Raw genomic sequence first — 51,035 nt, forward strand, 5'->3', positions numbered from 1 at the left:
ATAAGCATCCGGGTTCGTTTGAGCCATGGGGGTCAGAAAAGGGTCAGTGTCAGCTGCTCTCAGGGGGAAAGAGCAACTGACGAAAGTGCCGGGGCTGGGATCGAACCCATGACCATCTGCTTATGAAGCAAACGTGTGACCAATTGCGCCACGGGCCCGGAATGTTTTTGATGTTCGCAGAAAAAATATTTACATTAGGTTGACGTTAGTTTTTGATGTATACATCGACATTGAAATGTGTTACTAATGTGGCTTTATTTCATTTCATTTCATTTATTGAATCAAAAACTGTAGAATAAGGGCTGCCCCTTTTAAATGACTACATAAGTTGAGACCACTAGAGTTTATCAAGTACTTATAAATCTAAAAATCTTAAATAACTAATCTAGTAATTCTAATTCCTCCTATTAAACCACGCAATACAGTCTCGTCGGAAAACATTAACAGAATCAATATTTTTTAATTCGTTTGGTAATTGGTTCCAATAAGCAATTCCTCTTACAAATAAAGTGTTCCAATAGTGAGACGTGTTATAATTCGGTATCACAAAATTTCGAGTTCTTGGACTTTGAAAGCGCTGTAATTTCTCAAATAAGTATGTTGGCGAAGATCTACTTACTATTTTATTCAAAAGCAGACAGGATCGAAGCTTAGCAAACTCGTAAAAAGGACATCCTAGTAGCAGTGGCTGAAGATGGGTCACCCTTGAATATCTGTTTATGTTAAACACATAGCGTGCACAACAATTGAGAGCCACTCTTAAACGATCCAAGGACCTTGCCGATGCATTTAACAGAATTTCAGCCCCATACATAAAATGAGGCAAAATGAGGCTTTTGAAAAGTTGCATTTTCGTTTGATAATTTAGCATGCTCGATGTTAATCTAAGCTGTCGAAGGCCCATGTAAATTTTGTTACATTGAGAATTTACATGTGAATCCCACTCAAGATTCTGTTGTATAACAAAACCGAGAAGTACAGCTTCCGTTACATATTCAATGGTATCTTGCCCTAGGTAGATCCTTGGCAAATCAAAATCAAATCTTGACCTAGATAAAAACATAACTTTGGTTTTGTCAGCATTTATAGGAAGAAAGTTCTGTTGAGACCAAGACAAAAGACTGTTCAGATCCTCATTGATAAGCTGAGCCAATGCATCAATAGAAAGTTCAGTAGAGCCCAAATAAAGTTGAACATCATCTGCAAACATAAGGATGCTACAATGTTTTAATATGGATGGAAGATCATTGATAAACATTGAAAATAAAAGAGGACCTAGAATAGACCTTTGAGGTACACCAGATAGAATAGATATTGGCCGCGAAACAGTATTATTGATATGGACAACTTGAGCTCGACCAGACAAATAAGATCGTATTAGGTTAGACGCATTCTGAGAGAAATAAAACTGAGTGGTTAACTTATTGATAAGTTTTGCATGCGAAACGCGATCGAAAGCTTTCGAAAAATCAATTAGTAATAGGAATGCCATTCCTTTTTTATCAATGGTTTTCAAGATGTCATCAGTAACTTTCAGAATCGCAGTGGTAGTACTGTGAGCTGGTCTAAAGCCAGATTGATTATCGCTAAGCAGATTAAACGACTCAACAAATTGATGAATTTGGCCTTTCAATATTTTTTCAAAAACTTTAGACAGCCCACAGAGAATACTTATAGGTCTAAGATTATTCAAACCGTTGATTCTAGGCTTTTTTTTGATAGGGATTATTTTTGCAGCTTTCCAAGATTGCGGATATTTCGAAGAAGTTATAATTAAGTTAAAAACATGACGAATCTCGGAAATTATGAATGGTAACAACAGTTTAATAAAACGTAATGGAATAAGATCCATTCCAACAGCGTTCGATTTGATAGTGTTCATGGCGAAGAAAATATCAGTTTCCCCGATGGTTGAAAAACTGAAATCGCTGTACTGAGAAGGAAAAACAGGTAAATGACGGTCACAAGCTGTGAAATTTGAACCAAAGAACTCATTTATGTCGTCCGCACTATTGGTTACTTCTGCCGCTGAAACAGAACTACTTTTTACGTTCAACTGCTTAAGCTTATGCCACAAATCTTTATTGGAATTTGAAGACGCTAATTGACTAGAAAGATAATTAGATTTGGCAACATTAATCAAATGAGTCACACGATTCCTCAATCGCTTGAAGTTGTCGAAGTCATCCCCATTCTTCGTACGTTTCCACAAACCATAAGAAACATCTCTATCTACCATTGCATTAAGGATTTCGTCATTAAACCATGGATTTTTTTTAGCTTTCAAAGTACGTATCGGAACAAAAGAGCTAAAAAGTGCAAATAAACGGTCATTCAAAAAGTTCAAAGCAAGATCGGGATCGTTTATACTATGAAGTAAATTCCAATTCATCGTTAGAGCTGCACTACTCAAAGCAGACATATCAATATTATAGTAATCCCTAAAAGTACGAATACTAGTATTTTTTTCATTTCGCGAAATATTTAATGATGAAAATATGATATCGTGCTTAGAAAAGGCAGGTGCCGAGACCTGGTTGAAATTAAGCACAAAATCGGAATCGTTAGTTATCATTAAGTCTAAAAGGGAACACGAGTTAGATAGAAAATGAGTAGGCTCTTCATTAACACGGAGAAAGCCGAGACTATCAAGAGCACCTTTTAAATTAACAGTTTTTTCGTTTAATTTCAACATGTTCGTATTAAAATCACCAACTACGATAGTCTTAGGGAAATTACCGGATAAATCAGACAACTTATTAAACAAAATTTCAGAACAATCATTTCGAGGGGGATTGTATACCACCCCGAGCAAAAACTTTTCATGCTTAAATCGAGTTTCCAAGAATAAATATTCAGTAAGGTTGGTGTGACCCATACCCACATAGAGTTCGGAATTAGAGAGTACCGTACACGAAATTCCATCCCTGTAATATACGCAGACACCACCCCCACGGCTATATTGCCGATCATTACGAATCAACTTGAACCCATCAATAGCTATTAAGTCATCATTAATACTGTCGCTAAGCCACGATTCTGTAATGCACACAATGTCTAGTTTGCTTTCAGTAATACATAATTTCAATTCGTTAAATTTGCTCATTTGCCGAGCGCAAATACTTTGAATGTTAATATGGCATATATTGAGCTTATCCGAATGCAAAGCACAGTTCATCACAACACGTGGAATACACGAAACACCTACATTAGAAGAGGAATTAACGATATCAACCGACATCGAAAGAAACAAATGTATACGACTCAAAACAAGACAGTAAATGCGTGGTAGTGAAGGAGGAATTAGAATAAAAAAGAAAATGTGAGTGAAACTCCATTACAATAATTTTATCCACAACTCGTAAATCTCAATCAAATTGCTAACAATAATCGCTACGTGGCCCAACTTGATAAGAACCAATGATACAGTATTCATTCAAAAACTCATATAACAAACACCAACACAGTCTCTGAGTACATGGCAGAGTAGTTACGGCAGCCTTGAGCTCGACTACCAGTTCAATGAGCAACATCTCAGCAGCAGCAACCGTCACCAAATGGCCACAGTCCTCAGGCAGCAGCAACAGCGAAACCATACAGCAGCAGCAACAGCGTAACCACATCAGCAACAGGTTCCAGAATCAGTGCAACAGCATTATTGTGTTTGAACTCCAACAATTTAACTTGCAGGAAGGAAGAAAACATGGAAGCTAGTGGATCGGAATCATAGGAAATAATAGTGAAGGAGAAAACAGAAACTAATATGGAAAGGTATGGCATTTGACTTTTAGGAGGGGAAGAAAACATGGAAATTATAGGATCGGAGTCATGGACCATAGAGGCAAGGAAAAGAGCGTGTAAGAGGAAAGGTATGATGCTTATTCCAGGCCGTCCATCGACAGCACCATTTGCGCTTGGTCCTCAGGCTTCCTTTTGATGAAGACAAACACATCCTTGGTGAAAACGTTGTGCAGCTTGCCAGCTTTCTTCAGCTTGATAGCATGCGCCTTGAGTTGACGAGCAAGAACAGTGAGATTTTCGTTCACGTAGATGCGCTTATTGATGCTGAATCCAAGATGGTTCAGTGACAATAAATGAAATGAAATGTGGCTTTATGTCACAAACATTAGAACGTCTCAGATTAGAACGAGACGTAATTCATTGTATTTACGTTTTGGTAACATTATGTATATTCCAATATTTTTCTGACGTCAATAATCCAGTACCGTACGTTGGGCTTAAATGTTTATCGGATGTTCCTAGATTACTCCTAATGTTTTAGACGTACAGCACTGTGCGATAATAACTTCTGATTGCTTCTCATCTACACATCCCTTATCATCTTACCTATCACTTTTTATTGCTTGTACCTCTCCCTACATTACTCTACTTCCGATATGATAGATGCATGTTATATTCTTAAATACTCGATTTCCTTCAGATAGGAAGTCTAGGAAGTCTATATGTAACATGCCCCATCAGTCAGCTAACTGACCTCAGCTTACCTAACATCATATGTGGCAACTCTTTAAGCTGCATATTGGAACTAGTGCCGAGTACGCGAAGAGTTATTTGTGGGCTTCGTGGCCGTGCGGTAAGCGACGACAGTCGTCTAGGCGTATCGTAAGCCTCGGAGTGTGGGTTCGATTCCCGCTCCAGTCGGTGGAAACTTTTCGTCGAACGAAAAATTCATCACTGGGCCACTGGGTGTTCTGTGTCTTGTCCGTTGTCTAGTGTAAGTAATGTGTTCTGTTCAGTCTGTGCAGCCTCTGGCTGAAGACAATTCAATTTTTTCAATTCAATAAATCTTTATTTCAGTTCATTTTCACTTGTTACAGTTTGTTTTCAGTAGTTTAATAGATACAGCTAATGCATTTCTTCTTTATCAAAGTTTTGATTAGGTTTTCTGTTACATTGTGTTACACTAGTGTGTATCAGTTTCAGATGTTTGGCTTTTGCCCATGTTTGATTTTATCAACTTACTAACTACTATTTACAATATGTACAACTTAAGACTAACATATATACATTCACACAACATACTAGTTTCGAATAAGCTCGTTATTCGAATTTTGCGCTTTTTCTTTGAATTTTAAATTATGTTTGGCAATTCTATCACAAATTTTATTTATTTTAGCTAGTTCATGTAGAATCATTTATTCTAGTGTATCTGGAAGCATCGAGAATTAATCTTAGGTATTTATTTTGTACTATTTGAAGTTTTTTCTTATGTGTCATTGCGCATAACTCCCATACGGGAATGGCATAATCAATAACTGGGGCAACTATTTGCTTATATACAGAGAGTTTGTTTTGCAGGGATAGCTTAGATCTACGGTTAATTAGTGAATACAAACATTTTAATAGAGTCATACATTTATTTATAGTTTTTTTCTGTATGTGATCTAAAAAGCAACTTTGTATCAAGAACAACTCCTAATAAGATGACTTCTGAAGACCAGTCAATGATATTATTCTCTAGTGAAATTTTGCAGTTTTCTGGTGGTTTGAGTCTGTCTGATTGTTTGTACAACATGATAGTTTGAGTTTTGGCTGTGTTTATTTTGATTTTCCAGTCGATTAGATACTGTATCAGGACGTCAAGGCACGGCAAGGCAAGGCAAGGCAAGTATGCTGCGCAATTCAGATCCCATTGTGATCCACTACCCAGACAACCAGTCATCGTATAAGATGTTGCATAAGATGTTAAAGTGGAGGCGATATGCATACATTTTACATGTGCCTAAATGGAGGCATGTGGGGGTTTGCTTCGGCAAACCTGAGCGTCTGTTCTCCAGGAGGAGCGGCTCACAACAGCGTCTGATCCCCATGTTAGGGGCGGCTGATCTACGTCCGAGTGCCAGGGAAGGACTCTAAGCTCAACTGTGCACTATGGTCCTCCGGAAAGTAGGGGGTTGGTGTCAGGACCTACGAGCCAGCCGTAAAAAAACCATTGTAACGGAAAATCAGCAACAGAATAATACGAACCGAGACCAACGGCAACGACCCCAGTGTGTTGGACAGGATCCATGGAGCGAACGTTTAGAGGTAATCATACCAACTACCAGAGCTGCGGCAACACACGCGAACTGGGAACAGCTTTCATCGTGATGGGTGATATGCAGAGGCGCGTGATCGGTTGGTGGCCGATCGACGAAAGAATGTGCAGTTTGAGGATCAAAGCCCGATTCTTCAACTTCAGCATAATAAACGTGCACAGCCCACACTCCGGAAGTACTGATGATGACAAGGACGCATTTTACGCGCAGCTCGAACGCGAGTACGATCGCTGCCCAAGCCACGACGTCAAGATCATCATAGGTGATTTGAACGCTCAGGTAGGCCAGGAGGAGGAATTCAGACCGACGATTGGTAAGTTCAGCGCCCACCAGCAGACGAACGTAAACGGCCTACGACTCATTGATTTCGCCGCCTCCAAAAATATGGCCATACGTAGCACCTTTTTCCAACACAGCCTCCCTTATCGTTACACCTGGAGATCACCAAAGCAGACGGAATCTCAAATCGACCACGTTCTGATTGACGAAAGGGACTTCTCCGACATTATCGACGTCAGGACCTATCGTGGCGCCAACATCGACTCCGACCACTATCTGGTGATGGTCAAACTGCGCCCAAAACTCTCCGTCATCAACAATGTACGATACCGGCGACCGCCACGGTACAACCTAGAGCGACTGAAGCAACCGGATGTCGCCTCAGCATACGCGCAGAATCTCGAGGCCGCGTTACCAGACGAGGGCGAGTTCGATGAGGCCGCTCTAGAGGACTGCTGGAGTACAATGAAAGCAGCCATCAACGACGCAGCCGAGAGCACCATCGGGTACGTGGAACGGAATCGACGGAACGAATGGTTCGACGAAGAGTGCAGAACGGTTTTGGAGGAGAAGAATGCAGCGAGGGCGGTAATGCTGCAGCAAGGGACTCGACAGAACGTGGAACGTTATAAATAGAAGCGGAAACAGCAGACCCGCCTCTTTCGGGAGAAAAAGCGCCGCCTGGAAGAAGCGTAGTGTGAAGAAATGGAACTGCAGTGCCGTTCCCAAGAAACACGGAAGTTCTATCAGAAGCTCAACGCATCCCGCAACGGCTTCGTACCGCGAGCCGAAATATGCAGGGATAAAGACGGAGGCCTCTTGACGGACGGACGTGAGGTGATCGAAAGGTGGAAGCAGCACTTCGATCAGCACCTGAACGGCGTGGAGAACGTAGGCACGGGAGCCCACGGCAACGGAGGAAACGACGACGCCAGTGCAGCGGAGGACGGAAATGAACCAATTCCCACGCTGAGGGAAGTTAAGGATGCCATTCACCAGCTCAAAACCAACAAAGCAGCTGGTAAGGATGGTATCGCAGCTGAACTCATCAAGATGGGCCCAGAAAAGTTGGCCACCTGTCTGCATCGGCTGATAGTCAGGATCTGGGAAACCGAACAGCTACAGGAGGAGTGGAAGGAAGGGGTAATCCATTCACAAAAAAGGCGACCATTTGGAATGTGAGAACTTCAGGGCGATCACTATTTCGAATGCTGCCTACAAAGTGCTATCCCAGATCATCTTCCGTCGTCTGTCACCTAAAACAAATGAGTTCGTGGGAAGTTATCAAGCCGGCTTCATCGACGGCCGGTCAACAACGGACCAGATCTTTACCGTACGGCAAATCCTCCAGAAATGCCGTGAATACCAGGTCCCAACGCATCATCTGTTCATCGACTTCAAAGCGGCATACGACAGTATCGACCGCGCAGAGCTATAGAGAATCATGGACGAAAACGGCTTTCCTGGGAAGCTGACTAGACTGATTAAAGCAACGATGGATGGTGTGCAAAACTGCGTAAGGGTTTCGGGTGGACTATCTAGTTCACTCGAATCTCGCCGGAGACTGCGACAAGGTGATGGACTCTCATGCCTACTCTTCAACATCGCTCTTGAAGGTGTGATGCGACGAGCCGGGCTCAACAGCCGGGGAACGATTTTCACAAAATCCGGACAATTTGTGTGCTTTGCGGACGACATGGACATTATTGCCAGAACATTTGGAACGGTGGCAGAGCTGTACACCCGTCTGAAACGCGAAGCAGCAAAGGTCGGACTGGTGGTGAATGCCTCAAAAACAAAGTACATGCTGGTAGGCGGAACCGAAAACGACCGGATCCGTCTGGGTAGTAATGTTACGATAGACGGGGATACTTACTTTCGACGTGGTGGAGGAATTCGTCTACCTCGGATCCTTACTGACGGCTGACAACAACGTGAGCCGTGAAATTCGGAGGCGCATCATCAGCGGAAGCCGGGCCTACTACGGGCTCCAGAAGAAACTGCGGTCGAAAAAGATTCACCCACGCACCAAATGCACCATGTACAAAACGCTAATAAGACCGGTGATCCTCTACGGGCACGAGACCTGGACCATGCTCGAGGAGGACCTACAAGCACTTGGAGTTTTCGAGCGACGGGTGCTAAGAACGATCTTCGGCGGTGTGCAGGAGAACGGTGTGTGGCGGAGAAGGATGAACCACGAGCTCGCTGCACTTTACGGCGAACCCAGCATCCAGAAGGTGGCCAAAGCCGGAAGGATACGATGGGCAGGGCATGTTACAAGAATGCCGGACAACAACCCTGCAAAGCTGGTGTTTGCAACTGATCCGGTTGGCACAAGAAGGCGTGGAGCGCAGAGAGCACGATGGGCAGACCAGGTGGAGCGTGGCCTGGCGAGCATTGAGCGCGACCGATGATGGAGAGCGGCAGCCACAATCCGAGTATTGTGGCGTACTATTGTTGATTATGTCTTGTCTTAAATGTGATGTTGAACAAATAAATGTATGTACAACGAAGTGCTGGAGGGTGATGAAGATGTCGTTCTGCATGGTTGCTCCCACCAGAAGAGCTTTATAGCAGCGTCAGATGGCGAAGACTGGGCTGATACATCGAACAGCACGCGAATCTTTGTACTGGAGCTCGATGGGCGAAGTACCGCATGTTGGGGCATGTAGTACCGGGGTTGACTTAGTGCATCGCAGTCCTCGATGATCAAGCGGCAGTGTCCTAGGGCTTCGTAGTCGTCGATGAACCTGCTGCACTGGAGCTTAAGAGCAGGATCCTTTTTCATTCGTCTTTCGAGAGAAAAGAAGCGACGCAGGGCTAACTCTCGGTTGTCTTTCAGCTGGGGAGGATATTCTCGGAAAGGCACGTCCATGTCTCGATAGTGGGCAGCCACAAACTTCTTTACGCATTCCTCCTAGTCCGTAGGTTCATCAGCATCGTTGACTTCTTCGACTTTCCAAAACCTTCAATTCGTCTCGGAGAGTGTGCTGGCTGTGAATATGCAGCACTGGTGGTATTCAGTTTCGTTCCTCGACAGCACCAGCAACCACCCATCCAAACTGCACCTTCTGAAGGTCAATTCGAGCAGTCGGTGGAAATGGGATCCGCCAAGCAACATGCCAATTTTGCAAGGCGTATTGAACTCGGAATCAGCCAGGAACTCTGAAGTCGGAATCGGTCACTTCGAAATGTCCAGCTGGGACGTGGCTCGTGGAAATAGCTTCGGTTACCTTGGCCACTGTTAACTTCTCATGAGACCAGGCTGCACGAACTTCCGTAGTTGGTTTAAGCGGACTCTGCCCTCTGCATCACAATTAGTCTGTGCACACACAGCATATGCTGTCAAAATTCTTTGTCTTTTGACTTTTACTGCGCGCCGTGATTTGGTGCTATCCTGCTCACTCTCACGGGAAATTTGAACACACGGCGCGCAATAAAAGTCAAAATCTCACAGCATGCACAGGCTAAGGGGTGTTCAGGACTAAAAGTAAGTAAATAAGAAATACTCTACGGATAATCGGTATTAAATGGATTAATTGTGATATTATAATTGAATTGAAAGAAAATTGCAAAACAACGTCATTATTATTGCCAGAACCAGACGCGCCAACTTGGTCAAATTATTGGCGGGGGGGGGGGGGGGGGGCAAAGCCTGGTTTTTCTGATTGTTTGTATGGGAAAATCGAAAAATCAGTAAAAATCGTCAAATATTAGGGGGGCAAAACCATGCTTGCCCCCCTTAAGTTGGCGCCTATGGCCAGAACAATTGTGTTCATTATTTTGTTAAAACTTTAAAAATAAGATATAGAATTTTGATGATATGGTCAACTTGTCCCTTGAAATCATAATATTGTTTCAGTCAGTGATGTGAAGTTTTCCGAATTCATGATTCCATTGATCATTGATCTTTTTTTTTTTATATAAAAAGAACTTGAAGTAAGTTGTTTTCAAAAATTTACTGCATTCGAGTCGCTAAATATAAATTTGCCAAAAGGTGAACGCACAAAAAGAGCACAGCGAAACTCAAGGTATTCGCATGAATGTTTCGCGCCTTATTCACGAACTCGTCTTTCCAGAGGACCTGCTCGATCCAATCGAGATAGTAGGCGACGCGATGCACAATCCCTATGTTGATCTTCGTATCCGGCTGTCCAGGAACGATGTCAGGATTGTGTACGGCAAGGCTTCCAACTCCCATCACTGTTAAACTACAGTCTCGATTGTCGATGGAATGGAAGAAACTTCCGCTGAATTTGTCTTTTCTGAACTGGTTGTTGATCACACAAATTTGACCAGGCTTCAAAATAGTGCCATTATAACTCGGTTGCAACACTTTGTTGCATTCTTCCTCTGTGGCGAAGTTTTCATACATGGATTCGTAGTGGGCTGGTCTCGCTGAAATTGAAATAAAACCAATAGTTATTTATGCAACAAGTAGCAAAATGATTTTTTACAGCACGCAGTCGTAAATAAATTCCTTACTAATAGAAAAGAATAAGAATATCAAGAAAATCCACTCCGATGATGCTGGGGACGCACTACCGCAGCGCTATCTGCGGATGAAAGCTCCACTTTCATACGGTTGTGTGCGTTACTGATTGTATGCGGATACCGAAACATACACACTAAGATTCAGATGTTCCAGCTCAGTATTTTTTTCACTGAGTTCAGTATTTTTTCCATCTTTTTACTGAGTTTTCAACAGCAGATTTATCTCGGTACACTCGGCTATCGTATTTACCGTTCACCAGTAACGATATTTACCGTGTATCAGTAACTTTTGACAGTTTGTTATCTGAGCTTGGTAACTCATTTACAGAATATCCGCAAAAGAAACAACCGAGCGTACCGAGTTAAATCTGCTGTTGAGAACTCAGTAAAAAGATGGGAAAAATACCGAGCTGATCTTAGTGTGTACTCACTAGTGTGGGACACCAAAATACATTTTACTCCTGTACACTTTTTGAGTTCCATTTTGGCCCCATATCAACTGTGCAAAATTTCAGCTCGATCGGAGAAACTATATTTTAGCGCCAGCCGTTTTAAATTTCCATACGATTTACTATGGGGAAAATCACTTTTCTAAAGAAAAATCACCACAGGTTGCCCCTTAACCCCTAAAAATATATCGATGAATGATTTCTGTTGGAAATTTTACGAGGAACAAACCCTCTGAAGACCGCAAAGCGATCGAAGGCATGTGGAAAAAGTTATTGACTAAAAACCGAATGACATGCCCACGCTGTTTAACACGTAAGGAATAACAATAAATAATAAAATCTCGTTATTTTATCGATCGGGTAAGGCTTAATAACTTTTTCCACGAATGTCGCATCGCTTTGCGGTATTCGGTGGTCTGATTCCTCGTGAAGTTATCTACATAAATCATTTAACGACTTATTTTTAGGGATCAATGGTTGACCTCAAGCGATTTTTCTTTGAAGAGGTAAATTTTCCCCATAGTAAATCGTATGAAAAACTAAGAATGGCGGGCGCTAAAATATAGTTTCTTCGATCGATCTGAAATTTTGCACAGTTGATATGGGACCAAAATGGAGCTCAAAAAGTATACAGGAGTTGGAGTTTTTCCATTTTTTATATTTTCCCATATAAACCGTGTACCAGGCTAATACTCACATCACCTTCTCTTATGACAAATCACGAACACTGTTACAGAGAGCTTCCACCTTGATACGCTTAGAGAGCGCCACTTGTCATTGTCGCTTGACGTTTACGTATGAATGGAATGTACATAATGAAATGTGTTCCAGCAAACACAAAAATCTTCACAAATATTGTCGGGCCGCCACCAAACCGAACGTCGCACAATCGAATCGCGACGCGACCCAACTCGCGACGTTTTTGAATCATGTCAAAAGTAGTGCGCATCCTTCCCGTCGCTGTCAGCAACACAGCGCACTAGATGCGAAACAGTTGCGACACTTGTGGACCAAGAAAACGGCAATTTTTGATGGAATGTCTGTCTTGATTCCAATCGGATAGACAATACGAGTTCTAAAAATAAATTTTGAATCAAAATACTTACCGTTGCTCTCTGCCAGGACGCCACTTGTACCACGGGGTTCAGAAGATCTTCGGTGTCGGCGTTCGCCAAACAGGCAATCTCGACAGCCTCCGGATCAACCGCAGTTGCTAGTTCAAGAACGGCCAGATCATGCCGGAGAGTAGTGGAGTTGTAATCCGGATGGCAAATCTTTTTCGAAATATCCACCAGGGTGCCATCCTGCAGTTGTACTTTTGACGGCCGGTTCGGGTATCTGATAGTAAACGATTAACACGTCATGATTTTAAGTCTAATTTTATCTAATTACGGAATATACAGACTAAAATTTTAAAATTCATCTCGGTAAAGTGATTAGCAATTCAATTGAAATTTGTAGGAGAAAATGTAGCTTCGGCAGTTTCTTAGCTGATACATATACCTATTTTCGTCTGAAGAGGGTATTTTTGTTGCCATATACAGCACTGTAATGCTGTAATTGTTAAGGTAGAGCACCGCAGTAGGCCGGCGATTGGAACTGAGGAAATATTGTCATTCTGTTCTTGCTCGTGACAAGTAAACAATAAACCAAATTTACTGTTGCAATAACTGTCATATTCAAATAATCCAAAAGGTCATGGGACCTGTGAAAGGTAGACTAACTCATTGTTCTTTAAGGACGAACGGGACGGTCGAGGAAACATCCGCCATTGCTCTGTTGCTACTAAGATGGTAATATCAGATTCTACTTCATATTTTGCAACAAAAACCTATCATTGTGTATGCTTACTTGCAGTGCATATGCTGATTGGTTTTCAGTATTTTCAGTGCGATATCCCGAGCAGAGGAGAATAGCAAATTGATAACAATAGAATCATATAGCCTGTTTTTATATCATAATTTGTTATTGTTAACTTATCAAAATATATCTTTTAATAACATGTTTTGTTGGGCAATCTTATTTTGTTATGTTCAAGTTTTTGGGATATATCCACAAGATAACATTCCAATAATATATTTTGTTGTAGAACAAGTTAAGTTATTATTCTGCTATAGAGAATTCACAAATATGTGATGAAGAATACCGCAACAGAATTAGTCTTCCAGGAACATTTTTTTTGTTATGATATTTGTTATTTTGCCGCTTATGACAGACAAGTTACGTATAGAAGGTTTTTGTAGAAGAAAAAGCTAATAGGAAGAACACGCCGCGATATAGGCATACCGCTATGAACGGAGTGCGGATTCCGAAAAAGCTACCGATCGATAGAACTTGTGATGAAAACAGAACAATACATAGGCAGTCGGGTGCCTGAAACTTTTGCCAGCCTTGGTAAGGTTGTATGAACTACCAATCAAGCCGATCTGTTTAAAAGCACAGGTCGTACGGCAGAAGTTTCACGCATTTGATGTATTCGTTCAATACATGGCCTACTTGCCTAATTTCACCTTCTATAAAAATGTATATGCTTACTGAGCCTAGGAATGAATGGGTAGGGGGGGTCTAATAAAAACCTAACAGCTAACGGAGCCTGTGGAGTACCAGGGCGCCCTCCACAGTATTTTGCCCTTACTGCGCTAACCGGAGCAATGGTGCAGTGGACCTTGTGTTTCTCCGAGACAATCAGCTGTCCTTCTTTAGTCTCAAACTTGAGGCTAAATAAGGGCTGGATCATGAAAATGTCGTTAATTAGTTTAAATTTTCACCTATATGGTATCGCATTAGGCTATTTACACAGTGTATTCTTTGCGAGGGAGTATAAACCAGGCACTTGCGTGCGCAGCCTTTTATTTTTTCTCGCTCGTTCATTTTGTTCAACTCAAGAAAGAGCGAGATAAAAGAGGGGACAAAGTGCCCCCTCTATTATCTGTTTCTTTCGCGTGTTTGTTTACGAGAGTGACTGAGAAAAAAGAAAACGCTGCGCACGCTAGAGAAACCAGGTTATTTTATTCTCGACTTTTAGAATGGATTCGTTCCGGAGGATCAAACCGTTCGAAATGGGGGCTGATCGGTCGCAATTGCCAACCGAGTGGCAGAAATGGAAAAGAGAGCTTGAGCGTTATTTCGATGCAACTCTGTTATCACTTGCCAGGAGTCGATGAAATCCCGCAAGTCTTGATAGATCCTCCGTATTATGATGTGGCAATCCAGAAGTTGGACGAATACTTTGAACCGATGCGCAGGAAAAATTATGAGAGGCATCTTTTCAGGCAAATACGGCAAAAGTCGAAAGAGAGTTTTGCTGATTTTGTTCTACGCTTACGTATTCAGGCTAAGCGTTGTGATTTCGACAAGTAAATACGATGCCAGAGAGGTTGAGGAAAGGATTATTGAACAGGTTGTGAAGGGATGTAGATCAACAGAGCTACGGCGCAATATTTTGGCCAAAGATTTGAGACTAGAAGACATCATAATACTTGGGACCTGAGACCTTGGGACTACATTGGCGGATGTGCAGGAACAGATGAAGCATCTGGATCGCAATGATGCGAAGCCGTCAAGCAGAGGAGGCAACCATTTTGGGGTGAATCCGGTGTTCAAAAAAGGGCCGACATCCAGGTGGAACACTACTGGAATCCAACGTGATAGAAATCCTCACAGTTGGGTCCCGGCAGCAAAATCGTTCAACTCAACGGACCGAAAATGCTTTGCTTGCGGATATAGATGTCATCTGAAGGGAGATTCTATTTGTCGGGCAAAAGGTGCGAAATGTCTGAAGTGCGGGCAGCTGGGACATTTTATAATCGGTGCTTGAAGCACATCAACCAGCCGGAATGACAATGGAGAAACCAAAACGAATCCTATTGGTTGCAGAGGAGAAAGAACCGAAGGAAGGGAACATCTTTTTCGCTATGGGGAATAACTTGTTCGAATTCATGATGAGTGTTGTGAAAATCCCTATGATAATAGATTCCGGGGCGGCTGCGAGTCTTATTGACAAAGCTACATGGGAACGAGTTTGGAAGACAGGAATGAAGATTAAAGAATATTGGGCGAAACCGGACAAGAATTTGCTTGCGTATGCTACGAAGGAACCGATGGAATTTGTGGGTATGTTCACGGCCGAAGTCCAAGCGGGTTCGATTAAGACGGATGCTAAATTCTACATCGTCGAACACGGACAGCACTGTCTGCTGGGAGATAGCACAGCAAAGCAGCTGAAAGTGCTAAAAGTCGGATTTGATATCGGATCAGTCGGAACGGCCAAAGACGCATTCCCAAAAATAAAAGGAGTTCTAGTTGAGATCCCGATCAACAGTAAGGTTCAACCAGTGCAGCAGGCGTATCGCCGAGCGCCAATTTCCTTGGAAGAACGGATTTTTGAGAAGCTGCAGTATCTTTTGGAAAAGGACATACTTGAGAAAGTAGAAGGCCCATCAGTGTGGGTGTCACCACTGGTTCCCATTCAGAAGGAGTCGGGAGATGTCAGGCTCTGTGTGGACATGCGGCAAGCGAATCAGGGTGTGCTTCGAGAACATCATCCGTTCCCGCTGATCGAAGAACTGCTCGGAAGGATAATCGGAGTGGTGAAATTTTCAAAGGTTGATGTTAAGGACGCTAATCATCAGCTAGAATTATCGGAAGATTCGCGGGTGATCACTACGTTTATAACGAAGTACGGCTTGTTTAGGTACAGTTGTTGATCATTTTTAGTTTGCTTGATTTATATTACGAATGTTGAAATAAATGCTTTTGGTTTCTTTATTATTTTGTATTCATTCTGAATTCCAGATATAAACGCCTAATGTTCGGAATACGCCTGAGATCTTCCAGAAAGTCATGGACACGATTGTGGCAGGTCTGGAAGGAGTCATTGTTTATTTGGACGACGCGATGGTTTTCGGTAGAACACCGCACGAACATGACCAAAGGCTTAAGGCGTTGCTTGCTCGTTTCGAAGAATACGGGGTCTTACTGAACAAGGAGAAGTGTTCATTCAATGTGGACAGCCTGGAGTTTCTTGGCCATCGATTAACCCCGGAAGGTATTAAACCAACGCCAACGGACAGTCGAGTTACATCAATAGCTAAGTTTCAAGAGCCTGAGAATGTAGGAGAGTTGAGAAGTTGTTTTGGGTTTGGTGACCTATGTTGGTCGATTTATACCACATCTGGCCACCAGAACCGATCCACTTCGAGCTTTATTGCGGATTGGAAATAAGTTTGTTTGGTCAGCGAAGGAACAGGCAGCGTTCGATGAGATCAAATCAGCGGTTTCCGACATCAACAATCTTGGGTTTTTTCGATCCTCAGGATCTCAGTATACTTGTCACTGATGCTAGTCCATACGGACTTGGAGCGGTCTTGCTTCAAGAAGATACAAAAGGGGAAAGGAGAATTATTGCATATGCGAGCAAGTCTGTATCCGAATTGGAACGAAAATACTTCCAGACCGAACAAGCTCTTGGTCTAGTTTGGGGCGTAGAACATTTTCGTCTCTACCTAGTTAAAACCAAGTTTAAACTGGTGACAGACTGCAAACTCTTGCAATTTTTGTTCAGTCGTCGTTCTAAGCCCTGTGCACGGAAAGAGCGTTGGGTAGTTCGGCTACAGTCTTTCGATTACGAGGTGGTTTACGAACCTGGAATTTGTAACCTAGCGGATGCTCTATCGAGACTTTCACCGTCGGAACCCAAAAGCTTTGATGACGAAGGAGTAGAATACATTCAGTTGATCATAAAATCGCCAGCTCCAATAGCAGTGGCTTCAAAGGAGATCGTCTCAGAATCGCAAGAAGATGAACAAATCAAGGAGGTTATTGAAGCGCTGAATAACGGTAGTTGGGCGGATTTTTCCAAAGAGTTCAAGCCGTATGCTGCAGAGTTATAGTCAGCAGGAGTATTGCTGCGAGGTGATCGGATTGTCATTCCAAAATCGTTACGCCAACGTGTTTTGGAGCTTGGCCATGAAGGCCATCCCGGTATAGTAGTTATGAAGCGACGGTTACGGCAGAAGGTGTGGTGGCCAGGACTGGATTCGGAAGTAGAACAACTGGTAAAACGCTGTAAGGAATGCCTGCTTGTATCATCAGCAGAACCTCCAGAACCACTAATGCGAACGAAGATGCCCGACAAGCCATGGGTGCACATTGCGATAGATTTTATAGGGCTGCTTCCTTCAGGCCACAACCTGCTGGTTATGGTGGACTACTTCAGTCGATTTGTAGAGGTTGCCATCATGAAGGAAATAAAAGCGAAACTAACGGTACAGGCACTGCATGAATGCTTCTGTCGTTATGGCATACCAGAGTCCATCAAATCGGACAACGGTCCACAGTTTACGAGTGATGTACTGCAGGAGTTTTGCAAAGAATATGGAATTGAACTACGGAAGACAACATCTTATTGACCGCAAGCGAACGGAGAAGTAGAGAGAGCCAATCGTGCTCTAAAGAAACGGTTACAGATAAGCCAGGAGACAGCAAGAGCCAATTGGAAATAGGATCTAAGAATGTACATTCTTATGTATAATTCTACACCCCACTCAACAACTGGAGTAGCACCATCCTTACTGATGTTTGGAAGAGTTTTGCGTGACAAATTACCGGCAGTTCCACTCACGGGTTTGATGTTAGTTGAAGACGTCCAAGATCGGGACCGCGAAAAAAAGGAAAAGGAAGCGGAATACGCGGATATACGACGACGAGCGAAACCGAACGCACTCAAACAGGGGGACGTAGTATTTGCAAAGAAAATAACGAAAGACATCAAACTCGCAACTAACGTAAGTCCGTCAGTCAGTTACACTACATTCTAACAAAACCGGAAGAACATTCCATCGAAACGTCTTGCAATTGAAACGAATGGAAGTTGGATCAACGGACAACCCGACAGGTTCAGAAATCCTTGAACACATCCCGTAGCTACATCCAGAAACTGCAGCAGAATTGCCAGATTCGTCAGCAGGTGTGACGTCGACGGGAAGACCTCGTCGTGAAAGCAAGCAATCGCAATACTTGAGTGACTATAGATTGGAGACAGTTACAGAATATTCAGAAAGGGGGGAGATGTAGAGTAGATGTGACGCTCAAGCGTAACAACAGCGTGCTCGAATACAGAGGGTAGTCAGACGTTTATGTACTTGGGAATATGTAGAGAGAAAGAGGTAAGGTACACCGGGGCAAGTTGAAACGGGTGGGGCAAGATTAAAACACGAAGTTTTGAAATAGATTTCAATACAATTTGGAAATTTTTCATTCGCTAAAAGATTGTTTGAATCAAAAACTATGTGTTATGGCGATCGAACTGTTTATCATCATTAGAAAAAATCATGTTAACCCGCTGTTTCAACTTGCCCCGGTGTACCTTAATAAAGAATCAGTTGATTGTTACACACCAAGCGACGTGGTCGTCCGAAGACACTACATATGACATCAGTGAAGTTCTACGGGCACGTACTGACTACACGAGGACTACAGCCAGACGAAAGCAAGGTGGAAACTATCAAAAACTATCCCCGACCCCAAGACAAGAAGGAACTTCAGCGATTCGTTGGGATGGTCAATTACCTCAGTCGTTTTATTCCGAATTTAAGCTCCAATTTGGCTGTTTTAGGACGATTGATCTCGGCCAAGGAACCTTGGGTTTGGAATAACAAAGAAGAAGAGGAGTTCACTCGTATCAAATCTTGGGTAGCAGATACTCGTTCCTTGCAATATTATGATGTCACTCAACCTCTGACAGGGTGGCCACTCAGAGCGGCAAATAAAATTCCCGAGTTTTTCCCGGTTTTCCCGATGGCTTTTTGAAATTTTTCCCGATTCAAAAATAGAATGATTTATAGTGAAAATTAAACGTTATTGACTGAGAAAAATTTAAGAGAATCAATATTGAATATTTTTAAATCCTTGGATTTAACATAGTATTCATATGAACTTAAAAATAAGTTATGTGTTTTTTGTCTCGTATCCAATGATGGGCATTGAAGTTACGACATCTTCATTAAAGATTCCTTGAATTCATAGTTGACCAACTAGTACAAATTATGCAGTTGTTTAAGCAAATAAAAAAGGATAATCATACGAGGTCGAAATTCTCAGAAAATGAACTATGATTATATGATTTACGAACTTATTATTTGTTTTTTTTTTTTGTTTTTAATAATGTGTATTTTAACTAAGCTAATTCACTTATTATTTGTGGATTTCTTAGTAATATTCCAAAAATCTCTTCTAAAAAATTATTGGTAAGTTCGTTATTTTAATAGAAAACCAGTTACGAACTTTATGGTAGCGTAAATGGCTACTGCAGAAAGTCAGGCTAAGTAACCTGCCTGGCTGAAATCGTAAATTCTAGAAGAAATTTGAGAGATCAAAGACATCTTAGATTTTGTTTGATAATCGTATTCAGTTATTTCATCAGCGATTGCAATATGCATGCTTCATGAAGTTCTCAGAGATTTATTTTTTTTCTGATCACATTTTCAGATATGTCAGAAATTTCTCCAGGAATTCCTGAAAGATTAGTTTTTGAGGAAGTATTTCCCCCAAAATGTAGAGACAAATTCATTATTTGGGAAATATTTATTTCCATAAATCATACAACTATATTGCTCCAGATGCTTTTGAATACTCACTGGAACTCTCACGAGAATTTCAATTGGTAGATTAACTAGAAACTACGAATACTCAAAATTGTCGAGAATTTGCTGAATCAGAGTTTTACCAGGAACTTATGCTGAAGCTTTACCAAAAAGGGGTTTTGCCGATAACTTACTCCGGTTTTCTCCGAACATTGTTATTCACAAGTTCAACAAATGAGTACATCCAAGACCTTCATGAAAAACAACAGAAATATTTCAAACAAAATATCAGGAATACTTTTATGAACTACAATAGGCTAAGGAATTCCATCAGATACTAAAAATCCCTTTAAATATTCTTTCAATTGATTTTCACTAACAATTTTTAAATTGTAAGATTGATTTCACCAGAATCACTCATTTCATAATTTTTATTTTTATTTATTCTTGGGGCAATTCATTCATTCATTCAAAATTTTATCTGCATCCTATCCAAATTTCTCAAAGACTTTTCGCTCAAAGGATAAATGCTATATCAAGTATTCTCCTAGAGATTGTCCAGGGATAATTTTTTAGAAAAAAAAGTAATAATTTTTGTTACATTTATAAAACTTTTATAGGACGCTTGATGTTTTGTGGAACATTTACATCTTGAAATGCATAAGTGACATATGAATCTATAAATATTTGAATGTGTCTCAACCAGTTTTTCCACCAAAATGTTCTTTAGAATATTTTTGAAATTGTTAAAATTGTGATGTTAGGTAACACCACTATGGTTAACTTTAATTGCCATGACTCGACGACAAGATATTAATTTCCAAGAATAGTTTTGACGCCAGTTCATCCACTGTGTTATATATGTAGTTCAACAGTTGTTGACTGCACTTCCCACAGATTCTCGTACTTATGCTTCTGGAGACTGTACAAATTTTGGAATTTTGGAAATTCCCGGTGGCTAGCAACAATTCCCGAGGTTTTCCCGACTTTTTCCCGGTGGTTTCGAATTCCCGAGCTTTTCCCGGTTTTCCCGAAATTCCCGACTGGGTGGCCACCCTGCTCTGATCATCGAATGTGATGCGAGTTCCTTTGGTTTGGGCACAGCTGTCTTTCAGTCTCACGGTGTGATCGGATACGCTTCTCGCACTCTAACATCGACAGAAAGGAACTTCGCACAAATAGAAAAGGAGCAGCTGCCTATTCTCTTCTCGTGTATTCGATTTGATCAACTTGATCAACTTATTGTGGGTAATCCGAAGATGATTGTGAGGACGGATCATAAACCTTTGGTGAATGTGTTTAAAAACCACTCTTGTCGGCTCCGAAGTGGTTGCAACACATGCTGTTAAGCCTACAGCGTTACAAATTGGAGATCCAATTCGTTAAAGGAAAGGAAAACGTGGTGGCTGATGCCATCTCCCGACCTCCACTGGATGAAGGCCGCCCAGAAGATCAGTTCAACAAGCGAAACATCTATCAAGTATTTCGACAGCTGGAAGATGTCAACCCGAGTAAGTTCCTCAAGATCACCGATGAGCGTTTGACAGAGGTCATATAGGAGACAGCGAAGGATCCTTCTATGCAACAGATAATTCGTTACATTCGTGATGGTTGGCCTGTGTCGGTGGACAAAGTTCCGGATGGCGTAAAGGTTTTCTTCAAGCATCGGGGCAAGCTCAGCCATCAGGATGGAATAGTTTTTCGCAATGATCGTGTTGTGGTTCCGTATCTTCTGAGACGTAAACTGACGGAGGAAGTACATATCAGCCATAACGGAGTAGAAGGATCACTGAAGCTAGCTTGCACCAACTTGTTCTGGCCAGGCATGACTACGCAGATCAAAGATACTGTCGATCGTTGTGAAGTGTGTGCTAAATATGCAGCCTCCCAACCACCTCCTCCAATGCAAAGTGTTGTCACACCTGTGCACCCGTCTCAACTGGTATCTATGGATGCGTTTTTTGCGGACTACCAGGGAGGGAAGAGGAAGTTCTTAGTCACCGTGGATCACTATTCAAACTTTTTTTAAGTTGACCTTCTGAAGAGTCTGACTCCAAACAGTAGCATCATCGTCTGCAAGAAAAACTTTTCTCGGCATGGGAAGCCACAGCTGGTAATCACAGACAATGGGATCAATTTTGTCAACAAAGATTGGAGACTGTTTGCTACAGAATGGGAGTTTCAGTATTCCACGTCAGCCCCCTATCACCAGCAAGAGCCAATGGAAAATCTGAAGCGGCGGTCAAGATTATTCACGTGTAGTACACGCTGTGGACTGCCAACGTCTTTGGAGAACTTGATGCCGAAACCTGTTCAGAATGTACCCAACAGTTGTAATAATATCAGTTTATTAACAACTCTATAAAATGAACATCCCTATTCTATGAAATAAATCTAAACACACACCCTCACCATATCACGGAGAAAAAAGTTTGGTAGAAACAACAAAAGTTTAGCGAATATCAACCAAATTTCACCATTGAATTATGCACAACTCAATTATTAGTTTGCTTCGATAATGCACCTTGGTTGTAACAAACTAAGGCTCGAGGTATTTTTTTTCCTCGAGATTTTAGTTAACTTCAACTAATTTTTGGCTGCAACAAGCATGATGTTGGTTGCTCTGTTTTACAGAAGTGTAAGTAAACACAAAATTTGGTTGTTTTAAAGTAGAAGAAAATAGTTTGAAACAACGAAACTCTAATTTGTTTTCAACAAATGCTTTGTTTGAATTTATAAACGGCTTGTTTGTTCTATCCTTATTGTTGTATTTAATCAATATGATTAATAACCTTAAATGAAAACACAAATACAAATATTTTAACCTAGATTTTCTAATATATTTCAATAAATCTATCCGCTCGAAATTGTTACTTATGAAGTTAGCTTTTTTGCAACAGATTATGTTGGTCACGAGTTGGAGATTCGTGAGGTGGTAGAGCTCTGAGCGGCATGGCATGATATTTCCTCCGGTATGGCCATTTCATGGGTCGTTTTCCTGATACCATCGAAATACACACAACGCTCACTGTTCCTCGCCATCACTGGCTGCAGCAACGATATGGTATTACACATTGCGCAGTATGTGATCGATTCGAGGGCCGGATACAAAGGACTTCTTCGTGAAGCGTTGAACGGCAATAAGTGCATGTTCATTGTCCAATTGTCCAGACCATCCATCCTCTTTGCTTTCTTAGCTAAAATGAGTAATAAAACATGGATACTGCACTGTCTATGTTGATCCCAAGAACGAAATCATTTTCTACAAAACTATGGCCTACCTGCTTGTCGATCATCTGCCTTTAGAGAGAGTGCCACCGTGCCACGGACCATTAAAGCACCGGCCGAATATTCTAATGATTTCTCCCGGTCGAAGTAGATGGATCCGGAGGCCCGATTCTGAGTTTGCCAAAACAAAACTGTGCACTTTTTACCATGGTGATAAACGTTTCTCAAAGTCAACAAAAACAATGAAGCTGCGATGGCGAGACGGCAAACAGAACAAACTAAAATATTAGTTTATCTAAACCAAAATTGAAGGTTAATATTTCTCCAACTAGGACCTAAGTTTGGTAGAATCAGCAGTTTTTATTGTATTTACCTAAATGTTTAGTTTGTTCTCGTGGTTTCATGTCAGAAATAAATAAACTAGATCTTGGTAAAATCAAGCTATGATTTTTTACAAATAACGAAAATAATGGCTTGGAAGTACCAAAAGATAGTTTGTTTTCGCATAATATTTACCTACAACAACAACAAATACAAGTGTTTGTTTCAATCTAGGATTATGATTTTGAAATAGCCAAACTCAGCTTAAATACAACTAACTTTCAAGTTTGTAAGACAACAAAATTCTTGGTAGTTTCGAACTGGACTGATTTTTCTCCGTGTATGCATTGCTGTAGGGACACATATTGTCAAGCTAGGTAGGACTGCGTCACTCACCAACTCAGTTCATTGTGCGCTATCAACCTGTATGGACGTTAACTCTCAGGCGACGGTGCTTAAAATTAGCGTTACACTAATTTTCGAAGCATCATATCTTCTTCGTTTTATACATAAATGTAAAAATTTTTATATTGCCGAAAACCTTGGGGCCTCAGCTTTCATAATAATTTCTCATACATAGTCGTAGCGAGGAAAAACGATAAAAAGGGGCTCTGCAAAGGGAGGCACCTCCTTAAAAACAGCGTTACACTATTTTAAATGCTTATATCTCTGCTGATATTCCATATAATTACAATTTTCTTCCACCATTGGAAACCGCCAACACTCCCCTTTCTATAAAAAATATCGAACATAGTCGTAGCAAGGATAAGGGCAAATGGGGGGGCACCCCATTTATGTGTTCGCCAAACATATAAAAATTTGTATCAGCCCCGTTTTTCAAGCAAATCATGATTTTCTTCCACGGTTACAATCTTCAGGTGAGGTACTTCCAAGAAAAATTGCAAATCATGGGCGGAGCCAGGAAAAACAGTAATAAGGGGCAATTCTTCCAAAATCGTCCAAAAATTTCAAAAAATCAGACCTTGATTATAAAGTAACAAATAATCAATTTTATAGCGCCATCTAGAAGCTGAGAAACTTGCATTATCGAGAAAAATATTACACATAGGCGTAGCCAGTGATATGGGCTCACAAGGGGCAGAGAAATTGAGTTCTCAAATCTCTGCACATAATCAATATTCCATACTAATTTCTCAGCCATCAAATCAAAAATTATTCTTTCTTTATTACCCTTGTTAGACACCAGAACCCACCTTGAAAGTATTAGGCATAGTCGTAGCAAGGAAATAATGAAGGATGGGGGGGTGGTGAGAAAGGTGACTTTAAATATTTTCCGAAAGACGCCGCTTTGCAGGTAAATAATGGCTTTCTTCCACGATAAGCATTTTGAGACGATGTACTATATAAGAAAAATAATACAATACATAGGCGGAGCTAGAAATAATAGTAATAAGGGGCAGTCTCTAGAAAAGTGCGGACACAACTCTCAAGAAATTCTCAACTTTCCTTCACAAATAAAAAGTTAAGAATTTCGCTTTATGAGGAAAACTTCACACATGGTTGTAGCCACGATACCTAAAAAAATAATGGATTAGTTTTTTTCCTTTCGAGGTTAAGAAAGTACATAAATGATAATACACAATTGAATGAATTCATTATTAAAATTTATCCTTTGAAAGAATTTCAGAATAAAATTCTAATGGAATCCTCAAAGCATTCCCAAAACTATTCTTGAATGGTATTCTCAGAGAAACTCATACAGAAACTCTTGTAGGAATAAATTGCCAATGAAATCCGTGGATAAAATTCTGGAGGAATCACTAAAAGAATTCTCCAAAAACACCCATTACAAAATTCCACTAGGAATCCCTGGAGAAATTGCTCAAATAATCTTAAAAGAGTTACTTGATGGAATCTCTGTAAGAATTCTCGATGGTATCCTAGGAACACTTTGGGAAGGAGGATCCCATAAGAATCTCTCGAACAATTTAAGATGGATTTTTTTTTAGAAATGTCCCATGAATTGATGGAGAGATTTCTCAAAGACTACCTGGAAGAATTCTTCAAGGATTCTTTGGTGGTATCCCCCAACGAGTACCTCAAGAAATTCACTGGGGTATTTCAGGGGAAATGGCCTATGCAATGCCCACAGGAACATCAGTAGGTCGGCTCCAGATGCACGTTCTCCTTCCAGAAACATACAATAAGATAAATGAGGGGGTTAGAAGCAAAGGGGTGTAAGTGACAAAAACCCACTTTCGAGTAAATGAGGTTTAAAGTTTTTCACCAATGTTTCATCCCATACAAAATGTATGGAGTATCAAAATCGACCCAATTTTCTACGATTTATTGTACGCTCAGCTCAAAATCGACAAAATGGTCACTTACACCTCTTTAATTCTGGGCCCCTTAAATAGAAATGTGACCAATTCAATTATTGGGTGTATTCCTGAATGAATCTCTGAAAAAAAATCCCTTGGTCAATTCCTTAGGGCATATGGAAAAAATCATTGAAGAATCTCTGAAGAAATTCACGATGAACTCCCAATAGAACTCATAAAAAAGATCCTCAAGGAATCTCTGGAGTAAGTCTGCAATGTATCCTTTGAATCCTAGGGGCAAATTTTCCAAGGATCTCTCAAGTTCCAGAAAAGATTGTCTAAAAATGCTTCAACAAATCTCTGCATAATTTCTTGTTGGAATAATTGAAAAAACTACCGATAGAATTTCTGTATAAATCTCTGGTAACATTCATAACGACACCTTTAAGAATTTCTTCTAGGATTCACTGGAGGTAGAATTCAAAAATACCAAAATAATTTCCAGAATAGGTTTTTTATTAGTTTGTTTTTGTTTGTAAATTTCAACTGATGCTAATTCTTCGGAATATGATGGAATCATTGGGTGAATTCCGTAATAAAGTATCTCGATATGTTCCTCAAAAAATCCCTGTAGACATGTCTAATGATTTTCTAAATCAGTACACCGAAAAAAAAATGCCTGAATGACTTCCCAAGTAAAAGTCTCTAGAGGTATTCTCAATACATGAAAAAAAAAATCGGTGGAATACCTTGAAGTTGTTGAGCATACAAAAATACACAATTATGCTGAACAGTGCAACATTCTATCTCGTTAAATTAAGAAGTTATTAAATAATTTCTATTTTTGATAATTATTTGTTTATTCACCATAACACATATAGTATACACTTGCATACAAAAGTTCAAGCCATTTTCATAAAGTAGAAATATATTTGTTTCATTATTTGAAACAGTTCTCTGCGCCATTTTGCGCCGAAAGCAGTTAGACGAGTTCAAAGTTACCCTATAAAAATCAGTGATTTGAAAAAAAAACTTTGTTATTTCAAAAGTTAGCGTTTTTCGATATTCAGCAAAAACATGTATTTTTACATTTCAAACAACTTTTTAGAAGACGAAAAAAATGTAAAAAAATCCCGTTAAAAAGTTATGATGAAATATATGATTTCTAGGGGTCATGCACTCTCTCTCTCTCTCTTCTCTCTCTTCTTGGCGTAACGTCCTCATGTGGACAAAGCCTGCTTCTCAGCTTAGTGTTCTATGAGCACTTCCACAGTTATTAACTGAGAGCTTCCTCTGCCAATGACCATTTTGCATGCATATATCGTGTGGCAGGCACGAAGATACACTATGCCCAAGGAAGTCAAGAAAATTTCCCTTACGAAAAGATCCTGGACCGACCGGGAATCGAACCCGTCACCCTCAGCATGGTCATGCTGAATACCCGTGCGTTTACCGCCTCGGCTATATGGGCCCTGGGGTCATGCACATACAACGCAATATATCTCGTAAAGTATGAGTTTTAGCATTATGACGGCTTTGAAAAAGTTGTTCAAAATTGCATTTTGCACAACTTTGCCGAGGACGTCAAACGTGTATCTGCATTTTTGGAAAACATCTCACTTATAGGTGGATTGATCATCCCACTCTTCATGTCAAAAGATGCGCTTTGTCTTATGTAGAAACTTTCGCAAAAATCAACGGTTGAAAAGTTATTGAAAAAGCGCACGAAATCGGCAAAATAAAACACTGTGCATTGGTGAATTTCCATCTAACATCCCTGTTACAATTCTTATGAAATCTCTGAAATAGATTATCAAATTTCCGTTCGACTTTAGCCTTCCGTAACCATCCCCCTAAGAAGAGTTCGAAAAAACACTCTTTTCGCTATAACTTTTTTTGTTTTTCAATCAAATTTTAACACAAGAAGTACATATCCATCAAATTAAGTGATTTGCTAGGGATTTTTGGAATGGACACCTGGTTCCGGAGTTATTTCGGAATCAAAAGGGGTCATTGGAATTGTCCATATTGGGAAAAGTGAATTTTCGATAAGGGAAAAGTTTAGTTTTCAGATGTAAGTGAACTAGAATGTTAGAAAAGTATGTCTGAAAGTTCATCCCGGTCACTAAGCGCCTTGGAACCAGTTTTACGGATGTTCCGAGGAACTGGTTCTCTGTTCAATTTTTGAATATTATTCAGTACTAACATACGACACTTCAAACTTCGTCATTTTTCATGGTACATCATTCTGAGCTATTTTTTTACATCATTCTGAGCTATTGATATTCGAAATACTTTTGGCCATTTTGGAACCAATTTGCGGACTTCACGGGAATCAGTGCCGGTGGTTCCGCGGTCCATTTTACGAAGATGAATAAACACCATCATGCGACATATCAAGCTTCATGATTTTGAAACTTATAGCATATGAATACATTTGGCCATTTTGGCATCCGTTTACCGATTTTCCGGAATCAAGTTTCAGGGCCAAGTTTTCGAAATGGTTCAATACTGTCATGCGACTCTTTATACATCGGCTTTTAAAATACACTATACTGTTGTATGGGATTCCTCCTGGCATTCTTGCTGGATTCTGTCGAACAATCTTCCTACAATTCCTTCAAAAAATTCTCCTGCGATTCCTTCAGGGATTTCTCCATGGACTTCTCCAGAGTACCTCTACCGATTCCTCCCAGGGTGTCCATAGGCATTCCTCTTGGCATATATTCAAGGAATTTCATTTAGCATTCCTCCAGCCATTTCTGATGGGATTTCAGAGACATATTATCTCCCGAAATTCTTGTTCTACAGATTTCAGAATCCTTGAATGATTGCCTTGAATCATCCCAGCAAGAGATTTTTGGAAGAAATCCTAGAGGAAATTCTTAGGAGAATCCCTAGAATAATGCCGGGAGGTATTATAGTAAGAATTTCTGGAGGAGTCCTGGTAGGAATTGATGAAAAAAACCACAGCAGGAATTGCTTGTGGAATCCAGCTGGAATTGCTTGAGGAAGGCCAAGAGGAGTTCCTGAAGGAACGCCGTGAGAAATTTATGGGGAAATCTTTGGATAAAATCTTCAGGATAAAACATTCTGGAGGAATCTAAGGAAAAATCTCCGTTAGAAATCTCAAAAGATTCTAGTATTTTTAACAGAAATCCTATTCAGGAATTTATAAAGAAACCCCATCAGGAATGTCTGGATACTCAAAAGAAAAATTTCGCGAGGAAATACCTAGAGAAATACCTCGAGAAGTCCCTGAAAGAACCGGTAGAGTATTCTGAAGGAATCCACAGAGAAGACCCTAATGGAACACTGGAGAAATTTCTGAAAAAATCTCAGAAAGATTTCCCGGAAAAAATTCCAGCATGCCTAAAGCAATTACTAAAATCATTCCTGGAGGTATGGTAGTTAGAATATCTGGAGGAGGAATTGCTGGAATAATCACAGAAGGAGTTAATTGAGAAATCTTCAAAGGAAGGCCAAGAGGAGTTTCAGCAGAAATTCCACAATAAATTTGTAGAGGAATTTTTAGATAAAATCTCTGGACGATTTCCTGGATGAGCCCTTGAAGAAATCCCTAGAAAAACAACTGAAGGAATTTTTAGAAGAATTCGAGGAAGATTGCCCGGAAGGATCGCAGCAAGAAAGCCAGGAAAAAGCTCTAGAGGAATCCCTAGCAGAACTTCTGAAGGACCACAGTTAGAATTTCTGGAGGAGTCTAAGCAAGAATAGCTGGAAGAACCACAGGAATAGTGCGTGAGGAACCCCAGCTGGAATTTCTGGAGGAATGCCACGAAGCGCTCCTGGAGGAATCCCATTACAAATAACTGGAGGAATCCCTGGATAAAATCTTTGAAGGAATTCGTAGATGATTCTCCAGAAGAACTTAGAATGTCCGAAATATTGCAATGCTTAATCCCAGCAAAAATTTCTGAAGAAATCTCACGAAAATCGCTTGAAGAACTCCTGGTGGTATAACAGTAATTGCTGGAGGACTCCTAGGGGGAATTGCTGGTAAAACCACAGTTGCAATTGCTTGACGGATCCCAGCTGAAATCTCTGGATTAAATCTCTTAAGATGTTTCTGGAGAAATCACTGGAGGTACTTCTGAGACAATCCATGGAATACTGCCCTAAATGATCCCACCAAGAGCTTTTGAAGAAATTTCTGAAGGAACTCCTAGAACTCCAGGAAATTTCATAGAAGGTATTTCTAGAGAAATCCTAGTAGGAATTGCTGGAAGAGCTTTTAAGAGGTTTTTTAGAGTTTTTTTAAATATAATATTTTTTTTTATTTTTTATGAAAACGGTTTTCCTCCATAGGAGCAACTTAAGTGGTTGCCCCTTACTACTAATTTCTAAACTTCGTCTAATTTTTGCGTTATTTTTTAACTTTTTTACCAAAAGGCTATTTGCAGTTTAGTAGGAAAACATGGGCCTATCTTCATGCATAGGAAATTCATTGCCTGTATTTCCTAAGAAACCGTTTTTCTTTGGTCGCAGTATGCAGTTGTTAAGAAATGATTCAAATGATATTCTCTGTTGGAAGTTTCTACCAGTATTCACCAAGAAATATCTTGAGCGATTCCTGTTGAACACGAAATTGGGCTTAAGAATTTGTGGAAGAAATGAAATGGTTTGGGGAACACCTAAAACTTGCTCCCCTTCCCATTTTTTGAAGATCATTTCCAATTTATTAATTGAAAAATAAATAGAGAATGTTAGAAGACTAATTTTAAAATTAAATGTTCCTTATGAACCCATGTTACTGGCTACGACTATGTGTATTTTTTCCCCAAGATTCCCAACATTTTATTTGTGAAGGAAAATTAGAATTTGTTGAGCTATGGCTTTCTAAAATTTTGTGTATACTTTTCTAGAAACTGCCCCTTATTACTATTATATCTAGCTCCGCCTATGCATTGTATTATTTTTCTTATATAGTACATCGTCTCAAGATGCTTATCAATGCTCAAGATGCTATATTATTAGTGGAAGAAAGCCATTATTTACCTGCAAAGTGGCGACTTTCGAAAAATATTTAAAGTCACCTTTCTCACCACCCCCCCATCCTTCATTATTTCCTTGCTACGACTATGCCTAATACTTTCAAGGTGGGTTCTGGTGTCTAACAAGGGTAATAAAGAAAGAATAATTTTTGATTTGATGGCTGAGAAATTAGTATGAAATATTGATCATGTGTAGTGATTTGAGAACTCAATTTCTCTGCCCCTTGTGAGCCCATATCACTGGCTATGCCTATGTGTAATATTTTTCTCGATAATGCAAGTTTCTCAGCTTCTAGATGGCGCTATAAAATTGATTATTTGTTACTTTATAATCAAGTTATGATTTTTAGAAATTTTTGGATGATTTTGGAAGAATTGCCCATTATTACTGTTTTTCCTGGCTCCGCCCATGATTTGCAATTTTTCTTGGAAGTACCTCACTTGAAGATTGTAACCGTGGAAGAAAATCATGATTTGCTTGAAAAACGGGGCTGATACAAATTTTTATATGTTTGGCGAACACATAAATGGGGTGCCCCCCCATTTGCCCTTATCCTTGCTACGACTATGTTCGATATTTTTTCTAGAAAGGGGAGTGTTGGCGGTTTCCAATGGTGGAAGAAAATTGTAATTATATGGAATATCAGCAGAGATATAAGCATTTAAAATAGTGTAACGCTGTTTTTAAGGAGGTGTCTCCCTTTGCAGAGCCCCTTTTTATCGTTTTTCCTCTCTACGACTATGTATGAGAAATTATTATGAAAGCTGAGGCCCCAAGGTTTTCGGCAATATAAAAATTTTTACATTTAGGTATAAAACGAAGAAGATATTATTTTTCTAAAAATTAGTGTAACGGTGTTTTGTAGGCACCGTCTTCTGAGGCTATTTTTTTAGCACCGCCGCCTGAGAGTTAATATTGTCGCACTTATCTTTTATTAGATTCCTACGGCGGTCGTACGCTCGCAAGGCATATAGTCACAGTGACACTCGCAAGGCAAGACAAAAGGAAATATGTTCCCGCCCAAAACAAAAGCACGTGGGTTTTGCGAAGTGACAGATGTTTTTGATTGTATTTGTGATGAACGGCAAGAGTGGCTCAGTGAGATGAGTGTGCTTGCTGTCAAATCCCATATAATTGGATGGAATTATATTGGAATTGGTGACGCTGTTATGATTAGTAACTGTCGCGCTTATATCAGAAGCCGAAGGCAGATTATCGTCATATTCTGATTTTTCTCGAGTGGCATAATAAAATATCTGAAAAACCAAACTTAAAACAACAGTATCGAAGATGCGCGACGAAAGACCAAGTTTCATTACGACAAAGCAGAAATGAAGCTACCGGCGCTGGGAGCAGGTTTGCCGGTTTACGTACCAACAGGAGCCGTTGTTGAAGTTCAGCCGTCTGTTCCGGACGAAAGTCGTTTTCATCAGTCTTCAACTGAAATGACTGAATTGACGATCGGATTGGATACCATGGAGATTCCGGTGCAACAACCAACAAAAACATCAGCCAAGCCAGAGTATCCGTCTCCAAGATAACCGAAGAAGAAGGACCGATCAAAAAGGGAGATACGTTTGCCATCCAAGTTGGAAGACTATGATCTTAATTAATTTTCATAAAGCGAGGAAGATGTTGTAATAATGTTATGTAGATTTTGGATAACCCTTGGCTTGTAATTTGTCAACGCTCCCTTCTGGAGTCACGCTCACTAGAATCGATCATAGCCAGACATAATGTGAAGAGACTTTGTATCGCACGGACGCAGTGAATAAAGCTCTTCCCAAGTAACCACAAGCATTATATCATAACATTAATTCAATCGTATTATAGTTTAGCTAATGTAACATAACTTTTATTTTACATCTGTCAAGTAATGAAGCGTTTAATCTACATTATGAAAGCATTGAAGCATTACGAGATTTTAACAGTTCTGTATAGTTCTATAGAGCCGTTGTCAAATGCATCATTGCATTACCATGTTGAAAGCTTTATAGCTATCAATAATGCAAGCATTATATATGCCTTTACTAAAGCTTCCATCGTTGTAAACAGAAAAATATCGCTCAGTTCGAAAAAAAAACTGCAAAACACTTTTAGAAACAGAACCATTCAAAACAAAAGAAAAACAAACTAAAATTTTCATGGATTGCTGCGGAGCACTTAGATTATCATGCTCAGATGTTGCTGTTTGAAAATTTATATTATATATGTTTTTTTTGGATTTCTGGTTGGGACATGAAAACAATCAGATGCTGAGGGAACAAAAATTATGTGGGGTATCGGTTTCCCTATTTAACATAACGCACCGAATTCATAAAAGGAAGGATTAAAGCGCTGTTTGTATTGTTTCTTATTTATTGTATTTTAGGTAGAAGTGAGCACGTGTGAAAACAAAAAAAAACAGAATGGCATTCAGACCCCAGCACATTTTTTAGAGTTGCTGAAAACACAACTCAATAAGGCACTAGCTAAGTATACGTTACTTTATGTTGCACATTTTTTCAGGTGCAAAATACATAGTATCGTAGCACACAACGTTAGCGCGTCCGAGTTTCATCGTGGTTCAGTTTCAGCAGTCTAAGTTCAATTCCCGAAATACAATAAAAAACATCAAAGTGAGAGTATTGGAAAATAAAAATAGATAGAAAAATGAAAAACATACTTTTCTTTCTTTTTTGACATGATGCATTAAGTATGCATTCCATACGATTTGATTGCATTAGCTATAAGGTACAAGCATTTTATATGCCTTAGCAATCACCACAGTAAAGCTTGCTTTAAATCAACAATAGTTGCGCCACTTTCGACTTTAAGCCTACTTTAATGGTGCCTATATGACAAAACAACTTTATATCGCATGTCATATAATACACTATAAAGCGAAATTAATGCTCTATATACAGCGTCATGGTTACTTGGGTTGTTAATTTGTTAAACCGGTGTTTTCGTTCGTATTAAAACACCGGTCATTTGTATACCGTCTACCCTCGTTGATTTGGCCGCATCTAATCTAAACACTTTTTAATTTGGCCCCCTCTAATCTGCACATCGCTCAAACTAAAAATGGTTCAAACGTCATTCTGTTCATGGAAAGGGGTGGAACGGAACGCAGAATCAAAACAAAACAGCAAAAAGGGTTACCATCAGTGTGTTTTTCGATGCCCATAGGGTAACTAGAAGTTCAAATTAAAAAATTATTCCCGTTGGTTTGCATGAGGTGTCGTTCAAACCAACGGGGGTAGACGGTACTTGAATAAGAAACTGCAGAAATCTTTTTTCCATATTTTCAATACATGTGCCACATACCGTGTGCATTGACAAGAAGTCAATACTCGATTTTCCTTAACAAGTACACCAAGGCAAACATATTCTTTGGAGATGTCGTAAAGTCTAACCTGTAAGAAAACAAAAGATAAATTGTCAAAAATGGAAACAGGCATTTTCCAAAGCAGAACTTACAATGTGTCCAAATGAATGATAACAAGCTCCTCTTTTTTTGGTGACATAGCTACTAAAACGTTCGCACTCTAAATGTTGAAAACAAAATGATTAGCGTACAACACAAGTGTAACGACTCCAACCAGATATGTAGTACCTCTCTCGCTGATTCTTTTGATTTTTCCGCCAGACATGATCCCATCGATCCACGAAATATACGGCTGAGCGTTCGTAAGAATTGTGTAGGTTTTGCCATCATTGCCTTTCGTTTCTGATGATACGACTCCTGCCAAAACCCACGTATAATTGATGAACAATCGCATTCCAGATCCATGGTCAGCGATGATACGTACTTGCTCTGTAGGAAGAAAGAAGTTCATAGAATAAAAGTGGCGATTTTCAATAAACTTGATCTCACCATTGGGATAGCTGGCGCAAAACTGGTTTACGGAGAGCCTCAGTCCGACTTTGGAGCATTCCTGGCGGTCCAAAATAAAGATGTAATCGCAGATAGTTGTGTTTTGAAGACATACCCGTCTTGATTTCCCCTCGGTAGAGTAGTAAAAGTTATCTTTGGATTCATTGTTTGGTTTGTCTGTCTTCCCTATACTCCATCCAGTGAGGGAGACTTCGGTCGTTACAGAATACATAAAATCTGAGCTGTTGATAAAACTGCAGTGCGCCACATATTGTGATTTTCTGACTGGCCAGCTGGTTACCAGTATGGCTATATCGTTGACTGAGTGCTCCGGATGGACTTGAACTTCGCTGACGTATCTGATATAGTCGTTCTCAGTACGTTGACCCTTGGGGTACTTCCCGAAATGAAGTTCAAACATATCTGCTGCCAATGGTTTACCGATGGTGCCATTCGTGACGCACTGTGCCGTTGTCAGAACATGCTTTACGCTGATAACAGTGCCGCTGCATCTTGGTTCGAATGCACTGGAGTTCGAACTCCAGTGCAAAATGTCCACATTGTAGTTGTCAGAAAACTCTGCGTCAGCCGTTGTTCTGGGTTCTGATCCTAATATGGACAGCTGTATTTCTACGGGAAGCAATAGGTCACTGCATGGAATTCTCTCCACTCTTAGAGAAATTTTGTAAACAACAAGGCCAAGAAACGTCAAAATACCATACAAGATCGAAACAATGCACTGCCCTATAGGGCACTGCATTGTTTTGATTTTGTATGGGTCTTTGACGTTTCTTGGCCTTGTTGTTTACAAAATTTCTGTAAGAGTGAAAGAGAAGAAGATAATTTCATGCAGTGCCCTATTAAAGACCCTACTAACAAAAGTAGCTGCATAAAAGCTTATGAAGCAAACGCTCTTGGAAGGAAGCTCTTATAAACTCTTATACAGCAAAAATGTTAGTTGGGGAGCTTTCAGGGTACAGTAGACGTTCGATAACTGCAACATGTTTACGTTCCACTTAGCGAACGAAATTCGGTAACTGCAACGACTGTCAGATGTCAACAGGTTGTCAATCGATATAAAATAATCGTGAACGTGGCCCAACTGTTCATTTGGGCTAACATGGAGCACCATTTTGACGTTTGGCGGTGCGATAACTGCAAATTTGTTGCACTTACCGGACTTGCAGTTAAAAGCATTGCAGTTAAATCGTTTGCACCGACCGAACGTCTACTGTACACAAAAAAAATAAAGAACTACCCGACTTAGGGGGTACACTTTCCAACTAACTGTTGGGAATAATCTAACCACTTGACATTTGACAAGTTTTAACTAATACCAATACATCTTGTCTTGTAATTGTAACATTGATCGTCTGAGTTAAAACATCGGTCTGTAGTCGAACGTCAACCGATGGCAAGCGAAGTAGGCATAAGGCAATCCATGAGACAGATGCAATCATCTGATTTTTTTTTGTTTACCATGTATTTTTGACAATCGATGATCGGGATGACAGTTGAACATTGGCCATATGGTCGCCGTCACCGGGCCACACACAGAAGCTGTCAGAACAACAGCTTCGACCAGAGGAAAGAAGAAGAAGACAGTTGAACACAAAGGAATTTGTTAAGCACCGACGACACTTGACGAAACTTTGTTAAGTTGTACTCACACTGTGTTTACAATTTTGACTGTCACCCCCATCGTGAAAAGTTGTCATGGATTGCTTTATTGCAGCGCAGACGTGCTTTGAGCTCCTTTGTCCCAACAGTTGTTTCTGCTTGTTTGTTGCATTACACGAACACTACTTTCACAAAATATTTATTTATTTCAGTAAGGAAATTTCTTATCAGATTCCTCAAAAAAATTTGAGGAGATTTCTGAGATACAGTAGACGTTCGATAACTGCAACATGTTTACGTTTTACTTAGCGAACGAAATTCGATAACTGCAACAACTGACAGATGTCAACACGTTGTCAAACTACAAAAAATAACCGTGAACGTGATCCGACTGTTAGTTTGGGCTAACATGGCGCACCATTTTGACGTTTGGCGGTGCGATAACTGCAAATTTGTTGCACTTACCGGACTTGCAGTTAAAAAGCATTGCAGTTAAACCGTTTGCACCGACCGAACGTCTACTGTATTCTTATTTGTATATTACAAAACTAAATGTTGGAAGCAATCTCGCAGAAACTCTGACGGCATTTCGAGAAAATTTGGTGAAAAATCCGTATGAAACCTATGAGTACATTCCTGGAAATTCCTGCAGTGATTTCTGTAGGGAATGAGAGGCATACAAAGAAATATAATATGAACATGAAGTAGGGCATATATCAATGGAAGCCATGCCGAGCGGCACCAAAACAAAGCAAGCGGGAAAAGAGCAACGTTGAGTCAGTCTTGTAAAATATTTCGAATATTTCGCACGAGTAGGTTGCATCGTTTGCATCCTTCCTCGATTGTGAAGAGTTTCGGCCGGTGGAATTGATTGACCCGGACTGCCACAGTGTTCGTCCGCACATGACAATTTCCAAGGAAATTTTATAAGTGCTTTGGAGAAAATTTAAGAAAAGCTCCAGAAAAGATTCTGATGAGAATTTCAGACAAATTTCAGTGGAAATGCTTGAACGTTCTAGTATTGTCGTCACGCCTGTTTGGGTTCCACAAGAAGTTTCTTTTGTAATTCCTTCATGAGTTGTTTGATGGATCCATCTAGGACTTGCTTTTGTAATTCCTCCAGGAGTCTGGAATGCCTTCAATAGTTTATTCCGGGATTGCTCCAGTATTTTGTGTTTCCTCATGGAGTGCCTTCTGGGGTTCCTCCATGAGCTTTACAAGAATTTCCCCAGTTCACCGGGAAGTTTTCCTTGAGTTTTCGAGAACTTGTCTGGGTGTTTCTCAGGCTTTCCTCCAGAAGTACCCCTGGAATTGCTTCAGGAGTTTCAGGGACTTCTTTATGAGCTTCACGGAAATAGAATCCCTCTAGAATTTCCCTGGGAAGTTCTTCATCATTCGACGGAGAATAACTGAATGAATTATCCGAAAATTCCCTCCAAAATTTCCATGACATTTATTTCAGGAGTTCCGGATTAGGGAATCCATTGATTATCCTTTGATGATCCTCCAGGAAATCCGCGAGAATTCCACTATCAGTTCTTCGGGACCACCTGCAGGAGTTTCTAGGCAATTTAAACAGAAGCTCACGAGAGTTTATCATGGAGCTCCCAGGGCATTTCTCCAGGATTTCTCGGGAATTCCTCCAGGAGATCCAGAAAAAATCCTACAAGAGCTCCTCGTGAACTCCTCCAGAAGATCCTCGGGAAATATTCTTGGAGATCCTTGAGAAGTCCTTGGAAAATTCTCCAGAATTACTCCTGAAGTTCCTCAGGAATTCCTTCAGTAGTTTCTCGGTAACTCCTCCAGGAGTTCCTCGGAAATTCCCCCATACGTTTCCCGAGAATTTCTTCGAAAGACTTCCGAGAATTCCACCACGAGTTCCTCGGGAATTCCTCCAGGAGTCCCCCGGAAATTCCCTAGGAATTCCTCGAGAGTTCCTCCAAGAAGATCCTCGGGAATTCTGTCAGTAGTTCCTAGGAAATTCTTCCAGCAGAATCGCGGGAATTTCTTCAAGAGTTTCTAGAGAATTCCTCTAGGACATCGTCGAGAATTCCTCCAGGAGTTCTTCCGGAATTTCTCAAGGAGTTCTTCGAAAATTCTTCCCGGAGTTCCTCGGTAATTCATCCAGGAGATTCTTGGCGAACCTCCAAGGAATTCGCGAGAATTTTTCTGGGAGAACTTCGGCAATTCCTTCAGAAGTTCCTCGGGAATTCTTCTAGGAGTTCCGCAGACATTCCTGCAGGAGTTTCTCGGGAATTCCTCCAGGAGTTCTTCGGGAATTCCTCCAGGAATTCATCTGGAATTCCAGCAGGAATTCATCGGGAATCCCTCCAAGAACTCCTTATAGTTTTTTTTTTGAATACCTCAGGAGTTATTCGGGAGATCCTCCAGCAGTACTTCTGTAATTTTTTATGTAGTTCCTCGTGAGTTCCGTTGAAATTCCTCCGGAAAATCCTCCAGGAGTTCCCCAGGAAATCCTCCAGGAGTTCCGCGGGAATTCTGCCAGGGGTTTCCTGAGAATTTCTTTAGGAGTTCCCCGATAATTCCATCAGGAATTCCTCGAATTTTCTGCCAACAGTTCCTTTCGTATTTCTGCCAGGACTTGACCTTGAACTGCCAGGACAGACGTTTGTAAGGAATTCCTCTGGAACTTCATCGGGAATTTTCCAGTAGATCCTCGAGAATTCTTCCGGGAGTTCCAGGAGTTCCTCGGGAATCCCTCCAAGAGTACCTCGGGAATTCTTCCAGGAGTTCCTTGGGAATTTCTTCAGGAGGTCCTCGGGCATTCCTCTAGTTCCAGAGTTCGTGAGGAATTCTTCCAGAAGTCATCGGGAACCCCTCCAGGAATTCCTTTAAGAGTTTCTCGGGAATACCTCCAGGAATTCTCCCAAGGATCTTTCGGGAATTTCTCCACGAGCTAAGTGTTTCTCGGAAAGCCTTCCAAGAATTCCACCAAAATTCATTCAGTATTTCTCGAGGTTTTTTTTTTCGCCAGTTCCTTAGGAAGGGCTCATGGTTCCCCGGTAACCTGGAAGTATACTCGAGAATCTTCTGCAGAGATTTTCGAGGAATTCCTTGAAAAATTACCGAGGAACTCGTGTAGATGATTTTCGAAGAACTCTTGGAAAATTTTCCGAGGACCTCCTGGAGGAATTCCCGATGAACCCCAAAAGGAAGTCAAACTCCTGAAGGAATGCTCCTGGGGAAATTCTCGAAAAACTCCAGGAGGAATTCCCGACGAACTCCAGGAGGAATTCCCGAGAATCTCTTCAAGAGATTTCCGAGGAACTGTAAGAAGAAACTTCAAGGACCTCGTGGAAGAACTACCGACGAACTATTGAAGGATCTCCTGGGATCTGCTTGAGAAACTCCCGAGGAACTCTTGGAGAAATTTCCGAGGAACTCATGGAAGAGTTTTCAAGGAACTCTTGGAAATTTCACGAGGAAATCCTGAAAGAATTCCCGAAGAACTCCTGAAGGAATTCTCGAGGATTTCCAGAAGGGATTCTTGAGCTCGTGGAGGAATTACCAAAGAACTCCTGGAGGAGTGCCGTAGAATACATGAAAAAAATTCCCAGAAACTCCAGGAGGAATTCCCGAATAACTCCTACAGGAATTCCGAGGATTACATGGAGGAATTTCCTATAGGAACTCCAGGAAATATTACCGAGTAACTCCTGAAGGTATACCAGAGAATCTTTTAAACAAATTTCCGAGGCACTCTTGGAAGACTTTTCGAGGAACTCGTAGTGAAACTCCCGAAAAACTCCTGGAAGCATTCCCGAGGAACTCATGGATGAACTATTGGAGAAATTCTCGAGGAACTCCTCGATAAATTCCGAGGATTACATGGAAAAATTTCCTAGGAACTCCTGGAGGAATTTGCGAGGAGCTCCTGGGGGAATTCCCGAGTATCTCCTTAAGGAATTCCCGAGGAAGTCCACGTCCTAGGAACTTCTGGACGAATTCCCGTGAAAGATCTACAAGAGTTCTCGAGGAACTCCGGGGGGGATTCTCTAGCAATTACTGGAAGAATTTGCGAGGATCTCCAGGAGGATTTCCAGAGGAACTCTTGAAGGAATTTCGGAGGAAATCCTTTAAAAAATCTCAGTAAACTCCTGGAGGAATTCACAAGCAACTCACGGAGGAATTTCCGAGGAACAACTTAAAGAATTCCCGAGATGCTCATGAATAAGTTCTTGGAGGAATTCCTGATGAAATCCTGAAGGAATTCTCCTGGAACTTCTAATGGATTCCTGAGGAACTATTGGGCAAATTTCAACAGGCTTTCATGGACAAATTTTCGGACAAATCTACAGGAAATGAATTTTTCTAAAACTAGAGGAGAGTTCCAGATGAATTCCTAGAAGAAACTCAAAAAAAAAGACAAGGTCTTTTGGAATTTTCGATGGCATTGGAAAAAAATCCTTGAATGATATGATTAACAATATTTGATTGTTCTGGAAGTGATTTAGAAGAATATGGAAATTGTTAATTGCTACCTGAAATTTTGTTTTCTATGAATAATTCTGATAATAAAAAATAATTCAACACTTCAGCATGCATACTAAAATTCCCAAGAAATAGTGGTCGGCATATTTAAATCGTATTTTAACTAAAAACTGCTTCAAAATTTTGCCAATATAAAGATCCAAACATAAGGAATTTGTAAGTTTTTATCAGCAGAAATTGAAATGCATTTCATTTGAAATTGTTCTAATATTTTTTTTTCAGTCTACAAATATCCAAATTAATCCACCTGATGGTCTAATATGGATGATCCTTCCGGCGATGTGAGCCGAAGTGTCCCTGAATTTTGAAAAGCAAGAATTTTATCAAAGCCATCAACTTATTCCGACATTATATCACAGAGAACAGACGTCCAAACCTATAGAAAAGTTTCGCAGAAAATTGTGAAAGGATTCATTTTCTAGCGTTGACAATACTAGATCACCTATGCGGCAAGTTGCTACAGTCACTGGTAAGTATGCATATCTAGATAAGTTTTATATTCACCACCGACAACTGCGTTAGAACTTTGCGATAGCAGCGCCATCACTATGTTGCCACTTGTGTTGACCGTTAAATCCCTTTTACAGTCTTACACAATTACATTATAAAATCCAATTGTTTTTATCCGTTGACTCGAGTATCCTCGAGCGATCGCGCTGTTGTATTTTGTACAACACGGTGAAAAAATCTCGCTTTTTGTGTTCAGCGTTCGCGTGGTGCTGGCGTTGGTGGCCAACCGCGCGAGTTACGGAAGGTTAAAAACAAAACAATAAACCTAAAATATAATTACCGAATTCGGTAAGCATCCATTTCGGTAAGGATCATACCAAGCGGTGCCTTTCGCAATCGTCATTGATATGGTAGGTGCGAGAACGCTTTGGGTCACCTTAGGTGATTGCAAACAGGCCAACGACAGTCTTTGACATGTGAGGCACAAGTCTGTGATCGCTTCCACAACCCTTCTCTGCCTCCTGTTTAGATTTGGACTGAAGACAACTGCACTCAGTCTCCAGATCGATTTTGGGTGACCTTATCCGGATTGGTACTGTTAGACTTGCTAGTGCATGGCAAAGTTCGACTACTACTGTAAAACTACTTACCTTTGGGTTGTACATTCCAGACGCCCTGCTCAATCCAGTCCAAATAGGAGGAAACTCGAGTGTATAGATCAACCCAAGATGGAGTAGGCAGACTATTCTTTTTCACATTGCGTACCATGAGTCCAACTAATGTGGGCATGCAAGATCGGTTGCTGAACGTCTGCAATGCGGCGCCCCATGATGCTTTGTCGATCAATTCGGAGTTATTTTGATACAACGAATGATCAGAACTCCTAACGCATAGTTCATCGGTTCGCATAGACGCGCTGCATTCTTTCTCCGACGTGAGTCTGTTGTCTTCCGAAACAATAAGCGTCATATTGTTACCTGGAAATGTTCAATACTAAAATTAGCACATAAGATTCAAATATTTGAATAATGTTGTCTACTCACCGAACCATTCACTAACAAACAAAGTTTGTATGAGAGTATCGTACAGGTTCTCGGTCCAATTATTTGCTAAGCATGTGGGAATCAGGGTGAAACCGAGAGAAACACTTGCATTCAACTTTATAATTGCTATATCGTAGTGTTTCTTGAAGCCGGTGTATTTCGGATGACAGAACATTTCCGAAATTTGCACATTTCCGTACGAGTCGATCATTACTGTTGCTTCCTGATATTGGAAAGCGAATTGCCTTGAACTTTGATCCAAAAAAATCTACATCAAATAATGTTCATTCTACTGACGATTTCCGTCAGATTTGACCATCATTAAAAAATATCATTATTGTTGTTACGCATTGTCCATGGTAAAAAAAATCTCCATCATTTTTTGCAAAATGGTCAAATCTGAGGGATGTGGTACATATTTGCTTATCTCACCGAATGCAGCTGCAAGTTGTTATTACATGGTTTTCCTCAACTAAAACACCATTGCATTCCATAACGGTAGCGTCAAATATCAACACCTACACGTTGGGAAACAGAAAACCAAAATTTATAGAGGCTTGCACCAAAAACATAACCTCATCGAATTCTCATACGATTTGTAAACATTGCCCTCAAATTTTTTTTGAGGGCAAGGACGGCTTTATGGACCGACGCCGAAGGAAAGAAAGAGAACGAGACAATGATGACGTCAGCGTGCAAGCGCTCATTATTGGTACGGTAGCAATACATATAAGCAGGTACTTACATCGTGCCGGTATCTGTTGTTAACACAATCACCATTGTGTAGTTGCACTGCCAAGCTCTGGAACCTTTCGCATTCTAGAATTGAACAAAGCACAATTGGGTTTTTAGATTTAGAAAAATGTATTGGTTTTTTGATTGTATACGAAAGAGCACCTAGGTGAAGCTTTTTCTGAGCCATTATGATTTTTTTTCAGATTATTAGAACTTTATTTTGGTACCCAAAATCAACTTCAAAGAGATTTTTAAAAATGACCTTTTGACAGCTGGGCAACTGTTTGACAGCTGCGCCCAGTACAAAATGCGACGAGGGGTGATTCGACAAATCGCTCCCATACAAACTTCAAACTCATTTTTTAATAGGTTCCCGGGCACCAAAATTCATGAAAATTTGGATTTCGGCTCAGTTTTGCATGCAGAATATGGAATTATTTCAACACCGCTAAAGAAGCCAATTCGATTATTAGCGTAATGTTTTAACACATACACGAACGAAATAGTGGCTACCAATGTGGGAACACAGAGAAGCAAACCAATGCTATACAGTTCGAAAAAAAAAACCTGTAAATTTACGACGGATCGAATGTTACAAAAGGACCCCGTCATATTTGATAGAATTTTTTGTGCGACCTTAAAATTACATTGCAGATATCTGTTAGAAAATATAAAGAAAAATTTAGCTCCAAGCGAGAATTGAACTCGGATCCTTGGAGTGTGAGTAGCACGCCCGAGCTCTCTCGGCTATCTCAGCTTGTTGAAAAACAGACAGTCAAAGATAAATTGCTTCTACCATAATGCACGCATTCCCGACATGCTCCGGTTGCTGCAGAGAGTACTGAGATAGACAACGAGGAAACCGCCACAGCTGCGAGCAGCCGTTCGTTTAGCTGATGACGGAGAGTGGCTGATATGATTTAAAACAGCCCAACTAACAATCGCCGCAAACAAGCATGCATGCTGAATAGGCTCCTAAAGGCCTATCTCAATTTCTGCATAGTTCGATCTAGCATTGATTAAAACGACATGTTTACTCATTTTTTAAGTATTCCTATTAGGTAAAGCCTATTAAATATATTTTCAAAAAATTTAATAATTTTTGCAACACTCCTTGTTTAGCACTCAATTTTGGGTAAATTTTGTTTACCGTGTATGTCAAACAGGAACATTTGTTGTCAAAAGTGAGCCAATGTGATGTCTTTTGCAATCCGCCGTTTCACTTTCGTTACGTCAAGGTTGACCTCGAATGTCAAACAAGACCTGCTCATCATTATTTTAGTTTCGAGTTTATTAACTATTCTGTCATTGTTTAAGTTCGGAAAAATTACCATTGAGATCAGAAAACCATGTCCCTTCGTGTTATGCAGCAAAACCGGGAAAATATTTTTCATTTTAAGATCCTATTGTTGCTTTATAATGGTAATTATAGCCGAACTAAAATTATGCTGTACACATTACTGTACAAATGCTATTTCAATTGAAAAAGTAGCCAATGTTCAACTTTTGTATTGGTATTAACAATGATAATTTAAAACACTTTTCTAGCGTTTAATAAGATTTTTATTCGACTCGCAGTAATTCCTTTACAACATAGTTAAACAAGACTTTTTTCTGCTTCTTGTTAAGTTCATGTAAAAATTATTACATGTATCTGTATAACATGTTTTTCACAAGTCAAATAAGCGCTTTCGTTCCATCATACTTCGACTCAGAGTACATGATGAAAAACACGTGTTTTTTACTGAACAACAGCTGATTTAATCTGTTGTTCAGTCGTTAACCATAATGTTGTGCTAATTCACCACTGCTGAATATCAGTCAAAGTCTGATCATTGTTAAACCACGGGAAGTTTATGTTTTGATTTGAGCGCTGCAATTCATCATCTCTCGGATGGCGCAGATAGGAAGGCATGCGGCTGGCAATCGACGGGTCTCGAGTTCGAATCTGGATTTAGGTAAATTTATGTGTAGGTATTATTCCACAATATTTGTTCACAGAATTAAGTTCCAATCATAAACTCTCGTGAAAATTGAAAAATTTTGCATTTTTTTTATTTGTAATCATATCTGCTAAAGCTGAATAACAGCTTTACTATAAAGTTGTAAAACGATATAACAACAAACAGTTCAGTTGGTACGCAACACTATGCTTTATAGTTTCTACAAAACATTCATCAGAAATTATAGCTGATCTATTTTGGAAATTACGAACTCTTTTGAGGATAAACCAAGAATTTCCTGATTCCCGTATGTTCCATTTATCTTCCAATACTATTTGCTGGAGAAATTCCTCCAGAAATTTTAAAAAATTTTGAATTCCAGAAGGAATTCCTGTAAGAATTTTAGAAAATAAACCTGTACGAATTCCTGGATAAATTATGGGAGGGATACCTAGTAAAATTTCTGAAGAGATCTCATGAGAAATGCCTAGATAAATTTCTGGAGGATTCCTTGGAGGAAATTCTGGAGAAATTCCTGGAGGAATTCTGGACGGAATCCCTAGTAAAATTTCATAAGAAATGTCTTTAAAAATTCCTATATGAAATCTTAGAGAAATTTGTGAAGGAAATTGTGGAGGAATGCCTGCAGAAACTTCTTAGCAAATTCCTGGCGTAATTCATGGAGAATTTCCTTGAGCAGTTTTTTGGGCGAATTCTGGGAGAAATTCCAGAAGAAATCTCCAGAGGAACTCTGGGAGGAATTGCTGGAGAAATTTCTAAAAAAAAATCCCTTGAGAAATTCCAGGAGGATTTCCTGAAAGAACCCTTCGAGGAATTTCTGGAGGATTCCCTGGTGGAATCTCTGGAAATATCCCTCAAAAATTAGTGGAGAAATCCCTAAAGTAATTGCTGGAGGAATATCTGGAGGAATCCCTGAAAATTCCCTCAAAGTATTCCTGGGGAACTTCCTGAAAGAATCTCTGAAGAAATCCCAAGAGGATTTCCAGGAGAAATTCCTGGCTGAATTGCTGGCATAATTCCTGAAGGATGCCAGGAATATTCCGGAAGAAATTCCTGGGGTATTTCCTGGAGGTATTCCGGAAGAAATTTCCTGGGGGAATTCCTAGATAACATCCCCCCTAGTGGTATTCCTGTGGAAATTTCTGAAGGAATCTCTAGAGGAATTCTTGAAAGAATTACTGGATGAATATCTAGAGGAATCTCCAGAAGAATTCTGAGAGATTTTTGTTTCTATTTCTGTTATTTTTATATTTTTGAAAGAACCCCTTGACAGATTCCTGGAGGAATTTCTAGTGGAATTGCAAGTGGAGTTCCTGGAGAAATTCTCGAATTAATTCCTGAAGGAATCCCAGGGGGTTTCATTGAAGAAATTTGTGAAGAAATCCCTGGAGGAATATCTGGAGGAATCCCTGGTGGAATACCAGGAGGAATCCCTGAAAAATTCCTGAAGGAATTCCTGGAGAATATTCTTGAAGAATTTCTGAAGAAATCTCTAGAGGATTTCTTGGAAGAATCTTTGGAGAAACTTCTGGTGGATTTCCTGAAGGAATCTTCGAAGCATTTGCTGAAGAGTTTTTTCATGGAGAAATCTCTGGAGGAATCCCTTTAGGAGGGAAATCCCCTGGAGGAATATCTGGAAGAATCAGGAAGCAATTCCTGATAAAATCTCGGGAGAAATTCCTGGAGAAATACCTAGAGGAATTGCTGACATAATTTCTGAAAGATGTTCAGAAACAATTCCTGGGGTAATTCCTGATGAAATTACTGGGGTTATTACTGGAGAAATTCCCGGATAAAATCCTGGAGGAATACCTGGAGGAATTACTAGAGGTATTTCTTTGGGAATTTCTGGAGGAATCTCTAAGAGAAATTCTCGGAAGAATTACTGGATGAATTTCTAGAGAAATTCTGGGAGAATTCTATTTCTATTCTATTATTTTTCTGTTTCTGAAATCCCGGAGGAATTTCTAGCGGAATTTCTGGAGGAATTCTTGGATAAATCCTTGAAAGAATGCCTGAAGGAATCTCTGGAGGAATCCTAGAAGCAGTTTGTAAAGAAGTCCCTGGGGGAATCCCTGAAAAATTACTGATGGTATTCCTCCTGGAATTTCCTGGAAGAATTTATGAAGAAATCCCTAGAGGATTTACACGCAGAATCCTCTGGAGGATTCCTGGAGGAAACCCTGAAATATTCCTGAAGATCTCCAGAAGAATTTCTGGAAAAATTCCTGGAGAAATTTCTGTAGGAATTCCTGATGAAATTCTTGGGGTAATTCCTGAAGAATTTCCTGGAATTGTTCTTGGAGATATTCCTGGATAAAATCTTGGAGGAATTGCTGGAGGTTCTCCTTTGGGAATTGCTGGCGGAATCCGTGAGGGAGTCTCTGGAGGAATTCCTTCAACAACTTCTGGATGAATTTCGGGGGGAATCTATGGAGAAGCTCTGGGAGAAATCTCTGAAAAAAATCCCCTGAGAAATTCACGGAGGGATTTCAGGAGAAATCTCTGGAGAAATTCCTGGAGAAATCTCTAGAAAAATCCCTGAAAGAGTTCCTGGACCACTTTTAGCGGAATTCCTAGAGAAATATCTGTAGCGATTCCTGGAATGAAAACTGGAAGATTTCTTGGTGGAATTTCTGGAAAAATTCCAGAAGGTATTCCTAGAAAAAAATCCTGGAAGAATTTCTGAAGCAATCCCTAATTTATGATGGTGTTCCTTGATTAATTCCTGGTGTAATTCCTGGAGGAATCCCTGAAAAATTCTAGACGGAATTCCTGGAGAATATTGAAGAATTTCTGAAGAAATCCCTAGGGGATTTCCTGGAAGAATCCTTGGAGAAACTTCTGCAGGATTTCCTGGAGGAATCTTCAAAGAATTTCCTGAAGAGATTCCATGGAGAAATCTCTGGAGGAATCCTTTAAGCAATTCCTGATGGAATCTCATGAGAAATTCCCGGAGGAATGCCTGGTGAAACCCATACAGGAATTCTTGGAAAACTCTCTGGAGCAATCCATGCTAGAATCACTAAAGAAATCCCAGGTATAATAATAATAATCTTAGCATGACGTTTGTTTGAATTGAATACAAGTGAAAATTCGTGTAGCAATAGCATATAACTGCACTCAATAGTAGCATATAATTCTACAAAGTCCTTGGTTTTCCCTACCGGAAACTTGCCATGCCATGGAACACAACATGAATAAACATCACAAAATTTAACCATTCATCCAAGCTCGTTATTTGGATAAATTCTATGATAAGATTGAAGTAGATCTCTAGGAGAAATACTTGGCGAAATTTCCAGTGATTCTCAAGAAAAAAAAAAGGTTGGATAATCTTCTATCTTCTATCTATATATATAAAAATGAGTTTGAAATTCTTTTGAGGCAACAAAACTCGAGAGCGGACGAACCGATCAGCATGACTCTTGCACGGTTCGGTTCGTATTCGTGGTGGCTGTGTTTATATGTGCAAAAAGTTACAAAAATCATCTAGAAAAGTAACAAAATTGAAAAATTTTGATTTTTCATGAGCTGGGAAGGAAATCAACACGATCGAAATGAAACCAATCTAGAGTGCGGTGATATTTTGAGCTCAACAGTTGTCAAACCACCACAACCGGGCAAGACAAAGTTTGCCGGGCCAGCTAGTTGTGAATAAAAACCTCAATTATTAGAATAGTCTAGAGAATAGTTTTTTTTTAATATTTTTTCTGGAAAACTTGAATTATTGACAATCTTGGAGTCGGCTTGAATTAAAAAAAATCTGTCGGCAAAGGGGGGGGGGGCACGCCCCCCCCCCCCCCTCTGCTCCCCTCTGGCTACGCCCTTGTGTGTACTCACAATTATTGCAAGGATTACCTATGGCTGCAGAGTCATACCGAAACGAAATGATCTACCTGATGCGATATGGATTTACCCATAGGTGCGGCGATAGGAAACTACTCGGATATTTCATTCCTACAGCGTTCAAGTACAGGTGACAAAGCAAACACTCGTTTCAATCACATGAATTTGTCCACGATGACGTCACATCCCAACTGCGGTTTAGCCTTTTTCAAAAGACAGTCTAGATAAATTTTGAATAAACTCAGTATGCAAAGTGGCTTATCTAGTCTTGGTCTGCACACCAAGAAAATTTCATTGTAATCTGAGACGGTGCTGCCCTCTCGCAATACGATTTGGGGCTATGTCATACATTTTGTACTAGCAGTCCCGGCAAACGTCGTAGGCAGGCAACTCTGTTTTATGACATCCGGTTCCATGAAAAAATGCCCCTCAAAATCGAATTTCAGATTTTCCTGTTTTTCTTGCCTTCCCGGTCACTTTTTCTAATTATTTTTTCGTACGAACACGTCGTAGGCCTGGCGGAATGCAACAGTGAAAGAATCATGTCGATCTGTTGACCCGTTCCCGAGCCTATTCGTGACATACAAACACCATTCCATTTTTATTTATATATAGATAAGATCTGTAAAACTTATATATGAGTCGCCAGGCTTTTCTCCTTCAAATCGTGACGTAATTGATGGACGTCTGTACAATGTTTAATGTTAGTACATACCCAGTTCGCTAATCCGCTTCTGTGTTCTGTCCTTACGAGGCTCACTCTCGGCAATAACCTCCTTGATCCATATGAGGTACGGTTGAACGTTAACAAACACAGTATACTTTAACGGCTCAACCTCTTGCTTCAGTTCGTTATACTTTCCAAGCGAAACGATTCCCCTGAGAATCCAACGATCGCCATCACTGATGTACATTCCACTGCCACTGCTTGCCAGTCCAGGGTCGGCTTCTAAATGAAAATAAAGTTTATTGCGATTGCTGATAAGAAATATGGATTTTTCAGACTACTATTTTGACTTCCAGCGCAGAATACATTTTCATTCAAAACATGTCCATTAAGTAACGGATCGTCCTTCAGGCAACTAACGTAACCAATCACAGTCATCGAAGCCGTCTGGAGAATATCTGAAAGGTTTCCATTCTCTGTCTTTCCCCACCCTGTGATCCAGCCTCGTTGGCCTTCCAACTCCCGTAGGTCACTGTCCACCTTTTGATCTAGACAGATCGGAATCACAGTATCGGAATAGTCGACTGGCAATCGCATTGCCAGCACAGCGATATCATTCCTATTGAGCGCATATTGTGGATGAACGTGAGCCTTGCTGACGTCCCGAATAACCACGCTATCGGTCACATTCGACAGTTGGTGCTGACCGAAATGGAGCTCGATCTCGTACGTAATCGCGGGTAACTGATTGCGAGCTATCCGCTTAACCACGCAGTGAGCTGCCGTCAGGACGTGCCTCTCGTTGACCAAAGTTCCTCCGCAGCCATACTTGAACGGGTCATCACTTTTCAGCCTCTGAAAGACGGCCGCGTGCCATGGCCAATGGCCCTCTTCCACCTCCGAACCCTTACCCACCAGAGGAAGGACTCCGTGCTGCCTGATGCCACACTGATACGTTGCCTGGGGTAGGACAAACTCCGGCAAACATAGCAAACTCCACACCATAAAACACACCAATTTGCACATCCTCCTTCTTGCGATCTTGCCAGTCTCACAATTAGAACACAACTAGAAGCTAATCTGGGCGCCCGAAATTGTGGAGCCGAATTTACGCACTGTTGTATATCGAATCTCGAATGAGTGCATGACCGTTGCTGTGGTGAGTCACACACAGTTTCCCTACATTGTGTCAAGGGTTGATAAGAGGAGAAACTCAACTGTGCGACGTGATAAAAATACGGAGATTTTCAAAAAAGCGCTGAATTAGGGGAATCCCCAACGAGTGCGTCATCCAGCATAAAAGTTCTACAAGAAAGCGAGCATAGTTTTGGAGGTCATGCTAAGCAGATACTAAAGTAAGTGCTAACCACAGACAAACGGACGTGACACTTTGGATGTTTTTGCTACCGATATCTCTTCTGGACTTACTATAGAGACGAACCAGCCAAGGGCTGAAAGTCTCTTTAATAAAGACAAATCAATCAATCAATCTTCTGGACTTGGTGTCAAGCAGCGAAAAGGAAATCGAATGTTTGTGGATGCCCTCAAGGGGGAGTCTTGTCACCACTTTTATGGAATCTCATAGCAGAAACGCTATTGAGGCAACTCAATGAAAGCGGTTTTTCT

The 51,035-nt window shown here is 40.4% G+C and overlaps 1 protein-coding gene across 1 annotated transcript; it reads right to left on the minus strand.

The window, feature by feature from the left end:
• Window positions 1-12,146: 12,146 nt before the first annotated feature.
• Window positions 12,147-50,795, minus strand: LOC109422070 (uncharacterized). The gene is made up of 11 exons (XM_062844848.1): window positions 49,751-50,795; window positions 49,458-49,691; window positions 42,940-43,013; window positions 42,627-42,712; window positions 42,195-42,445; window positions 41,802-42,128; window positions 34,570-35,199; window positions 34,309-34,509; window positions 34,173-34,240; window positions 34,020-34,108; window positions 12,147-12,622 (listed from the first exon to the last, which is right to left on the minus strand). Exons 1-11 carry the CDS (start codon window positions 50,433-50,435, stop codon window positions 12,217-12,219), a joined length of 3,051 nt encoding a protein of 1,016 aa, XP_062700832.1. The 5' UTR covers window positions 50,436-50,795; the 3' UTR covers window positions 12,147-12,216.
• Between the last annotated feature and the right edge of the window lie 240 nt (window positions 50,796-51,035).

This window comes from Aedes albopictus, chromosome 1, assembly GCF_035046485.1.
Source record: "Aedes albopictus strain Foshan chromosome 1, AalbF5, whole genome shotgun sequence".
Taxonomy (NCBI): domain Eukaryota; kingdom Metazoa; phylum Arthropoda; class Insecta; order Diptera; family Culicidae; genus Aedes; species Aedes albopictus.

Excerpts from the sequence above, each read along its gene's own strand:
- LOC109422070 (XM_062844848.1), bottom strand. The coding sequence starts at position 50,435 with ATGTGCAAATTGGTGTGTTTTATGGTGTGGAGTTTGCTATGTTTGCCG. Across the intron at positions 42,446-42,626 it reads ACAACTTGCAGCTGCATTCG|TTCAAGGCAATTCGCTTTCC; the intron begins GTGAGATAAGCA and ends TTTGGATCAAAG. Across the intron at positions 34,109-34,172 it reads ATCATTCATTTGGACACATT|GTTAGACTTTACGACATCTC; the intron begins GTAAGTTCTGCT and ends GTTTTCTTACAG.